This window comes from Coturnix japonica, unplaced genomic scaffold (assembly GCF_054131305.1).
Source record: "Coturnix japonica strain WE unplaced genomic scaffold, WE-NBRP24 Scf054, whole genome shotgun sequence".
NCBI lineage: Eukaryota > Metazoa > Chordata > Aves > Galliformes > Phasianidae > Coturnix > Coturnix japonica.
Genome location: NW_028188957.1, coordinates 714,667 through 786,755, shown reverse-complemented (window position 1 = coordinate 786,755; position 72,089 = coordinate 714,667). Strand labels below are relative to the sequence as shown.

Below are 72,089 nucleotides of genomic sequence, written 5' to 3'. Positions count from 1 at the left end.
CTGTGCTTATGGGGCCGTGGTTATGGGGCCGTGGTTATGGGGCTGTGGTTATGGGGCTGTGGTTATGGGGCTGTGGTTATATGGCCGTGGTTATGGGGCCGTGGTTGTGTGGCAGTGGTTATGGGGCTGTGTTTATATGGCCGTGGTTATAGGGCCGTGGTTATGGGGCCGTGGTTATGGGGCTGTGGTTATGGGGCCGTGCTTATGGGGCCGTGGTTATGTGGCCGTGGTTCTGGGGTCGTGGTTATGGGGCCGTGGTTGTGTGGCTGTGGTTATGGGGCTGTGGTTATGGGGCTGTGGTTATGGGGCTGTGGTTATGGGACTGTGTTTATGGGGTCGTGGTTATGGGGTTGTACTTATGGGGCCGTGCTTATGGGGCTGTGCTTATGGGGCTGTGCTTATGGGGCCGTGGTTATAGGTCCGTGCTTATGGGGTCGTGGTTCTGGGGTCGTGGTTATGGGGCCGTGGTTATGGGTCCGTGGTTATGGGGCCGTGGTTGTGTGGCTGTGGTTATGGGGCCGTGGTTATGGGGCCGTGGTTATGGGGCCGTGCTTATGGGGCTGTGCTTATGGGGCCATGCTTATGGGGCTGTGATTATGGGGCCGTGGTTATGGGGCCGTGCTTATGGGGCTGTGATTATGGGGCCATGGTTATGGGGCTGTGGTTATGGGGCTGTGGTTATGGGGCCGTGGTTATGGGGCTGTGGTTATGGGGCTGTGGTTATGGGGCCGTGGTTATGGGGCTGTGGTTATATGGCCGTGGTTATGGGGCTGTGGTTATGGGGCTGTGGTTGTGTGGCTGTGCTTATGGGGCCGTGGTTATGGGGCTGTGGTTATATGGCCGTGGTTATGGGGCCGTGGTTATGGGGCCGTGGTTATGGGGCTGTGGTTATAGGGCTGTGGTTATGGGGCTGTGGTTATGGGGCCGTGGTTATGGGGCCGTGGGTGTTGGTGTCCCTATGGGGCCATTTGTCACCCAGCCCCATCTGCTGCTCCATTTAATTACTGCCTTAATTGCGGGCCCCGTTAATGAGCCGAGCCCGGCCCAGATGGGATGGGGGCACATATGGGATATGGGGACAGTATGGGGTTATGGACATTATGGGATATGGGGACAGTATGGGGTTGGGGATATTATGGGGTCTGGGGGATATTATGGGATATGGGGACATTATGGGGTCTGGGGACATTATGGGGTCTGGGGACATTATGGGGTCTGGGGATGTTATGGGGTCTGGGGACATTATGGGGTCTGGGGATGTTATGGGGTCTGGGGATGTTATGGGGTCTGGGGACATTATGGGGTCTGGGGATGTTATGGGGTCTGGGGACATTATGGGGTCTGGGGATATTATGGGGTCTGGGGACATTATGGGGTCTGGGGATGTTATGGGGTCTGGGGACATTATGGGGTCTGGGGATGTTATGGGGTCGGGGGATATTATGGGGACAGGGGGACATTATGGGGTCTGGGCGCATTATGGGGTCTGGGGGCATTATGGGGTCTGGGGACATTATGGGGTCTGGGGATGTTATGGGGTCTGGGGACATTATGGGGTCTGGGGATATTATGGGGTCTGGGGATGTTATGGGATATGGGGACGTTATGGGGTCTGGGGACATTATGGGGTCTGGGGATATTATGGGGTCTGGGGACATTATGGGGTCTGGGGATGTTATGGGATATGGGGATGTTATGGGATATGGGGACATTATGGGGTCTGGGCGCATTATGGGGTCTGAGGTTGTTATGGGATATGGGGATATTATGGAATATGGGGACATTATGGGGTCTGGGGATGTTATGGGGATGTTATGGGGTCTGGGGACATTATGGGGTTCGGGGAATATTATGAGGTCTGGGTGCATTATGGGGTCTGGGGACATTATGGGATATGGAGACATTATGGGGTCTGGGGATGTTATGGGGTCTGGGGGACATTATGGGGTCTGGGGGCATTATGGGGTCTGGGGATGTTATGGGGTCTGGGGACATTATGGGGTCTGGGGACATTATGGGGTCTGGGGGCATTATGGGGTCTGGGGATGTTATGGGGTCTGGGGATATTATGGGGTCTTGGGGATGTTATGGGGACAGGGGGACATTATGGGATCTGGGGGACATTATGGGGTCTGGGGACATTATGGGGTCTGGGGATATTATGAGGTCTGAGGTTGTTATGGGATATGGGGATATTATGGGGTATGGAGATGTTATGGCGTCTGGGGACATTATGGGGTCTGGGGGCATTATGGGATATGGGGATATTATGGGGTCTGAGGTTGTTATGGGATATGGGGATATTATGGGATATGGGGGATATTATGGGGTCTGGGGATGTTATGGGGTCTGGGGATATTATGGGGTCTGGGGATGTTATGGGGTCTGGGGATGTTATGGGGTCTGGGGGATGTTATGGGATATGGGGATGTTATGGGGTCTGGGGACATTATGGGGACATTATGGGGTCTGGGGACATTATGGGGTCTGGGGACATTATGGGGTGTGGGGGCATTATGGGGTCTGGGGATGTTATGGGATATGGAGACATTATGGGATCTGGGGATGTTATGGGGTCTGGGGATGTTATGGGGTCTGGGGACATTATGGGGTCTGGGGGATATTATGGGGTCTGGGGACATTATGGGGTCTGGTGACATTATGGGGTCTGGGGGATATTACGAGGTCTGGGGACATTATGGGGTCTTGGGGCATTATGGGGTCTGGGGATGTTATGGGGTCTGGGGATATTGTGGGGACAGGGGGATATTATGGAATATGGGGACATTATGGGGACATTATGGGGTCTGGTGACATTATGGGGTCTGGGGATGTTATGGGATCACAGGGACATTATGGGATCATGGGGACATTATGGGATCTGGGGGACGTTATGGGGTCCGGGGATATTATGGGGTGTGGGGACATTATGGGGTCTGGGGATGTTATGGGGTCTGGGGGATATTATGGGGACATTCTGGGGTATGGGGACATTATGGGGTCTGTGGACATTATGGGATCATGGGGACATTATGGGATATGGGGTATATTTCGAGGTTTGGGGACATTATGGGGTCTTGGGGCATTATGGGGACAAGGGGACATTATGGGGTCTGGGGATGTTATGGGGTCTGGGGACATTATGGGGTATGGGGATGTTATGGGGTCTGGGGACATTATGGGGTATGGGGATGTTATGGGGTCTGGGGACATTATGGGGTATGGAGATGTTATGGGGTCTGGGGACATTATGGGGTATGGGGATGTTATGGGATATGGGGATGTTATGGGGTCTGGGGACATTATGGGGTATGGAGATGTTATGGGGTCTGGGGACATTATGGGGTATGGGGATGTTATGGGGTCTGGGGACATTATGGGGTATGGAGATGTTATGGGGTCTGGGGACATTATGGGGTATGGGGATGTTATGGGGTCTGGGGACATTATGGGGTATGGAGATGTTATGGGGTCTGGGGACATTATGGGGTATGGGGATGTTATGGGATATGGGGATGTTATGGGGTCTGGGGACATTATGGGGTATGGAGATGTTATGGGGTCTGGGGACATTATGGGGTATGGAGATGTTATGGGGTCTGGGGACATTATGGGGTTTGGGGATGTTATGGGATATGGGGATGTTATGGGGTCTGGGGACATTATGGGGTATGGAGATGTTATGGGGTTTGGGGATGTTATGGGGTCTGGGGACATTATGGGGTATGGAGATGTTATGGGGTTTGGGGATGTTATGGGATATGGGGGATATTATGGGGTCTGAGGTTGTTATGGGATATGGGGATATTATGGAATATGGGGACATTATGGGGTATGGGGGACATTATGTGGTCTGGGGATGTTATGGGGATGTTATGGGGTCTGGGGACATTATGGGGTTCGGGGAATATTATGAGGTCTGGGTGCATTATGGGGTCTGGGGACATTATGGGATATGGAGACATTATGGGGTCTGGGGATGTTATGGGGTCTGGGGGACATTATGGGGTCTGAGGGCATTATGGGGTCTGGGGATGTTATGGGGTCTGGGGACATTATGGGGTCTGGGGACATTATGGGGTCTGGGGGCATTATGGGGTCTGGGGATGTTATGGGGTCTGGGGATATTATGGGGTCTTGGGGATGTTATGGGGACAGGGGGACATTATGGGATCTGGGGGATATTATGGGGTCTGGGGACATTATGGGATCATGGGGACATTATGGGGTCTGGGGACATTATGGGGTCTGGGGATATTATGAGGTCTGAGGTTGTTATGGGATATGGGGATATTATGGGGTATGGAGATGTTATGGCGTCTGGGGACATTATGGGGTCTGGGGGCATTATGGGATATGGGGATATTATGGGGTCTGAGGTTGTTATGGGATATGGGGATATTATGGGATATGGGGGTATTATGGGGTCTGGGGATGTTATGGGGTCTGGGGATATTATGGGGTCTGGGGATGTTATGGGGTCTGGGGATGTTATGGGGTCTGGGGATGTTATGGGGTCTGGGGGATGTTATGGGATATGGGGATGTTATGGGGTCTGGGGACATTATGGGGACATTATGGGGTCTGGGGACATTATGGGGTCTGGGGACATTATGGGGTGTGGGGGCATTATGGGGTCTGGGTATGTTATGGGATATGGAGACATTATGGGATCTGGGGATGTTATGGGGTCTGGGGACATTATGGGGTCTGGGGGATATTATGGGGTCTGGGGACATTATGGGGTCTGGGGGATATTACGAGGTCTGGGGACATTATGGGGTCTTGGGGCATTATGGGGTCTGGGGATGTTATGGGGTCTGGGGATATTGTGGGGACAGGGGGATATTATGGAATATGGGGACATTATGGGGACATTATGGGGTCTGGTGACATTATGGGGTCTGGGGATGTTATGGGATCACAGGGACATTATGGGGTCTGGGGGATATTATGGGGTCTGGGGACATTATGGGGTCTGGGGATGTTATGGGGTCTGGGGACATTGTGGGGACAGGGGACATTATGGGATCTGGGGACATTATGGGGTCTGGGGATGTTATGGGGTCTGGGGGTCTAAGTGATGCACACTCAGCCCCTTGCACACTCACACTGCCATACACTCCTGCGTGCCTTGCACACTCACACCTCTCCATACACACACACACTGATCTGTGACTGTAGGGCACACTCACACTAGTGTGCTCACACACCTATTCACACTCATCCCCTTATATACTCCTCCCCTTGCACACTCATATGTGCCTCAAACACACGCTAATCCATAGACGTGGTGCACACGCCCACTTGCACACTCACATGTGCACACACCCATCCATGCACGCTGTTCACACAGCTCCTTGCACACTCCTGCACGCCTTGCACGCTCACACGTGCCACACTCACACACCGATCCATGCATGCGGTGTGCACTCACACCTCTACACTCACCTCCCCTTGCACACTCCCCCCTTGCACACTCCCTCACACACATCCCCCTCTTTTACAACCCCCCTTGCACTTTCCCCTTTTAAACATCCCCCTCTTGCACACTCTCCCCTTGCACACTCCCCCAAGCACATCTCCCCTTGCACACTCTACCCTTGCACACTCTCTCCCCTTGCACACTCCATCATTGCACACTCTCTCCTTGCACACACTCCACTCTTGCGCACTGCTTCCTTGCACACTCCCTCACACACTTCCCCCTCTTGTACAACCACCCCTTGCACACTCTCCCCTTGCACACTCCCCCAAGCACATCTCTCCTTGCACACTCTCTCCTTGCACATTCCCTCCTTGCACACTCCCTCCTTGCACGCTCCCCCCTTGCACACTCTCTCCTTGCACACACTCCACCCTTGTGCGCTCCCTCCTTGCACACTCCCCCCTTGCACGCGCCTCCACATACAACACCCTCTTGTACACCCCCCCCTTGCACACATCCCCCTCTTGCACACTCCCTCACACACATCCCCCTCTTTTACAACCCCCCTTGCACTTTCCCCTTGCAAACATCCCCCTCTTGCACACTCTCCCCTTGCAAACTCCCCCAAGCACATCTCCCCTTGCACACTCTCCCCTTGCACACACTCCCCTTGCACACACTCCCCTTGCACACTCCATCATTGCACACTCTCTCCTTGCACACACTCCACTCTTGCGCACTGCTTCCTTGCACACTCCCTCACACACTTCCCCCTCTTGTACAACCACCCCTTGCACACTCCCTCCTTGCACGCTCCCCCCTTGCACACTCTCCCCTTGCACACTCTCCCCTTGCACACTCTCTCCCCTTGCACACTCCATCATTGCACACTCTCTCCTTGCACACACTCCACTCTTGCGCACTGCTTCCTTGCACACTCCCTCACACACTTCCCCCTCTTGTACGACCCCCTCTTGCACACTCTCCTCTTGCACACTCTCCCCTTGCACACTCCCCCAAGCACATATCTCCTTGCACACTCTCTCCTTGCACACTCCCTCCTTGCACGCTCCCCCCTTGCACACTCTCTCCTTGCACACACTCCACCCTTCTGCGCTCCCTCCTTGCACACTCCCCCCTTGCACGCGCCTCCACATACAACACCCTCTTGTACACCCCCCCCTTGCACACATCACCCTCTTGCACACTCCCTCACACACATCCCCCTCTTTTACAACCCCCCTTGCACTATCCCCTTGCAAACATCCCCCTCTAGCACACTCTCCCCTTGCACACTCCCCCAAGCACATCTCCCCTTGCACACTCTCTCCTTGCACACTCTCTCCTTGCACACTCCATCATTGCACACTCTCTCCTTGCACACACTCCACTCTTGCACACTGCTTCCTTGCACACTCCCTCACACACTTCCCCCTCTTGTACAACCACCCCTTGCACACTCCCTCCTTGCACGCTCCCCCCTTGCACACTCTCTCCTTGCACACACTCCACCCTTGTGCGCTCCCTCCTTGCACACTCCCCCCTTGCACGCGCCTCCACATACAACACCCTCTTGTACACCCCCCCCTTGCACACATCCCCCTCTTGCACACTCCCCCACATACAACCCCCTCTTATACAACCCCCTTGCACACTTCCCCATTGCACACTCTTCCATGCACATCCTCCCCTTGCACACTCCATCACTGCACACTCTCTCCTAGCACAACCTCCACCCTTGTGCACTCTCTCCTTGCACACACACCATTGCACACTCCCACGTTGCACAATCCCCCCCACATCCCCGTCTTGTACAACCACCCCTTGCACACTCCCCCCTTACACACTCCCCCACGTACTCCCCCCTTGCACACTTCCCCTTGCACACTCCTGCTTGCACACTCTCTGATGTGCACTTCCCACTTGCACACTCCCCCCCACACATCCCCCTCTTGTACAACCCCTCCTTGCACACTTACCCCTTGCACACTCCCTGATGCACATCCCACTCATGTACAACCCCTATGTGCACACTCACCCCTTGCACACTCACCCCTTGCACACTCACCCCTTGCACACTCCTCAATGCACATCCCCCTCTTGTACAACTCCCCCCTCGCACACTTCCCCTTTGCACACTCCCCCCTTGCACACTCCCTGATGCACATCCCACTCATGTACAACCCCTATGTGCACACTCACCCCTTGCACACTCCCACACACATTCCCCTCTTTTACAACCCCCCCTTGTACACTCCCCCCTTGCACTCCCCCCATGTACAGCCTCACACTCCTTGCACACTCCCCCAGTCCACACACTCCCCTTGCACACTCACCCCTTGCACACTCCTCAATGCACATCCCCCTCTTGTACAACCCCCCTCCCCCTATGTGCACACACGCCCCCTTGCACATTCACCCCTTGCACACTCCCTGATGCACATCCCACTCATGTACAACCCCTATGTGCACACTCACCCCTTGCACACTCCTCAATGCACATCCCACTCTTGTACAACCCCCCTTGCACACTCCCCTCCTTGCACTCCCCCCCATTCTCACTCTCCCTCCCCCAATCTCATACGCCTTGCACACTCACCCCCACCTACACACTCCCCTTGCACACTCACCCCTTGCACACTCCTCAATGCACATCCCCCTCTTGTACAACCCCCCTTGCACACTTCCCCTTTGCACACTCCCCCCTTGCACACTCCCTGATGCACATCCCACTCATGTACAACCCCTATGTGCACACTCACCCCTTGCACACTCACCCCTTGCACACTCCTCAATGCACACCCCCCTCTTGTACAACCCCCCTTGCACACTCCCCTCCTTGCACTCCCCCCCACTCTCACACTCCCTCCCCCAATCTCATACACCTTGCACACTCACCCCCACCCACACACTCCCCTTGCAAACTCACCCCTTGCACACTCACCCCTTGCACACTCCTCAATGCACATCCCCCTCTTGTACAACCCCCCCCTCGCACACTGCCCCCTTGCACACCCCCTGATGCACATCCCACTCATGTACAACCCCCATGTGCACACTCACACCCACCTCCCCTTGCATTCCTTGCACACTCACACCCCCACATCCACACACTCCCCTTGCACACTCACCCCTTGCACACTCCTCAATGTACATTTCCATTGTACAACCCCCCTTGCACTACCCTCCCTACTCTCACACTGCCCCCCCCTCTCACATGCCTTACACACTCCCCCCCCCCCATTCACTCTCCCCTTGCACACCCAACAACCCCCTCCCCCCTCCCACACCGGAAACCCCCGGCGCATGCGCATTACAATCTTCCCCCCCCACCCCCATTACAGACAATGGCGCCGCTCCGGAAGCGCTCGCGGGGCACGATGGGAAAATCCCTGTGATAAGGGGGGGGGGGGGGGGTCTCCATCCATCCCCCCCTCCCATATAATGATGGGGGGGGTCCCATTATCTCCCTCCCATTCAATGATAATCAATGCGGGGGGGGGTCTCCATCCATCCCCCCCCCCATATAATGAATGGGGGGGGTCCCATTATCTCCCTCCCATTCAATGATAATCAATGGGGGGGGGGGTCTCCATCCATCCTCCCCCCATATAATGAATGGGGGGGGTCCCATTATCTCCCTCCCATTCAATGATAATCAATGGGGGGGGGGGGTCTCCATCCATCCTCCCCCCCCACATAATGATGGGAGGGGTCCCATTATCTCCCTCCCATTCAATGATAATCAATGGGGGGGGGGTCTCCATCCATCCTCCCCCCATATAATGAATGGGGGGGGTCCCATTATCTCCCTCCCATTCAATGATAATCAATGGGGGGGGGGGTCTCCATCCATCCTCCCCCCATATAATGAATGGGGGGGGTCCCATTATCTCCCTCCCATTCAATGATAATCAGTGGGGGGGGTCTCCATCCATCCTCCCCCCACCCCCACTATATAACGATGGGGGGGGGTCCCATCTTTACCTTCGCCCCACCCCCCCCTCCTTATAATGAAGGGGGGGGTCCCATTACCCATTATCTCCCTCCCATTCAATGATAATCAATTGGGGGGGGGGTCTCCATCCATCCTCCCCCCCCTTATAATGAAGGGGGGGGTCCCATTATCTCCCATTCAATGATAATCAGTTGCGGGGGGGGGTCTCCATCCATCTCCCCCCCCACATAATGATGGGGGGGTCCCATTATATCCCTCCCATTCAATGATAATCAATTGGGGGGGGGTCTCCATCCATCCTCCCCCCACCCCCCCTATATAACGATGGGGGGGGGGGTCCCATCTTTACCTTCGCCCCCCCCCCCCTTATAATGAAGGGGGGGGTCCCATTATCTCCCTCCCATTCAATGATAATCAATTGAGGGGGGGGGGGGGGTCTCCATCCATCTCCCCCCCTTATAATGAAGGGGGGGGTCCCATTATCTCCCTCCCATTCAATGATAATCAATGGGGGGGGGGTCTCCATCCATCTTCCCCCCCCTTATAATGAATGGGGGGGGTCCCATTATCTCCCTCCCATTCAATGATAATCAATGGGGGGGGGGGTCTCCATCCATCCTCCCCCCACCCCCCCCTATATAACGATGGGGGGGGGGTCCCATCTTTACCTTCGCCCCCCTCCCCTTATAATGAAGGGGGGGTCCCATTATCTCCCATTCAATGATAATCAGTTGCGGGGGGGGGTCTCCATCCATCCCACCCCCATATAATAAATGGGGGGGGTCCCATTATCTCCCTCCCATTCAATGATAATCAATAGGGGGGGGGTCTCCATCCATCCTCCCCCCCTTATAATGAAGGGGGGGGTCCCATTATCTCCCTCCCATTCAATGATAATCAATAGGGGGGGGGTCTCCATCCATCCCCCCCCCATATAATGAATGGGGGGGGTCCCATTATCTCCCTCCCATTCAATGATAATCAGTGGGGGGGGGTCTCCATCCATCCTCCCCCCACCCCCCCTATATAACGATGGGGGGGGGTCCCATCTTTACCTTCGCCCCCCCCCCCCTTATAATGAAGGGGGGGGTCCCATTATCTCCCTCCCATTCAATGATAATCAATAGGGAGGGGGTCTCCATCCATCCCCCCCCCCATATAATGAATGGGGGGGGTCCCATTATCTCCCTCCCATTCAATGATAATCAGTGAGGGGGGGGTCTCCATCCATCCCCCCCCCGTGCCCCCCCTATATAATGAAGGGGGGGGTCCCATTATCTCCCTCCCATTCAATGATAATCAATTGGGGGGGGGTCTCCATCCACCCCCCCCCCCCCCCACCAAATATCCCCATCACATTCAATGATAATCAATGGGGTGGGGGGGTCCCCACTTATTCCATCTCCTTTTAACCCCCCTTTTAATGGGGGGTGGAGGGAGGGGGGCACTTATTTCTCACCCCCATTAACCCATAAACAATGAGTGTGGGGGGGTCATACCTACGTGTGTCCCCCCCCCAAATCCCATTGATCTATAACAGAAGGGACGGGGGGGGGGGGGGGGCATCTTTTCCTTCCCATTCCAGCCCCCCTTATCCTCATATCCAATGAGGGGGGGGGGGATCCTCACCTCCCCCCCCCCCCATATATCTCCATTACTAATGGGGGTGGGGGGTCCCCACTTATTCCACCCCCCACCCCATCCACCCATAACCCAGGGGGGGCCCATATATCCCTTTCCCCCCCCATATCCCCACTATCAATGGGGGGGGGGGGGGGCAATTTCCCCCCCCCCCCCACTCCCCTTATATACTCATAACCAATGGGGTGGGGGGGGGGATCCTCACCTCCCCCCTCCCCCCTCCACCCCAATAACCATTAAGGGGGCGGTCCCAACCTCCCCCTGTCCCCCCTTAGAATCCCCATAATCAATGGGGGGGTGGGGGGGGTTCCCTCTATACGTTTCCCTATGGGAGGATGGAGGGGGGGGTCCCCACTTCCCCCCCCCAACCCCCCCACCCCAAATACCCCCATAACCAATGAAGGATGGGGGGGGGGTCCTCCACCCCATAACCATTAAGGGGGGGGTCCCAACCTTCCCCTGCCCCCCCTTAGAATCCCCATAACCAATGGGGGGGGGTGGGGGGTTCCCTCTATACGTTTCCCTATGGGAGGATGGGGGGGGGGGAATCCCTGCCCCCCCCCCCAATTCCCCTCCCCCCATCTCCACGTGTTCCCCAAAGACCCCTCCCCTTCATTCCCCCCCCCCATCCCCCCCCCCCACTTTAAGCTCCTCCCCCCCCCCCCCCCCCCCAACAGCAACCCCGCCTCCTTTATAAAGGCCGACAACCCGACCGGGAGCGCTCACACGGCGCCGGACGGGCGCAGGAGGCGACCCCCCCTTCCCTCCCCTAGGCAATAATAATAGGGAGCTGTAGACCCCCCCCCAGACCCCCCGAACCAGGGGCAGATCAAACCCCCCCCCCAAATGGAGATAAGAGCTGGGAAATGACCCCCCCCACCCCGGGAGCTGTCCAGTGCTGAACGCAGCGCTGACTCCGGGAGCTGTCCAGTGCTGAACGCAGCGCTGACTCCGGGAGCTGTCCAGTGCTGAACGCAGCGCTGAGTCCGGGAGCTGTCCAGTGCTGAACGCAGCGCTGAGTCCGGGAGCTGTCCAGTGCTGAACGCAGCGCTGAGTCCGGGAGCTGTCCAGTGCTGAACGCAGCGCTGAGTCCGGGAGCTGTCCAGTGCTGAACGCAGCGCTGAGTGAGTCCGGAGCTGAAACTCACCCTGAACGGAGCTGAACGCCCCCCCAGAAGCTGAACCCCCCCACTCAGGAGCTGACCTTTCCCCCACACACAACTCAGAAGCCGAACCCCCCCCCCTCGAAGCTGATTTCCTACCCGGAAGGAGCTGAACCCCCCAACGGAGCGGAGCTGAACACTTCTGGACCTGAACCTCCCCCCGAAGGAACTGAACTCCCACCACGGAGAGGAGCTGAACCCCCCCAGCAGCTGATTGCCCCCCCTGGAAATGAGCTGAGCCCCCCCAGCAGCTGATTGCCCCCCCTGGAACGGAGCTGAACCCCCCCAGAAGCTGATTGTCCCCCCTGGAAATGAGCTGAGCCCCCCCAGCAGCTGATTGCCCCCCCTGGAACGGAGCTGAACCCCCCCAGCAGCTGATTGCCCCCCCTGGAACGGAGCTGAACCCCCCCAGCAGCTGATCACCCCCCCCCGGAGCGGAGCTGAACCCTGTTGGATCTCTACTCCCCCCCCCGAAGCTGAACCTGCATCCTGGAGTGAAGCAGAACCCCCCCCAGGAGCTTGAACAGCTCCCCCCCCCAGGATCTGAACTGCCATCCCAGAGCAGAACTGACCCCCCCAGCAACCCCTCCCCCGGGATCTGAACGTCTAGAACTGTCCCCCCCCCCCGGAGCTGAACACCCCCGGAACCGACCCCTCCTCTCCCCCGAACCGAACTTCTGGAGCTGCCCCCCCCCACCCAGAGCTGTAAACGTGGAACTGACCCACTCGGAAATTGACCCCCCCGTGGAACTCACCCACTCTGAAACTGCCCCCCCCCCCCCCCCCCCCCAAGGGGCTGAGCATCTGGAACTGCCCCCCCCCCCCCCCCAACCCCCCCCAGCCCCCAGCTGCTCCCCCCCCGGCACTGACCTCCCCCCCCCCCTTAATTATCCCCTCCCCCCAGACCCGCCCCCCTCTCCCCCCCCCCCCCCCCGGGAGCTGTCCGGTGCTGAACGGAGCTGTCCCCACTCTCCAGTGCTGAACAAGGCGCAGCGCCGGGAGCTGTCCGCCGCCTCGCGGTGCTGAACGGCGAAGCTCTCCACCTCCTCCTCCTCCTCCTCCGCCGCCCCCTCCCCAGCACCGCCCCCCGGTTGCCGCCGCCCCCGGTCCATGCCCCAGCTCGGCGGCGGCGGTGGGGCCGGGGCTGAGCCGCTGCCGGGAGCCGCCGGGAGCCTCCGGGCGCAAACGCTCGGAGGCGGCGGCGGCTCCGGGCCGGCGCTGGGAAGAATCGGCCGCACAAAGCCATAAAGGAGGGACTCCCCCCCTCATCCCCGCCGCCCCCCCGGGGGTCTTTGTGCTACCGGGGCCGGGCCGGGCCGGGCCGGGCCGGGGCTCGGTGGGTTCGGAGCGGAACCATGCCCAGATCCTTCCTGGTGAAGAAGGTGAAGATCGATGACTTCCCCGCCGGCCTTGACGCTCCGTACGGCAGAGCCCGGGCGGAATTCGGCTCCCGGCTGCACGAGAAGGGTACGGGGCGACGGGGAACGGGGGGGGGGGGGGGGGGGTTGATGGACCCGGTCGGACCGATCCAGAAAAGGTCCGGTTGGGTTCTGCTGGGTTCCATCGTTGTGTTGAATTGGGTTCTGTTGGGTTCTGTTGGGTCGTCTTGGGTTCTGCTGGGTTCTGTTGGGCTTAAGCGGGACGCGGTGAGCCGGGCCTGCCGCATTCCTCCGTGCTGCTCATTGGAGCGAGCCGAGCCGGGCCGGGCCGAGCCGGGCCATCCCCATCCCCACCATCCCCACCATCCCCACCGCTCCTTTTGTCTGCCGGAGCCAAGTTCAAGGACAAGCGCTGAGCCCCGCTCGGCTCTGCCCCACACGGCTCTGCCCCACACATCAGGCTCTGCCCCACACATCAGGCTCCGCTCGGTTCGGCCTTTGTTGCACCCCCCCCCCCCCGCCTCATCCCCCCCCCCCCCGGCCCCGCCGTGCCCGGTGCGCTGCGGCTGCGGCGCGTTGCGTAACCGACACCGAACCGCCGCAGCGGGGCCCGGCCCGTCCGCAGCGCCCCGTGACCTTGAGAGGGACCGGGGGGGGGGGGGGGAGGGGAGGGGGGGGAGACACGGAACCGCAGGGAAAGGACGGGGATGGGGGGAAGGACGGGGAGAAGGACGGGGAAAGTGTCGGCATGGATGGGGACATGGGGGGACATGGACGGGGATGGGGACCCGAAGGGACACCGGGGGGGAAGGGGAGGGGGGGGGGGCATTGGTGGGGATGGAGGGGGGAGGGGATGGGGTTGGGGACATCGGGAGGTGTGGGGATGGGGATGGGGGCAGTGATGGGGGCAGTGGAAGCAGAGGGATGGGGACAAGGACGGGGATGGGGACAGCGGTGGAGATGGGGATGGGGACAACAGTGGGGACATGATGGGGACAGGGATGGGGATGGGGACAGGGATGGGGACAGGGATGGGGACAGGGATGGGGACATGATGGCTATGGGGACGGGGACAAGGGATGGGGAGAAGGGATGGGGATGGGGACGGGGACAAGGGATGGGGATGGGGACAGGGATGGGGATGGGGACGGGGACAAGGGATGGGGACAGGGATGGAGATGGAGACAACAGTGGGGACAGGGATGGGGACAGAGAGGGGGACAGGGATGGGGATGGGGACGGGGACAAGGGATGGGGACAAGGGATGGGGATGGGGATGGGGATGGGGACAAGGGAAGGGGACAGGGGATGAGGTGACAAAGGTGGCGGGGGGAGCAGGGACAGGGAACAAGGGTGGCAAAGGGACAAAAGATGGGGCAGGGGACAAGGGCACTGCGAGGACAGGGGACAAAGAGAGGAGGATGGGGACAAGGGGATCGTGGGGATGAGGGATGTGGAGCAGGGGGTGAGGGAAAGGGGAGGGGGAATGGGGAGGAGATGGAGGGGACTGGGGACAAGGGAGCAGGGTGGCACAAGGATAAGGGACAGGGATGGGTGGGGGGTGATGGGGGTTTGGTGACAGAGGTCAAGGACGGGGGGACAAGGGACAAGGGGACACCGGAGAGGGGATGGGGGAAGGGGATAAGGGACATGGGGAGGGGACAAGGGACACGCGGAGGTGATAATGGACAGGATAAGGGGACAAGGGACAGGGGAGAGGGGACAAGGGACATGGGGAGGTGATAAGGGACGGGAGAGGGGACAAGGGACATGGGGAGGTGATAAGGGACAGGGTAAGGGGACAAGGGACAGGGGAGAGGGGACAAGGGACACGGGGAGGTGATGAGGGACAGGGTAAGGGGATAAGGGACGAGGGAGAGGGGACAAGGGACATGGGGAGGTGATGAGGGACAGGGTAAGGGGATAAGGGACGAGAGAGAGGGGACAAGGGACACAGGAAGGGAACAAGGGATGGGAGAGGGGACAAGGGACATGGGGAGGTGATAAGGGACGGGGTAAGGGGATAAGGGACAAGGAAGAGGGGACAAGGGACATGGGGAGGGGACAAGAAACAGGAGAGGGGATAAGGGCAAGGGAGAGGGGACGGGGGAAGGGGATAAGGGACAAGGGAGAGGGGACAAGGGACATGGGCAAGGGGGACAACAGACTGGGGCCAAGGGGATAAGGGATGAAGGATGGGGACAAGGAGTGGGACAGGGGACAAGGGGAGGGGGACGGGGGTGGGACAGGGGACAAAGAATGGGCCAAGGGGACAACGGGTGAAGGATGGGGGAGGGGAGGGACAGGGGACAAGGGGACAAGAGTGAGATGGGGGAGAAAGGGTGGGACAGGGGACAGGGGACAGGGGACAAGGGACAGGGGACAAGGGACAGGGGACAGGGGACAAGGAGTGGGACAAGGGATAAGGAACGGGGGACAAGGGGAGGGAGGGGGGAGATAGGGGGCAAGGGAAGAGGGGCAGGGGTGGGATGGGGGACAAAGAGTGGGACAAGGGGACAGGGGATGGGGATGGGATTGGGGCAGGGGTGGGGGACGGGGGACAGGGGATAACGGACAGGGGACAAAGAGTGGGACAAGGGAACAAGGGGATGGGACAGGAGTGGGACAGGGGACAGGGGATAAGGGACAGGGGACAAACAGTAGGACAAGGGGACGGGGGGGGACAGAGATGGGATGGGGGATAAGGAGTGGGACAGGGGACAAGGGGATGGGATTGGGGCAGGGGTGGGGGACGGGGGACAGGGGACAGGGGATAAGGGACAGGGGACAAAGAGTGGGACAAGGGGACAAGGGGGGGGGGGACAAAGAGTGGGACAGGGGGGACAAGGAGGGGGACAGAGATGGGATGGGGGACAAGGGGACGGGACAAAGAGTGGGACAGGTGGAAAGGGGAAACAGTGGGACAAGGTGACAAGGAGTGGGGCAGGGGACAAGGGGTGGGACAAGGGGACAAGGTGACAAGGGGGGGGGAAGAGTGGGACAAGGAGGAACGGGGGACAAAGAGTGGGAAAAGGGGACAAGGAATGGGACAAGGGACAAGAGGGGGGGGACAGAGATGAGATGGGGGGCAAGGAGTGGGACAGGGGGACAAGGGGAGGGACAAAGAGTGGGATGGGGAGGATAGGGTACAAAGGGTGGGACAAGGGGACAAGGGGGGGGGGGACAGAGATGGGATGGGGGACAAGGGGAGGGGACAAAGGGTGGGACAGGGGACAAGGGGGGGGGACAGGGACAGAGCAGGGTGGCACAGGGGGCACATGTGGATGGAACCAAGGTCACGTTTAGGTGCCACCAAGGTCATGTTGGGTGCCACCAAGGTCATGTTTGGGTGCCACCAAGGTCATGTTTGGGTGACACTGGGGACACGTAGGTGGCACTGTAGACATGGGTGCCACCACATTGGGTGCCATCAAGGTCATATCTGGGTGCCACCAATGTCATGTTTGGGTGCCACCAAGGTCACATTGGGTGCCACCAAGGTCATGTAGGTGCCACCAAGGTCATGTAGGTGCCACCAAGGTCATGTTGGGTGCCACCAAGGTCATGTAGGTGCCACCAAGGCCATGTTGGGTGCCAACAAGGTCATGTGGGTGCCATCAAGGTCATGTAGGTGCCATCAAGGTCACGTTGGGTGCCATCAAGGTCATGTAGGTGCCACCAAGGTCATGTGGGTGCCACCAAGGTCATGTAGGTGCCACCAAGGTCATGTAGGTGCCACCAAGGTCATGTGGGTGCCATCAATGTCATGTTGGGTGCCATAAGGTCATGTAGGTGCCATCAAGGTCATGTAGGTGCCACCAAGGTCATGTTGGGTGCCATCAAGGTCATGTAGGTGCCACCAAGGTCATGTGGGTGCCATCAAGGTCATGTAGGTGCCACCAAGGTCATGTAGGTGCCATCAATGTCATGTTGGGTGCCATAAGGTCATGTAGGTGCCATCAAGGTCATGTAGGTGCCACCAAGGTCATGTTGGGTGCCATCAATGTCATGTAGGTGCCATCAAGGTCATGTAGGTGCCATCAAGGTCATGTGGGTGCCACCAAGGTCATGTTGGGTGCCATCAAGGTCATGTAGGTGCCATCAAGGTCATGTAGGTGCCACCAATGTCATGTAGGTGCCATCAAGGTCATGTAGGTGCCACCAAGGTCATGTAGGTGCCATCAATGTCATGTAGGTGCCACCAAGGTCATGTGGGTGCCACCAAGGTCATGTTGGGTGCCATCAAGGTCATGTAGGTGCCATCAAGGTCATGTGGGTGCCACCAAGGTCATGTAGGTGCCACCAAGGTCATGTGGGTGCCATCAAGGTCATGTAGGTGCCACCAAGGTCATGTAGGTGCCATCAAGGTCATGTAGGTGCCATCAAGGTCATGTGGGTGCCACCAAGGTCATGTTGGGTGCCATCAAGGTCATGTAGGTGCCATCAAGGTCATGTTGGGTGCCATCAAGGTCATGTAGGTGCCATCAAGGTCATGTAGGTGCCATCAATGTCATGTAGGTGCCACCAAGGTCATGTAGGTGCCACCAAGGTCATGTGGGTGCCATCAAGGTCATGTAGGTGCCACCAAGGTCACGTTGGGTGCCATCAATGTCATGTAGGTGCCACCAAGGTCATGTGGGTGCCATCAAGGTCATGTAGGTGCCACCAAGGTCATGTGGGTGCCATCAATGTCATGTAGGTGCCACCAAGGTCATGTAGGTGCCATCAATGTCATGTAGGTGCCACCAAGGTCATGTAGGTGCCACCAAGGTCATGTGGGTGCCATCAAGGTCATGTAGGTGCCACCAAGGTCATGTGGGTGCCATCAATGTCATGTAGGTGCCACCAAGGTCATGTAGGTGCCATCAATGTCATGTAGGTGCCACCAAGGTCATGTAGGTGCCATCAATGTCATGTAGGTGCCACCAAGGTCATGTAGGTGCCACCAAGGTCATGTGGGTGCCATCAAGGTCATGTAGGTGCCACCAAGGTCACGTTGGGTGCCACCAAGGTCATGTAGGTGCCACCAAGGTCATGTAGGTGCCACCAAGGTCATGTGGGTGCCATCAAGGTCATGTAGGTGCCACCAAGGTCATGTTGGGTGCCACCAAGGTCACGTTGGGTGCCACCAAGGTCATGTAGGTGCCATCAAGGTCATGTTGGGTGCCACCAATGTCATGTTTGGGTGCCACCAATGTCATGTTTGGGTGCCACCAAGGTCACATTGGGTGCCACCAAGGTCATGTAGGTGCCACCAAGGTCATGTTGGGTGCCACCAAGGTCACATTGGGTGCCACCAAGCTCATGTAGGTGCCACCAAGGTCATGTTGGGTGCTATCAAGGTCACATGGGTGCCGTTGTGTTTGAGTGGGTGCCATTGGGGTCCCATGGGTGCCGTTGGGTTTGTGTGGGTGCCACTGGGGTCCCATGGGTGCCATTGGGTTTGTGTATATGCCATTGGGGTCCCACAGGTGCCATTGAGGTTGTGTGGGTTCCATTGGGTTTGTGTGGGTGCCGTTGGGGTCCCATGGGTGCCATTGGGGTTATGTCGGTTCCATTGGGTTTGTGTGGGTGCCATTGGGGTCACATGGGTCCCATTGAGGTCACATGGGTGCCATTGGGGTCCTATGGGTGCCATTGGGGTCCCATGGGTGCCATTGGGTCCTATGGGCGCTGTTGGGGTTGTGTGGGTGCTGTTGGGGTCCCATGGGTTCCATTGAGATTGTGTGGGTGCCATTGGGGTCCCATGGGTGCCATTGGATTTGTGTGGGTGCCATTGGATCCCATGGGTGCCATTGGGGTCCCATGGGTGTCACTGGGGTTGTGTGGGTGCCATTGGGGTCCCATAGGTGTCATTGGGGTCCCATGGGTGTCACTGGGGTTGTGTGGGTGCCATTGGATCCCATGGGTGCCATTGGGGTCCCATGGGTGTCACTGGGGTTGTGTGGGTGCCATTGGGGTCCCATAGGTGCCATTGGGGTCCCATGGGTGTCATTGGGGTCCCATGGGTGTCACTGGGGTTGTTTGGGTGCCATTGGGGTCCCATAGGTGCCATTGGGGTACCATGGGTGTCATTGGGTTTGTGTGGGTGCCGTTGGGATCCCATGGGTGTCATTGGTGTCCCATGGGTGCCATTGGGATTCCATGGGCGCCATTTGGGGTCCCATGTGTGTCATTGGGGTCCCATGGGTGCCATTGGGTTTGTGTGGGTGCCATTGGGTTTGTGTGGGTGCCATTAGGGTCCCATGGGTGCCATTGGCTTTCTGTGGGTACCATTGGATTTGTGTGTGTGCTGTTAAGGTCCCATGGGTTCCTTTGGGTTTGTGTAGGTGCCGTTAGGGTCCCATGGGTGCCATCTGGTTCCTGTGGGAGCCATTGGGTTTTTGTGGTTGCTGTTATGGCCCCATGGGTGCCTTTGGGTTTGTGTGGGTGCTGCTGGGGTCCCGAGGGTGCCATTGGGGTTCCATGGGTTCTATTGGCTTACTCTGGGTGCCATTGGCTTTATGTGTGTGCTGTTGGGGTCCCATGGGTACCATTGGGGTCTTATGGGAGCCATGAGCTTTCTGTGGGTGCCACTGGGTTGTGTGGGTGCCATTGGGGTCCCATGGGTGCCATTGGGCTTCTGTGTGTGCTGTTGGGCTTGTGTGTGTGCTGTTGAGGTCCCGCGGGTGCCATTGGGGTCTTATGGGAGCCATCAGCTTTCTGTGGGTGCCACTGGGTTGTGTGGGTGCCATTGGGGACCCATGGGTGCCATTGGGATTCTGTGTGTGCTGTTGGGTTTGTGTGTGTGCTGTTGAGGTCCCATGGGTACCATTGGGGTCTTATGGGAGCCATCAGCTTTCTGTGGGTGCCATTGGGGTCCCATGGGTGTCATTGGGCTTCTGTGTGTGCTGTTGGGTTTGTGTGTGTGCTGTTGAGGTCCCATGGGTGCCACTGGGGTCTTATGGGAGCCATCAGCTTTCTATGGGTGCCATTGGGTTTGTGTGGGTGCCATTGGGGACCCATGGGTGCCATTGGGCTTCTGTCTGTGCTGTTGGGTTTGTGTGTGCGCTGTTGAGGTCCCATGGGTGCCATTGGGGTCCTATGGGAGCCATCAGCTTTCTATGGGTGCCATTGGGGTCCTATGGCTGCCATTGGGCTTCTGTGTGTGCTGTTGGGCTTGTGTGTGTGCTGTTGAGGTCCCACGGGTGCCACTGGGGTCTTATGGGAGCCATCAGCTTTCTATGGGTGCCATTGGGTTTGTGTGGGTGCCATTGGGGTCCCATGGGTGCCATTGGTTTGTGTGGGTGCTGTTGGGATCCCACGGGTGCCCTTGGGGACCTAAGGGTGCCATTGGCTTTCTGTGGGTGCCATTGGGTTTGTGTGTGTGCTGTTAGGGTCCCATGGGTGCCATTGGGTTTCTGTGGCTGCCATTCAATTTGTTTGGGTGCCATTGGGGTCCTATGGGTGCCATTGGCTTTATGTGGGTTCCATTGGGTTTGCTTGTGTGCTGTTGAGGTCCCACGGGTGCCACTGGGGTCCTATGGGAGCCATCAGCTTTCTATGGGTGCCATTGGGTTTGTGTGTGTGCTATTGGGGTCCCATGGGTGCCATTGGTTTGTGTGGGTGCTGTTGGGATCCCATGGGTGCCATTGGGTTTGTGTGTGTGCTGTTGGGGTCCCATGGGTGCCATTGGGGTCCTATAAGAGCCATCAGCTTTCTATGGGTGCCATTGGTTTGTATGGGTGCCATTGAGGTCCCATGGGTGCCATTGGTTTGTGTGGGTGCCATTGAGGTCCCATGGGTGCCATGGGTTTGTGTGGGTGCTGTTGGGATCCCACGGGTGCCATTGGGGACCTAAGGGTGCCATTGGCTTTCTGTGGGTGCCATTGGTTTGTGTGTGTGCTGTTAGGGTCCCATGGGTGCCATTGGGTTTCTGTGGCTGCCATTCGGTTTGTTTGGGTGCCACTGGGGTCCTATGGGTGACATTGGGGTCCTATGGGTGCCATTGGCTTTATGTGGGTTCCATTGGGTTTGCTTGTGTGCTGTTGAGGTCCCACGGGTGCCACTGGGGTCCTATGGGAGCCATCAGCTTTCTATGGGTGCCATTGGGTTTGTGTGGGTGCCATTGGGGTCCCATGGGTGCCATTGGTTTGTGTGGGTGCTGTTGGGATCCCACGGGTGCCCTTGGGGACCTAAGGGTGCCATTGGCTTTCTGTGGGTGCCATTGGGTTTGTGTGTGTGCTGTTGGGGTCCCATGGGTGCCATTGGGTTTCTGTGGCTGCCATTGGGTTTTCTTGGGTGCCACTGGGGTCCTATGGGTGACATTGGCGTCCTATGGGTGACATTGGGGTCCTATGGGTGACATTGGCTTTATGTGGGTTCCACTGGGGTTGTGTGTGTGCTGAACGGGTGCCATTGGGGTCCTATGGGAGCCATCAGCTTTCTATGGGTGCCATTGGTTTGTGTGGGTGCCATTGAGGTCCCATGGGTGCCATTGGTTTGTGTGTGTGCTGTTGGGGTCCCATGGGTGCGATTGGGTTTCTGTGGCTGCCATTGGGTTTGCTTGGGTGCCACTGGGGTCCCACAGGTGCCGTTTGGGTCCCATAGGTGCCATTGTCTTTATGTGGGTGCCATTGGTTTTGTATTGGTACTGTTGGGATCCAATGGGTGCCATTGTGTCTCCTTGTGTCCCCATGCCCCCCAGCTGCCCCCCATTCCCCCCACCTGTCACCCCCACACCCCCCTGCCCCCACTGTAACCTCCTCCTCCCCCTTCCCTCATAGCCCCCCTTTCCCCCACAGCCCCCTACCTCGCAGACTACATGGCCCCATCGTAACCTCCTCCCCTACCTCTCTGCCTACATGACCCCCATTATAACCCCCTCCTTTCCCCCACAGCCCCCTACCCCAGTTACTACCTGCCCCCCTTATAAGCCCCTCCTCCCTTACCCCACAGCCCCCTACTTCACTGCCTACATGGCTCCATTATAAACCCCCTACCCCTTTCCCCCACAGCCCCCTACCTCTGCCTACATGACCCCCATTATAACCCCCCCTCCCTTCCCTTCCAGCCCCCTACCTCACAGACTACCTGCCCCCATTATAACCCCCCTCCTTTCCCCCACAGCCCCCTACCTCTCTGCCTACATGACCCCCATTATAACCCCCCATCCCTTCCCCCACAACCCTCTACCTCTCTGCCTACATGACCCCCATTATAACCCCCCATCCCTTCCCCCACAGCCCCCTACATCTCTGCCTACATGACCCCATTGTATCCCCCTCCCCTACCTCAGTGTCTACCTGCCCCCATTATAACCCCCCCCACCCCTTTCCCCCCACAGCCCCCTACATCTCTGCCTACATGACCCCATTGTAACCCCCTCCCCTACCTCAGTGACTACACGACCCCCCTTGTAACTCCCTCCTCCCCTTCCCCTACAGCCCCCATTCCCACACAGCCCCCTACCTCGAGGACTACATGGCCCCATTAGTAACCCCCTCCCATACCTCTCTGCCTACATGACCCCCATTATAACCCACACCCCTTTCCCCCACAGCCCCCTACCTCACTGCCTACCTGCCCGCCTTATAAGCCCCTCCTCCCTTCCCCCACAGCCCCCTACCTCACTGCCTACATGGCTCCATTATAAACCCCCTAACCCTTTCCCCCACAGCCCCCTACCTCTGCCTACCTGGCCCCATTATAACCCCCCCTCCCTTCCCTTCCAGCCCCCTACCTCACAGACTACCTGCCCCCATTATAACCCCCCTCCTTTCCCCCACGCCCCCTACCTCACAGACTTCATGACCCCATTGTAACCCCCCCTACCTCAGTGACTACATGACCCCCATTATAACCCCCTCTTCCCCTTCATGGCCCCCATTATAACCCCCACCCATTTCCCCTACAGCCCCCATTCCCCCACAGCCCCCTACCTCTCTGCCTACATGACCCCCATTATAACCCCCCTCCATTCCCTTCCAGCCCCCTACCTCGCTAACTACATGGCCCCCCATTGTAGCCCCCTCCTCCCCTTCATGACCCCCATTATAACCCCCCTCCCTTCCCTTCCAGCCCCCTACCTCACAGACTACATAGCCCCCATTATAACCCCCATCTCCCTTCCCTTCCAGCCCCCTACCTTGCAGACCACGTAGCCCCCATTATAACCCCCCTCCCTTCCCTTCCAGCCCCCCACCTCTCTACCTACACGACCCCCATTATAACCCCCATCTCCCTTCCCTTCCAGCCCCCTACCTCTCTGCCTACATAGCCCCCATTATAACTCCCCCTCCCTTCCCTTCCAGCCCCCCTTCCCTCACAGCCCCCTAACCTTGCTAGCTACATGGTCCCCCCTTTTAACCCTCCCCCTTTCCCTTCCAGCCCCCTACCTCACAGACTACATGCCACCCATGTTACCTCCTCCCCCTTCCCTTCCAGCCCCCTACCTTGCTAACTACCTGGCCCCATTGTAACCCCCTATACCTCTCTGCCTATATGGCCCCCCATGTAACCCCCATTATAACCCCCATCTCCCTTCCCTTCCAGCCCCCTACCTCGCAGACCACATAGCCCCCATTATAACCCCCCTCCCTTCCCTTCCAGCCCCCTATCTCACAGACTCCATAGCCCCCATTATAACCCCCCTCCCTTCCCTTCCAGCCCCCTACCTCGCAGACCACATAGCCCCCATTATAACCCCCCTCCCTTCCCTTCCAGCCCCCTACCTCGCAGACCACATAGCCCCCATTATAACCCTCATCTCCCTTCCCTTCCAGCCCCCTACCTCGCAGACCACATAGCCCCCATTATAACCCCCCTCCCTTCCCTTCCAGCCCCCTTCCTCGCAGACCACATAGCCCCCATTATAACCCCCATCTCCCTTCCCTTCCAGCCCCCTACCTTGCTAACTATATGGCCCCCATTATAACCCCCCTCCCTTCCCTTCCAGCCCCCTATCTCACAGACTCCATAGCCCCCATTATAACCCCCCTCCTTTCCCTTCCAGCCCCCTATCTCACAGACTCCATAGCCCCCATTATAACCCCCCTCCCTTCCCTTCCAGCCCCCTACCTCACAGACTCCATAGCCCCCATTATAACCCCCATCTCCCTTCCCTTCCAGCCCCCTACCTCGCAGACCACATAGCCCCCATTATAACCCCCTTCCCTTCCCTTCCAGCCCCCTACCTCGCCGACTACATGGCCCCCAGCTCGTACCCCGGCTCCGCCGACACCTCGGACCCCCTGAAGGTCCCATCTCCCACCTCCCTTTACCCCCCGAGCCGTGGGGCCGACTACGGCGCCTCCGACTCGGACCCCCCCGACAGCCCCCGCTCCGCGTTGACCGGCGGTTACATCAACGGCGACGCCGCCGTCAGCGAAGGTTACGCCGTCGATTCCTTCTTCATCACCGACGGCCGCTCGCGCCGTAAAACCCCCAACGGCTCCAGCAGCCCCCAAGGAGCCCCCAGACCCCCAAGACAACGTCACGCCTGCGGCGAATGCGGTAAAACTTACGCCACCTCCTCCAACCTCAGCCGCCACAAACAGACCCACCGCAGCCTGGATAGCAAAATGGCCAAGAAATGCCCGACCTGCGGCAAGGTTTACGTCTCCATGCCCGCCATGGCCATGCACCTCTTGACCCACGACCTGAAGCACAAATGCGACGTGTGCGGCAAAGCCTTCAGCAGGCCCTGGTTGCTGCAGGGTCATATGAGGTCTCACACCGGGGAGAAGCCTTTCGGTTGCGCCCATTGCGGGAAGGCCTTCGCCGACCGCTCCAACCTCCGCGCTCACATGCAGACCCACTCGGCCTTCAAGCATTTCAAGTGCAAGAGATGCAGCAAAACCTTCGCCCTCAAGTCCTACCTGAACAAGCACTACGAGTCCGCGTGCTTCAAAGGAGCCCCGGCGGCTGCGGGAAGCCTCAGGGCTTGAGAATTAGGGGGGGGGTCTTTGGGGTCACCCCAAGGAGGGAGGTGGGGGAGGAGGAGGAGGAGGGGAGATGGGGGGTGGATTAAAGGGGGTCTTGGTGGTGGAGGGGGTGATGAGGGGGGTCTGGGTGTATATGGGAAGGTGAGGGGGGTCCTGTGGTTGTGGGGTGTGTTGAGACCCGGTGGAGCCTGAATTTGGGGATCCACTTTAGTTATGGGGTGTCCTGAGCCCATGTGGAGCCTGAATTTGGGGATCCACTTTGGTTATGGGGTGTCCTGAGCCCATGTGGAGCCTGAATTTGGGGGTCCATCTCAGTTATGGGGTGATCTGTGCCCACGTGGAGCCTGAATTTGGGGGTCCATCTCAGTTATGGGGTGATCTGTGCCCATGTGGAGCCTGAATTTGGGGGTCCACTTTGGTTATGGGGTGTCCCCCTCATGTATGGGGTGTCCTGGGGCCAGATATACCCCAAAAGTTGGGGGTCCCTCTCATCTATGGGGTGCCCCCCTCATTTATGTGGTGTCCTGGGGCCAGATATACCCCAAACGTTGGGGGTCCTCCTCATTTATGGGGTGTCCCCCTCATTTATGGGGTGTGCTCAGCCCATGTTGACCCCGAATTTGGGGGTCCCCCTCATTTATGGGGTGATCTGTGCCCATGTGGACCCTGAATTTGGGGGTCCCTCTCATTTATGGGGTGTCCCCCTCATTTATGGGGTGTCTGGGGACCATGTCGACCCCATATCTGGGGGTCTCCCTCCTTTATGGGGTGTCCTGGGCCCAGATATACCCCAAAAGTTGGGGGCTCCCCTTCATTTATGGGGTGTCCTCCTCATTTATGGGGTGTCTGGGGACCATATGGACCCCAAATTTGAGGGGATCCATCCTTTATGGGGTGTCCTGAGCCCATGTTGACCCCATATTTGTGGGGCTCCCTCGTTTATGGGGTGTTTTAGGCACAGATATATCCCAAATGTTATGGGGGTCCCCTTCGTTTATGGGGTGTCCCCCTCATTTTTGGGGTGTCCTCCTCATTTATGGGGTGTCCTGGGCCCATGTCGACCCCATATCTGGGGGTCTACCTCGTTTATGGGGTGTCCTGGGCCCAGATATACCCCAAAAGTTGGGGGGTCCCCTTCATTTATGGGGTGTCCTCCTCATTTATGGGGTGTCTGGGGACCATATGGACCCCAAATTTGAGGGGATCCCTCCTTTATGGGGTGTCCTGGGCCCAGATATACCCCAAAAGTTGGGGGGTCCCCTTCGTTTATGGGGTGTCCCCCTCATTTATGGGGTGTCCTGGGCCCATGTCGACCCCATATCTGGGGGTCTACCTCGTTTATGGGGTGTCCTGGGCCCAGATATACCCCAAAAGTTGAAGACCTCCTCCTTTATGGGGTGTCCTGGGCCCAAATATACCCCAAAAGTTGGGGGTCCCCCTCATTTATGGGGTGTCCCGGTCCAAGATATACCCCAAAAGTTGAAGACCTCCTCCTTTATGGGGTGTCCTGGGCTCAAATATACCCCCAAAATTGGGGGGCCCCTCATGTATGGGGTGTCCTGGGCCCATGTTGACCCCATATTTGGGGGTCTTCCTCCTTTATGGGGTGTCCTGAGCACAGATATATCCCATAAGTCGGGGCTCCCATGTGCACCCCAAAACTCAGGAACCCCCCCTCACTATTCCTAGGGTGCCCAAGACCCATGTTGGGGGGTCTCTCTCATTTATGGGGTGTCCTGGGCCCATGTTGACCCCATATTTGGGGGTCTCCCTTCTTTATGGGGTGTCCTGGGCCCACGTGTACCCCAAAAGTCAGGGGTCCTCTCAGTATTTATGGGGTGTTTGGGTACCAGAAGTTGGGGGTCCCGTATGGAACCCAAAAGTTGGGGGTCTCACTCGTTTATGGGGTACCCTGGGCCAATATGGACCCCAACAAGTCTGGGGTCCCATGTGGACCCCAAAAGTCGGGGATCCCTTTTGTTTATGGGGTGACCTGGGCTCATGTGGGTGCCAAATGTGGGGGTCTCCTCCTGTCTTGGGGGTCCCATCTGTGCCCCATAAGTTGGGGGTCCCTCTCCTATATGGGGTACCCTGGTTCCAAGTGTACCCCAAAACTTGGGGGGTCCCATAGGCTGTTCCTTGGGTATCCTGGACCCACATGGACCCCAAATGTGGGGGCCCCCCTCGTTTATGGGGTGTCCTGGCCCTATTTGTACCCCAAATGTTGGGATTCCCCCTTATTTATGGGGTGCCTGGGCCCACCTGTACCCCAAAAGTTGGGGGTCCCCTTCATTTATGGAGTGCCCCGGACCCATCTGTACCCCCAAGAGTTGGGGGCCACCCTCATTTATGGGGTGCTCAGACCCCACTTGTACCCCAAAAGTCAGCGACCCCCCCCCCATTTATGGGCTGCCCCACGTCTTCAGCCCCCCACAATTAGGGGATCCCTTTACCTATATGGGGTGCCCGGTCCCATCTGTACCCGAAAAGTTGGGGGTCCCCCTCATTTATGGGGTACCCCGGTCCCATCTACACCCCATAAGTCGGGTGGGGGTCCCATGTGCACCTCGAAATCCGGGGGTCCCCCTCGTTTGTGGGGTGTCTGGGTCTCTCGCGCACCCCAAAACTCAGGGTTCCACGTGGACCCCATAACTCAGGGGTCCCCCTTATTTATGGGGTGCCCTGTGTCCTCAGTACCCTCATGGGGTCACGTCTGGACCCACAGACTCGGGGGTCGCCTTCATTGATGGGGTCCCATCCTCACCCCATAACGTGGGGGTCCCATGTGGCCCCCGAAATTCGGGCCCCGCTCCTTTATGGGGTGCCCAGGTACCTCGTGTGCCCCATAACTGGGGGGTCCCCCTCGTTTATGGGGTGCTGCTGGGGGTCCCATTTGCACCCCGATACTCAGGGACCCCCCCTCACTGTTCCTTGGGTGCCCTTATGGACCCCAATAGGACCCCGTTTGAACCCCCAAACTTGGGGGTCGCTCTCGTTTATGGGGTGTCTGGGTACCCCAAAACCTGGGGGGTCTCATATGCACCCCGATACTCGGGGGTCCCCCTCCTTGAAGAGGTCCCCCCTCCCTCCATTGAGCACCCCAATATTAGGGGACCCCCTCCCCATTTGGGTGGGGGGGCTGCACTGGTGACTGTACCCCACAACTCTGGGATCCCCCCACCCCCAGCATTATGGACCCTAAAACCCCCTCCTCTTTATGGGGCCCCCTCTGCACCCCACAGCCCTGGGACCCCCCCCACATTTCCAGGACCCCTCCCCACTTTATGGGGTCCCTCTGTGCCCCCTAAAACTCGGGGACCCCCCCTCCTTCCCCTTCCCCTTTATAGGGTCTCCCCTTTGCACCCCACAGCTCTGGGACCCCCCCCTTCTTCCCCCCCCTCCCCTTTATGGGGACCCCGCTGCACTCCTCAGCCTTGGGACCCCTCCCCATTTTATGGGATCCTCTCTGTGCACCCCACAACTCTGGGACCCCCACCCTCCACACTTATAGGGTCCCTCTGCACCCCACAGCCCTGGGACCCCCCCACATTTCCAGGACCCCTCCCCACTTTATGGGGTCCCTCTGTGCACCCCACAACTCTGGGACCCCCTCTCCCTCCCCTTCCCCTTTATGGGGTCCCCTCTGCACCCCACATTTCTGGGATCCCCCCCCCCCACTTATAGGGTCCCTCTGTGCACCCCACAACTCTGGGACCCTCCCTCCCTCCCCTTTCCCTTTGTGGGGTCTCCCCTCTGCACCCCACAGCCTTGGGACCCCCCACATTTCCAAGACCCCTCCCCACTTTATGGGGTCCCCTCTGCACCCCACATTTCTGGGATCCCCCCCCCATTTATAGGGTCCATCTGTGCACCCCACATTTCTGGGATCCCCCCCCCATTTATAGGGTCCATCTGTGCACCCCACAACTCTGGGATCCCCCCCCCATTTATAGGGTCCCTCTGTGCACCCCACAACTCCTGGGACCCCTCCCCACTTTATGGGGCCCCTCTGTGCACCCCACAACTCTGGGACCCCCTCTCCCTCCCCTTCCCCTTTATGGGGTCCCCTCTGCACCCCACATTTCTGGGATCCCCCCCCCCCATTTATAGGGTCCCTCTGTGCACCCCACAACTCTGGGACCACCCCCCATTTATAGGATCTCTCTGTGCACCCCACAACTCTGGGATCCCCCCCCATTTATAGGGTCCCTCTGTGCACCCCACAACTCCTGGGACCCCTCCCCACTTTATGGTGTCCCTCTGTTCCCCCTATATCTCGGGGACCCCCTCCCCTTTCCGGGGTCTCTCGTGCACCCCACAACTCTGGGACCCCCCCCTCCTTTCTGTGGGTGCCCCGACCCCACTCCCCTCCCCTCAATTTGGGGTCGCCCCCTTCCCCCCCCCCCCCCCCCCACCCCCACCCCAGGGGCTGCCTCCACCCTTCTCAATAAGGGGGCACCCCAACCCTATGCCATATTCAGAGGTGGGGGTGGGGGGGTCTTCCAACCCAAATTCCCCCCCCCCCATCACAACTGAGACCTAAATTGGGGTCCCCCTTCCCAAATGGGTCCCCCCCACTCTTAAATACGGACCCCCCCCTATAAAATTGGGCCCCCCCCCTCCCGAATGCCCCCTCCCCCCCCCCACTTTCTCCCATCCAAAGTCACCCCCCCCCCCCCCCCCCCCCCCACCCAGCATGGCACAACGACCCCCCCATCCCGAACCCCCCCCCCCTCAGGGATCCCTTTATTTAGAGACCCACCCCCCCCCATTCCTCCTTGGGGAACTCCCACGTCTTTTTGGGGACCCCTCCGCACTTTGTGGGCACCCCAGGGACCCCCAGCAGATAACCCCCCCCCCCCCCAACCCCACTGAGAACCCCCCCAGACATCTGTCCCCCCACCCTCAATAGAAACCAACTGAAGACCCCCCCCACACTGGGGAGCCCACCCCCCCTCTGGGCTCCCCTTCTCCCATTGAGGACCCCCTGCAATACCCCATTGGGAGCCCCCTCCCCTTATGGGGGTCCTCCTTTTTTGGGGACACCCCCGTCTCTCTGGGGAACCTTCTCTCATTGGGGACCCCCCCTCAAATAAATACCCCCCTATTTTGGGGACCCCTCCACCTGGGGGTCCCCACTTTCCGGGCTTCCACACTCCCAATGAGGACCCCCCTCCCAGGGGCACCCCCCCCACTTGGGAGCCCCTTCCCCTCTTTGGGGAACCCCCTTTTGGGGGACACCTCCTGCTTTGGGGACCCCCCCCTCTCATTGGGGAACCCCCCCTCAGGCCCTTCCCTCCTTTTTTGGGACCCCCCAACTTGGGGGTCCTCCCCCATCGAAGAAGCCCCCCCTTTCTTTGGGGGATCCCCCCATCGCCCCCTTCCCCCCCCCCCCCCCTTTTTGGGGATCCCCTTTTGGAGGGAGCCCCCTTCGTTGGGGGAACCCCCCATTGCCCCCCCCCCCTATTTTTTGGGGGTCTCCCCATTTATTGGGGACCCCTTCAGAGCACAGAACCCTCCCCCCCCCCCCCCCAAGCACGGACTTTGGCCTGGGGGTGAAACCCCCCCCCCCCACCGCCCCCCCCCCCACGATGCCAAAGTCAATGAAAGTCGATTCTCAGAACGGGATGGAAAAGAAAAACGGAACAAAAAATGGGCAAAAAAAAGAAGAAAAAAAGGACACAAAAAAATAAAAGGAGATTTTGAACGAAGAAGGGAAGAAAAAAGGGAAGAAGGGAAGAAATGCCAAAAAAAAAGGAGAAAAAGAGAGAAAAAATGGAGGAAAAAGGTGGAAAGAAAGGAGGAAAAATGGAGAAAGGAGGAAAAAATGGAGAAAAAGAGGAAAAATGGAGAAAAAGAGGAGAAAAAGAAGAAAAATGGATAAAAATGGGAGGAAAAAAGGGAGAAAAAAAGGAAAAATGGAGGAAAATGGGAGGAAAAATGGAGAAAAAGAGAAAATGGATAAAAATTAGAGGAAAAGGGGAAAAAAAGGAGGAAAAAAGGAGAAAAGGTGGAGAAAAAAGGGAGAAAAAGGAAGAAAAAGGGAGAAAAAGATGAGAATAAATGGAGAAAAATTGGGGAAAAGAGGAGAAAAAGGAGAAAAAAGGAGAAAAAAGAGGAGAAAATGGAGAAAAATGGGGGAAAATATGAGAAAAAAAATGGGGGAAAAGAGGAGAAAAAAAGAGAAAATGGAGAAAAAGAAGAGAAAAAGGATAAAAATGGGTAAAAGGGAGAAAAAGAGGAGAAAAATGGAGAAAAAGGTAAAAAAGGAGGAAAAAGGAAAAATGGAGAAAAAAGGAGGAAAAAAGTGAAAAAAAGGGAGAGAAAAAGGAGAAAAGGGGAAAAAGGAGAAAAATGGGTGAAAAGGAGGAAAAATGGGAGAAAAAAATGGGGAAAAAGGGAGAAAGTGGGGGGAAATGAGGAAAAAAAGGGAGAAAAAGGGAAAGAAAGGGGAGAAAATTGAGAAAGGGAAAAAAAGGAGAAAAAATAGGAAAAATTGAGAAAAAAAAGGAGAAAAAAGTGAAGAAAAAGGGAGAGAAAAAGGAGAAAAGGGGGAAAAAGGAGAAAAATGGGTGAAAAGGAGGAAAAAAAGAAGGAAAATTGAGGGGAAAAAGGGAGAAAAAAGGAGGAAAAAAGGAGGAAAAAGGAAAAAAGTGAAAAGAAGGAGAAAAAATGGAGGAAAATGGAGGAAAAAAGAAAAAAAAGGAGGGAAATGGGGGGGAAAGGGGAAAGAAAATTGGGAAAAAGAGATTAAAAAAGGGGGGGTGGTAAAAGAAGTGGGAAAAAGGAGAAGAAAAAGAGCAAAAATGGAGGAAAACAGGGAGGAAAAAGGGCAAAAATGGGGGAAAATGTAGGAAAAAAGAATTAGAAAAGAGGGAAAAGGTGAAAAGAAAGGAGGAAAAAGGGACAAAATGGGGCAAAAAAGGGGGAAAATGGGACCAAAAAAGAGGATGGGGGGTCAAAAATGAGTAGAAAAGGGGGAATAAGGAGGAAAAAAAAGGAGAAAAAAGAGGAAAAGAAGGAGAAAAATGGAGGAAAAGGGAGAAAATGGTGGAAAAATGGAGGGAAAAAAAGGGAAAGAAGGGGGAAAAAAGAAAAAAAAGGGGGGGGAAAGGAAGAAGAAATGGGGAAAAAGGGGGGGAAAGGGGGAAAATGAGGAAATAGGTGAAAACAGGAGCATAAAAAGAGGGAAAAAGGAGAAAATGGTGGAAAAATGGAGGAAAAAAGAGAAAAAAAGGAGGAAAAGGGAAAAAGGAGGAGAAAAAATGGAGGAAAAATTGAGAAAAAAGCAGGAAAATAGGAGGAAATGGGAGAAAAAAGAGAAAAGAGGGAGAAAATGAGATAAAAAGGAGAATTGGGGGGGAAAGGGGGGGAAAATTGAGAGAAATGGGAAAAGGAGAAGAAGAAATGGAGGAAAAATGGGGGAAAAAGAGGAAAGAAGGAGAAAATAGAAGGAAAAAAAGAGGAAAAAAAGGAGGAAATGGGGAAAAAGGGAGAAAATATGAAAGAAATAGGAGAAAAAATAAAGGAAAATGGGGAAAAGAAGGAGAAAAAAAGAGGAAAAAAGGAGGAAAAAAAAGAGAAAATGGGAAAGAAGAGGAAAAAGGGAAGAAAAATCGGGGATAAAAAAGAGGAAAAATGGATGAAAAAAGCAGGAAAAATGGGAAAAATGAGGAAAAAATGAGAAAAATGTGGGAAAAAAGGAGGAAAAAGGAAAAGAAATGAAAAGAAGGAGAAAAATGGAAGAAAATGGAGGAAAAATGGAGGAAAAAAGGAGGAAAAAAAGGAGAAAATGGAGGAAAATGAAGAAAAATGGAGAAAATAGGAGGAGAAAAAGAGGAAAAAAAGGAGAAAATGGAGGAAAATAAAGCAAAAATGGAGAAAATAGGAGAAAAAAAAGAGGAAAAAAGGTGAAAAAAGGCAAAATGGAGAAAAAGGAGCAAAAAAAAAAAGAGGAAGAAAAAGGGAAAAGAAGAAGCAGAAAATGCATCAAAAATGGAGGAAAAATGGATCAAAAAAAGAGGAAAAAAACCGAGGAAAAAAAGGAGAAAAAAAAACATGAAAAAAAAGCAAAAAATGAGAGGAAAAAATGGAAAAAAAGGACAAAAAAAAAAAAAAAGCAAAAAGAAAAGAGCTGAGGAGGGGGGGGGACCCCAAATAATCCCCCCCCCCCGCAATGAACCCCCCACCCCCATAACGGGACTCTGTGGATCCGAGCAGAGCAGGAGCTGCAGCGCCGCCCTCCGCCGCCAGGGGGAGACATTGAGCCCTTTGGTTTTGGGCCGCGCCGTGGGAGCACAAAGTTCATTTTATTTCCTTCCTTCTTTTTTTTTTCCCTTTTTTCCTCTATTTTTCTCTTTATTTCCGCGTCGGACTGAAACCTCTCAGAGCAATAATGGAGGGCGGCCGTTGTGCGCTGCGGCTCACGAGGACTCGCGGCCGCCCGGCCCCACTTCTCACTAGCGACGAAGATCAGGGATGCCGTCACAGTAGCGCTAGCAAAACCCCCCCCTGCAACTGCAACCCACCCCCCCCTTTAATAACCAACCCCCTCCTGGGCTTTGCACGCGCGTGTGAGGAGCCGTCGTGTGAGTGCACGCGCGTGGCGGGTGTGCGGTGAGCACCGACACTGTGAGTGTGCGACGCCGTGGAACGTGGGAGCACACGCGCATATAGACATGCATGCATGCGTGTGTGCGAGCACGGGGACACGTGTATCACATGTGTGTGCAAGCACGGGGATACGTGTATCACACGTGTGTGCAAGCACGGGGACACGTGTGTCATGCTTGTGTGCAAGCACAGAGACATGTGTATAATGTGTGTGTGCAAGCACGGGGACATGTGTCACGTGTGTGTGCGAGCACGGGGACACATGTGTCACACGTATGTTCAAGCACGGAGACATGTGTGTCACACGTGCGTGCAAGCATGGGTACCCAAGTGTCATGCATGTGTTCAAGCACAGGGACACGTGTGTCATGCATATGTTCAAGCACAAGGACACGTGTGACACACGTGTGCAAGCACGGAGACATGTGTATCATGCATTTGTGCAAGCACGGGGACATATGTCACATGTGTGTGCAAGCACAGGGACACATGTGTCACACGTATGTTCAAGCATGGGGACATGTGTGTCACACATGCGTGCAAGCATGGGTACCCAAGTGTCACATGTGTGTGCAAGCACAGGGACACGTGTGACACACGTGTGCAAGCACAGGGACTTATGTGTCACGTGTGCGTGCAAGCATGGGAACACGTGTCACATGTGCGTGCAAGCATGGGGACACGTGTGTCACATGTGCGTGCAAGCCCGGGGACACATGTGTTGCACCATCAGGAAGCGGTCGGTTCTCGGGTGCTGCGGGTGCAGCACGGCCATTGCACGTGCATGTGTGAGCACACGTGTGTGCAAGCATCTATGTGGTGCTGGCAGATGGCGGTCAGCTCACAAACGCTGTGAGTGTGAGCTGCTATGGCACACAAACTTGGGAGCACACACACATGTAGACATACATGCACGCGTGCGTGAAAGCACGGGGACACGCGTGTAACACAAGCAGTTGGCTCACAGGCGCTGCGGGTGCAGCACGGCCGTTGCACGTGCACGTGTGAACACACACGCACATATATATATACATGCATGCACATGCGTGTGTTGGGCACACACACATAAGTATGTGCACATGTAGCGTGTGAGCAGGCAGGTGTGAGCAACTGCGCTCTGTGAGTGCTGCTGGTGTTGCACACGCGTGTTCACATGCACACACACACATGTATACACATGTATCAAGCACCCGTAGTGCACACACATAAGCACACAGGTGTATAGACATGCATGATGCGCGCACACGTGTGTGCAAGCATCTGTGTGTTGCTGGCAGATGGCGGTTGGCGTGCAAATGCTGTGAGTGTGCGCTGCGGTGGCACATGCACTTGTGAGCACACGCACATATAGACATGCATGCACGTGCGTGTGCAAGCACAAGGCTGAGTGTGTCGCACCAGCAGGAAGCCATCAGCTTGCAGGCGCTGCCAGTGCCCTGGGTGCTGTGCACCTCTTGCACAACCACGTGTGCACACCCATATAGAGACATGCAATATATATGCACGTGAGTGTGCAAACACGTGTGCCAACACGTGGTGCCTGCAGGCAGCAGTCGACACATGGGCTCCGTCAGTGCTTTGGGTGCTGCAAAGCCGTTGTGCACACACGTGTGAGCGTGCACACATATATACACATGCATGCATACGCATTTGTTGTGCACGCACATGTACACACACACATATGTACGCACACACATATGTGCACACATAGTGTGCAAGCAGGCGGGAGGGAGCAACTGCGCTCGGCAAGTGGTGCTGGTGTTGCACGCCCCGTATGCACACAGATATACACGCATATCACACACGCATTGCACACACACATGTACAGACTTGCATAGCACATGCACACGCATGTGTGCAAGGGTGACGGGTGGTTCACGAGTGCTGCAGTTGCTGCACTGCTGAGGCACAAGCACGCGGGAGCACACATGCATATAGACATGCATGCACGCGTGTGTGCAAGCACAGGGCCTCGTGTATTGTGCCAGCAGGAAGCAGCCAGCTCACAAGCTCTACTGTGGGCGCTGTGCAGCCCTTGCACACTCACGTGTGAGCATGCACATCCAGACGTGCAACATACATACACATGAGTGTGCAAACACGTGTGCATCCACATGGAGCCTGCAGGCAGCAGGCTCTGTCAGTGATGTAGGTGCTGCACAGCCATTGCACAAACGCGTGTGAGCACACGCACATACATACAAGTGTTCTGCAAATACATGGATGCACACACACAGACATGCCGGCACACACGTGTGCAAACACTCGTGCAACTCAAGTGTGCGAGCAGGCAGCAGTTGGCTCACATGCTCTTCCAGGGCTGCTGGTGTTGCACAGCTGTTGCACACACACATGTATACATGCATGCACATGCTTGTGCAAAGACAAACATGCACACACTCATTAGTGTGTGCACGAGTAGTGTACAAGCAGGCATGAGTGTGCAAACATGCTTGGTGAGCGTTGCCGGTGTTGCAGAGGCGTGGACACACGCACGTGCAAGCGTGCATACACATGCATCACACATTGCACACACACACAAGCTCACATGCGTACAGACAGCTATGAGGCATGCACACGCATGTGCAAGCATGCACCCTGCAGTGTCATGTGAGCACATGTACATACACACATGCACACATAGAGCATGCAGGCACACGTGTGTCTTGTGCACTTACATGTGTGCACACACACACCCTACGCACACACATATACACACGTGTTGTGCAAGCAGATAGGAGGGCATTGCACACACACGTGCATGTGTGAACACACAGGTGTGCACACCCTTCATGCACACACACACACAAGCGGGCTTGTGTGCTTCGCACGTGCAACTGGTTTTGCACACCCATGTCAAGGTTTGCACACACGTCCAGTGTGCACACACACACACATGCATTGTGCAAAGAGACCTGTGCAGGCAGGGCGATGGTGTTGCACACGTGTTGCACAAGCATTTACATGCAGTTACACACACATACATGCCTGCAACATGCAGCCTTGCACGCTTATCGTGCTACCATGCAGAAACACGAGTGTGCTCTGCAAGTGCTGCTGCTGCACACCTGTTGCACACACACATACATGTGTGCTCACACACCAAGCAGCCTTGCACACTCACTGTGTCAGCACACAAACACGTGTGTTCTGAAAGCGCTGCTGGTGTTGCACACACCTTGCACAAACACATGCACGCACATTCATCATGCGAGCAGACGTGAGCAGGCTGCTATGCACCATACATGCTGTTGCTGTTACACAACTTGCACACACGTGTGCATTTGCACACTCTCATTGCATGTGGGCTCACACGCGTGTTGTGCACACAGACATGAGTGTGTTTGCACACTCGGCAAGTAGTGTTGCACACACAAGCGTGCAGTCAGTGCACATGCATGCTCTGTGCTGTGCAGACTAAGCCTTGCACACGCGTGTGAATAGGGTCTAATTGCACACACATACTCTGCATCCTGCCCCTATACACAAATGTTCATGCCTTGCACACTCACACCCATGCACAGATGCACCACACATTGCACACATGCATTGCAGACCATGCGAGTGCAAACACTGCATGCCCCATGTGCACACACTGCAACACACACCATTTGCACACCCATTACACACCCACTGTACACTGACTACACTCAGTACCCTTCCTTTGCACGCCCATGGCACACTTACTGCACTGCACACTCATTAAAACACGTGCAGAACTACTGCATGCTAACCGTACGCACTATGCAGCCTTTGCACACTCATTGCACACTCACTGCACACCCATTGCACCACGTGCACACCTATTGCACAGCACCTGCACTAACTGAACTCCCCGTGCACACTCACGACATACACTGCACACTCACATTGACGCCCCATGCACATCCTGCATAACCTTTGCACACTCACTGCACACCCACAACACACACTGTGCACACGCATGACACGCTGCACACACTCAGCGTGCCCTCTGCACAATTGTTACATGCACACTGCATATTCCTTGCACACTCACTGCACCCCCTGTGCACCCCAGTGCACACCCACTGCATGCACTGCCCTCCTTTTGCACACCCATTGCACACCCATCTACCAATCACCACATGCAGACACTGCACTCCCTTTGCACAACCACTGCACACCCACTGCACGCACTGTGTGCACACCACACACATTATAAGCCCTATGCATGCAACACACACCCCTTGCACACCCACTGCATGTGCCCTGTGCAGACCCACTGTACTCTGTGTACACACGTTGCACACCCATTGCACACATGTTATGCACACATGAAACGTGCCACACACACGTGCAATACACACACTCAGCCCCCTGCACACACACTGCACGCCTATTGCACACACACTGCACGCCTATTGCACACACACTAGGCACACTCAGTCCACCCTGCACATGCCCTGCACACGCAGTGCACGCCCATTGCACACACTCAATACACTGTACACACTACACACATGACACTCGCATGACAAGTGTGACACACACGTGACACACACACAAAGCACACACCGCAGGCACTGAGAACCCTGCACACCAATTTGCACACCCATTGCACACACAGGGCACACACAGCACGCACACACCCTCACAACATGCACTGCACACCCATTGCACACCCAGTGCAAGCCCAGTGCACACACAGAGCACATATGACACACACATGCACACTCACCACATGCACCACATGCACTCTGCAACCTGCACCATTGCACGCCCATTGCACACCCGATGCACACACAATACGTGTGACACTCACACAAACACGCACTCAACACCCTGCACACCCATTGCACACCCAGCACGTGACACACACACACAGCACACACCGCACACACTAGGTGCCCTGCATGCACTTTGCACGCCCATTGCACACCCACTGCACTGCATACCCGTTGCACACCCACTGCACACACCACACACACAAGTGATACACCCATCACACACACACTCACAACACACACCGCACACCCTCGGCACCCCGCACACCCTTTGCACGTCCATTGCACGCCTATTGCACACCCATTGCCCATCCATTGCACACACCACACACAGAACATGACACACACCACACAACCCACTGCACACAATACACACACAACACACACACAACACACACAATCACAACACACACCGCACGCCCTTTGCACACCCATTGCACACCCATTGTATGCCCATTGCACACTCAGTGCACACCCATTGCACACACCACACACCACCACACACACTCATAAGATGCACCGCACACCCTCGGCACCCCACACGCCCTTTGCACACCCATTGTACGCCCATTGCAGACCCACTGCACACACAACATGTGACACACACACACTCAACACCCTGCACACCCATTGCACACCCAGCACATGTGACACACCAACCACACACACAGCACACACTGCACACACTTGGTGCCCCACACACCCTTTGCACGCCCATTGCACACCCACTGCACACACCACACAACACAAGTGATACACCCATCACACACACACTCACAACAAGCACCGCACACCCTTGGCACCCCGCACACCCTTTGCACGTCCATTGCACGCCTATTGCACACCCATTGCCCATCCATTGCACACACCACACACAGAACATGACACACACCACACAACCCACTGCACACAATACACACACAACACACACAATCACAACACACACCGCACGCCCTCGGTGCCCTGCACACTCTTTGCACACCCATTGCACACCCATTGTATGCCCATTGCACACTCAGTGCACACCCATTGCACACACCACACAAACAACACCCACCACACACCCACCACACACACTCATAACACACATCGCACACCCTTTACACACCCATTGCACACCCACTACACACACAACACAAACACACACCACACACACAACAGGCACCACACTCCCTCGGTGCCCCGCATGCCCTTTGCACACCCATTGCACACACAACACGTGACACACACACACACCACACAACACACACCGCAGCCCTTGGCATCTCGCACACACTTTGCACAACCATTGCACACACACTGCACACACACAACATATGACACACACACTCACAACATGCACCGCATGCCCTCGGCGCCCCACACTCCCTTTGCACACCCATTGCACACACCACACACAGAACACACGACACACACACAACACGCACCGCACGCCCTTTGCACACCCATTGCACACCCACTGCACACACCACACACACAACACACACAACACACACACCGCACACCCTCGGCGCCCCACATGCCCTTTGCACACCCATTGCAGACTCATTGCACACACCACACATGACACACACACACACACACACTGCACACAACACACAACACACACAACACCCACCACACACACACTCACAACACACACCGCACGCCCTCGGCGCCCCGCACGCCCTTTGCACGCCCATTGCACAACCAATACACACTGACTGCATGCTCATTGCACACCCATTGCACACTCATTGCCCACACCACACACAGAACACATGACACACCACAACACACAGAGCACACACCACACACACACTCACAACACGCACCGCACGCCCTCGGCGCCCCGCACACCCTTTGCACGCCCATTGCACACCCATTGTATGCCCATTGCACACTCAGTGCACACTCATTGCACACACCACACACAGAACACCACACACACACACACGCACACAGTTCACACACCACACACATAACACACAACAAACCCACAACACACACAACACGCACCACACGCCCTCAGCAACCCGCACACCCTTTGCACGCCCATTGCACACCCATTGTATGCCCTTTGCACACTCAGTGCACACCCATTGCACACCCACTACATACACCACACAAACACACAATACTCAATGCACACCCACAACACACACACTCACAACACACACTGCACGCCCTCGGTGCCCTGCACGCCCTTTGCACACCCATTGCACGCCCTTTGCACACCCATTGCACACTCATTGCACACACCACACACAGAACGCGACACACACAAACACACAACACCCACAACACACACACTCACAACACGCCCCGCACGCTCACGGCGCCCCGCACGCCCTTTGCACACCCATTGCACACTCATTGCCCACACCACACACAGAACACATGACACACACACAACACACACCACACACCACACACACTCACAACACGCACCGCAGGCCCTCGGCGCCCCGCACGCCCTTTGCACACCCATTGCACGCCCTTTGCACACCCATTGCACACCCATTGCACACACCACACACAGAACACGACACACACACACACTGCACACACCACACACACAACACACACCGCACGCCCTCAGCGCCCCGCACGCCCTTTGCATGCCCATTGCACACTCAGTGCACACTCATTGCACACCCATTGCACACTCATTGCACACACCACACATGACACACACCCACAACACACACAACACCCACCACACACACACTCACAACACGTACCGCACGCCCTCGGCGCCCCACACGCCCTTTGCACACCCATTGCACACCCATTGTATGCCCTTTGCACAGTCAGTGCACACCCATTTCACGCCCACTACACACACCACTCCAACACACAATACTCAATGCACACCCACAACACACACACTCACAACACACACCGCACACCCTCGGTGCCCTGCACGCCCTTTGCACACCCATTGCACGCCCTTTGTACACCCATTGCACACTCATTGCACACACCACACACAGAACGCGACACACACAAACACACAAACACACAACACCCACCACACACACACTCACAACAAGCACCGCATGCCCTCGGCGCCCTGCATGCCCTTTGCACGCCCATTGCACACCCATTGTATGCCCATTGCACACTCAGTGCACACTCATTGCACACACCACACACAGAACACAAGACACACACCCACAACACACACAACACCCACCACACACACACAACACACACCGCACGCCCTCGGCGCCCCGCACGCCCTTTGCACACCCATTGCACACCCATTGCACACTCACTGCCCACACCACACACAGAACACATGACACACACACTGCACACACCACACAACACACACACTCACAACACACACCGCACGCCCTCGGCGCCCCGCACGCCCTTTGCACGCCCATTGCACGCCCTTTGCACGCCCCCCCTCCCCTCCTCCCCGCAGCGGGCAGGCTCTCGCTGCGGTGCCCCCCATCCCCTTCCCCATCCCCCCCTTCTAAACCCCCTCCCCAAACTCCCCCAGCCCCATTCAGGTAAATGGCAGCACCCGGAGCTGCGTCCGTCCGCCCAGGGAGGCCCCTGTGGGTCCCCAACGCTTCGCCCGCCGCCGGAACCCAGCAGCGGTTCCGATGGTCCCGGAGGCCGTTCTGCAGTCGGGCCCAAAATGGGGCGAACCGGCCCGATGGGATCAAAGCACAAAAATGGCACCGCCGCCCGCGCTGCACTTCACAATAAAACGGGAAAGCAGAGCTGAGACCTGTGTCATATGGGGGGGAGAATATGGGGGAGATATAGGGGGCGTGTGGGGTGTGGGAGGGATGTGTGGGATGTGGGATGTGGGGTTTTGGGGTGTGGGGATATGGGGTGGGATGTGGGGTGGGATGGGGGGTGTAGGGGTGTGGGGATATGGGGTGAGATGTGGGGTATGGGGTGGGATATGGGTATTTGGGGATGTGGGAATATGGGGTGGGATGTGGGGTGTGGGGTTTCGGGGTGTGGAGATATAGGGTGGGATGTGGGGTGTGGGGATATGGGGGGTGAGGAGGTATGGGGTGGGGTGTGGGGATGTAGAATGGGATGAGAGGATGTGGGGTGGGGGGATATGGGGTTGGATGTGGGGTGGGATGGGGGGTGTAGGGGTGTGGGGATATGGGGTGAGATGTGGGGTATGCAGTGGGATATGGGTATTTGGGGATGTGGGGATATGGGGTGGGATGTGGGGTGTGGGGATATGGGAGGTGTGGGGGTATGGGGTGGGGTGTGGGGATGTAGAATGGGATGAGAGGATGTGGGGTGTGGGGATATGGGATGGGATGTGGGGTGTGGAGATACAGGGGGGTGTGGGGGTATGGAGTGTGGGGTTTTGGGGTGTGGGGATATGGGGTGGGATTTGGGGTGTGGGGTTTTGGGGTGTGGGGATATGGGGTGGGGTGTGGGTTGTGGGGTGTGGAGATATGGGGGGTGTGGGAGTATGGGGTGGGGTGTGGGGATGTAGAATGGGATGAAGGGATGAGGGGTGTGGGGATATGGGGTGGGATGTGGGGTGCGGGGATATGGGGGGTGTGGGGGTATGGGGTGGGGTGTGGGGATGTAGAATGGGATGAGAGGATGTGGGGTGTGGGGATATGGGGTTGGATGTGGGGTGGGGTATGGGGATATGGAGGGTGTGGGGGTATGGGGTGTGGGGTTTTGGGGTGTGGGGATATGGGGTGGGATGTGGGGTGTGGGGTTTTGGGGTGGGATGTGGGTTGTGGGGTGTGGGGATATGGGGTGGGATGTGGGGATGTAGAATGGGATGAGAGGATGTGGGGTGGGGGGATATGGGATTGGATGTGGGGTGTGGGGGTATGGGGTGGGATGTGGGCTGTGGAGATACAGTGGGGTGTGGGGTGTGGGAGGGATGTGGGGTGTGGGGTGGGATGTGGGGATATGGGGTGTGGGGTGGGATTGGGGTAGGATGTGGGGTGTGGGGGTATGGGGTTGGATGTGGGGTGTGGGGGTATGGGATGGGATGTGGGGTGTGGAGATACAGGGGGGTGTGGGGGTATGGGGTGGGATGTAGGGTGTGGGGATATGGGGAGTGTGGGGGTATGGGGTGGGGTGTGGGGATGTAGAATGGGATGAAGGGATGAGGGGTGTGGGGATATGGGGTGGGATGTGGGGTGTGGGGATACAGGGGGGTGTGGGGGTATGGAGTGTGGGGTTTTGGGGTGTGGGGATATGGGGTGGGATGTGGGGTGTGGGGATATGGGGGGTGTGGGGGTATGGGGTGGGGTGTGGGGTGGGATGTGGGGATATAGGGTGGGATGTGGGTTGTGGGGTGTGGGGATATGTGGTGGGATGTGGGGATGTAGAATGGGATGAGAGGATGTGAGGTGGGGGGATATGGGGTTGGATGTGGGGTGTGGAGATACAGGGGGGTGTGGGAGGGATGTGGGGTGTGGGGTGGGATGTGGGGATATGGGGTGTGGGGTGGGATTGGGGTAGGATGTGGGGTGTGGGGGTATGGGGTTGGATGTGTGGTGTGGGGATATGGGGTGGGGTGTGGGGTGTGGAGATACAGGGGGGTGTGGGGGTATGGGGTGGGATGTAGGGTGTGGGGATATGGGGGGTGTGGGGGTATGGGGTGGGGTGTAGGGATGTAGAATGGGATGAGAGGATGTGGGGTGTGGGGATATGGGGTGGGATGTGGGGTGTGGAGATACAGGGGGGTGTGGGGGTATGGAGTGTGGGGTTTTGGGGTGTGGGGATATGGGGGGTGTGGGGGTATGGGGTGGGGTGTGGGGATGTAGAATGGGATGAGAGGATGTGGGGTGTGGGGATATGGGGTGGGATGTGGGTTGTGGGGTGTGGAGATATGGGGGGTGTGGGAGTATGGGGTGGGGTGTGGGGATGTAGAATGGGATGAGAGGATGTGGGGTGTGGGGATATGGGGTGGGATGTGGGGTGTGGGGATATGGGGGGTGTGGGGGTATGGGGTGGGGTGTGGGAATGTAGAATGGGATGAGAGGATGTGGGGAGGATGTGGGGTGTGGGGATATGGGTTTGGATGTGGGGTGGGATGGGGGTGTAGGGGTGTGGGGATATGGGATGAGATGTGGGGTATGGGGTGGGATATGGGAATTTGGGGATGTGGGGATATGGGGTGGGATGTGGGGTGTGGGGATATGGGAGGTGTGGGGGTATGGGGTGGGGTGTGGGGATGTAGAATGGGATGAGAGGATGTGGGGTGTGGGGATATGGGATGGGATGTGGGGTGTGGAGATACAGGGGTGTGTGGGGGTATGGAGTGTGGGGTTTTGGGGTGTGGGGATATGGGGTGGGATTTGGGGTGTGGGGTTTTGGGGTGTGGGGATATGGGGTGGGATGTGGGTTGTGGGGTGTGGAGATATGGGGTGGGATGTGGGGGTGTGGGGATATGGGGTTGGATGTGGGGTGGGATGTGGTGTGTAGGGGTGTAGGGGGGGATGTGGGGATATGGGGTGGGATGAGGGGATGTAGAGTGGGATGAGGGGATGTGGGGTGTGGGGATATGGGGTGGGATGGGGGGTTAGATGGGGGGTGTAGGAGTGTGGGGATATGGGGTGAGATGTGGGGTATGGGGATATGGGGGGGGATGTAGGGATGTGGGGCGGGATGTGGGGTGTAAGGGTGTGGGGATGTGGGGTTATGGGGGGTGTGGGGGTATGGGGTGGGGTGTGGGGATGTAGAATGGGATGAGAGGATGTGGGGTGTGGAGATATGGGGTCGGATGTGGGGTGCGGGGATATGGGGTGGGATGTGGGGTGTGGGGATACAGGGTGGGATTGGGGTGGGATATGGGGATATGGGGTGGGATGCGGGGTGGGATGTGTGGGATGTGGGGTGTGGGGATGTGGGTTGTGGGGATGTGGGGTGGGATATGGGGATGTGGGGGGTGGAGATATAGGGTGGGATATGGTGATATGGGGTGGGAATGTGGGGTGTAGGGTGGGATGGTATGTGGGGTGTGGGAATGTGGGGTGGGATGTGGGGATAATGGGGGGTGTGGTGTGTGTGGATATGAGGTGGGATGAGGGTGTGGGGATATGGGGTGGGATTGGGGTAAGATGTGGGGATATGGGGGTTGTGGGGATGTGGGGTGTGGGGTGGAATTGGGGTGGGATGTGAGGATAATAGGGGGTGTGGGGTGTGGGGATATGGGGGGGGTGGGGGTATGGGGTGGGATGTGGGGATATGGGGTGTGGGGTGGGATTGGTGTAGGATGTGGGGTGTGGGGCTATGGGGATAAGAGGGGGTGTGGGGTGTGAGGAGCAGCACTGCATCTATAGCAGCCCCACAGCCCTGGCATCACTGCATCTACAGCAGCACTGCATCTATAGCAGCACTGCACCCCTGTCGGCACTGCATCTATAGCTGTACTGCATCTATAGCAACACTGCGTCTATTGCAACACTGCATCTATAGCAGCACTGCATCTATAGCTGTATTGCATCGATAGCAACACTGCATCTATAGCAAAGCTGCATCTATAGCAACACTACATCTATAGCAGCACTGCATCTATAGCTGTACTGCATCTATTGCAGCACTGCATCTATTGCATCCCTGCAGCCCCGCCATCCATCCCCACACGCCACGCGATGCGGCTCTGCATGCATCGCCACACGGCAGCAGTTTAATGCATCACGCCAAGAAGAGCGGCCTCCCGTCCCGTCGCGCCATCTCCCGCAGGCAGTCGAGCAGCACCAACGCATCGTTGCGCAGTGCGGGGGGCACCACGGCCTCTATGGCCCGACGCAGCTCATTGGGGCTGGGCGGGGGGCCGGGGGGCCCGGGCAGCTCGCGCAGGATGCCGTACGTGTTGACCAAGGACTCGGCCAACGCGGGATGCACGTTGGGGTTGTATCCCAGCTGGCGTAGGTGCGCCATCAAGGAGGTGTAGCGATGGCTGAGCGCGGTGAAGCGCTGCTCGTCAAAGGCGTTGGTTGCGGGGTTCAGAACGGACTGCGGGGAGGGGGGGGTTACGGGGGGGGTAGAGGGGGGAGAGTGAGGGATCAGCCCGGTACTGGTACGTGAAGCACAACACAGACCAGCACAGACCATCTCCAGCCCATGCTATCTCCATCCATTCTCCATCCCATCCCATTCTATCACCATCCCATCCCATTCTATCACCATCCCATTCTATCTCCATCCCATCCCATTCTATCACCATCCCATCCCATCCCATCCCATCCCATCCCACCCCATACCATCCCATCCCCATCCCATCCCATTCTATCTCCATCCCATTCTATCTCCATCCCATCCCATTCTATCACCATCCCATCCCATCCCATCCCATCCCATTCTATCTCCATCCCATCCCATCCCATCCCATTCTATCTCCATCCCATCCCATTCTATCACCATCCCATCCCATCCCATTCTATCTCCATCCCATCCCATCCCATCCCATTCTATCTCCATCCCATCCCATTCCACCCCACCCCATCCCATCCCACCCCATCCCATCCCATCCCATCCCCTCCCATCCCATCCCATCCCATCCCATCCCATCCCATCCCATCCCATCCCATTCTTTCTCCATCCCATCCCATCCCATCCCATCCCATCCCATCCCATCCCATCCCATCCCATTCTATCTCCATCCCATTCTATCCCCATCCCATCTCATCTCCATCCCATCCCATTCCAACCCATACTATCTCCATCCCATTCTATCTCCATCCCTTCCCATCCCCATCCCATCTCATCTCCATCCCATCCCATCCCATTCCAACCCATACTATCTCCATCCCATTCTATCTCCATCCCATCTCCATCCCATCCCATCCCATTCTATCTCCATCCCATCCCATCCCATCCCATCCCCATCCCCATCCCATCCCATCCCACCCCATCCCATCCCATCCCATCCCATCCCCATCCCCATCCCATCCCATCCCATCCCATCCCATCCCATCCCATTCTATCTCCATCCCATTCTATCCCCATCCCATCTCATCTCCATCCCATCCCATTCCAACCCATACTATCTCCATCCCATTCTATCTCCATCCCATCTCCATCCCATCCCATCCCATCCCCATCCCCATCCCATCCCATCCCACCCCATCCCATCCCATCCCATCCCACCCCATCCCATCCCATTCTATCTCCATCCCATTCTATCCCCATCCCATCTCATCTCCATCCCATCCCATTCCAACCCATACTATCTCCATCCCATTCTATCTCCATCCCATCCCACCCCATCTCATTCTATCCCCATCCCATCTCATCTCCATCCCATCCCATTCTATCTTCATCCCATCCCCATCCCATCCCATCCCATTCTATCCCCTTCCAACCCATACTATCTCCAGCCCATTCTATCCCCATCCCATCCCATCTCATCTCCATCCCATCCCATTCCATTCTATCTTCATCCCATCCCATTCTATCTCCATCTCATCCCATCCCATTCCATTCTATCTCCATCCCATCCCATTCTATCTCCATCCCATCCCATCCCTCTGTCCCATCCCATCTCATTCAATCTCCATCCCATCCATTCTATCTCCATCCCATCCCATCCCATCCCATCCCATCCCATCCCATCCCATCCCATCCCATCCCATTCTATCTCCATCCCATCCCATCCCATCCCATCCCATCCCATCCCATCCCATCCCATCCCATCCCATCCCATCCCATCCCATTCTATCTCCATCCCATCCCATCCCATCCCATCCCATCCCATCCCATTCTATCTCCATCCCATCCCATCCCATCCCATCCCATCCCATCCCATCCCATCCCATTCTATCTCCATCCCATCCCATCCCCACTCTATCCCATTCACTAGCAATCCCATGCCTATCCCAACCCAATCCCAGTTTCCATCCAATCTCCACCTGCATCCCATCCCATCCCCATCTCCTTCCCCAACCCTAATCCCACCTCAACCCCACCCCAACCCCATCCCAACCTCAATCCCACCCCACCCTAATCCCCCACAACCCCAACCCCCTCACCACCCCAATCCCACCTCAACCCCAATCCCACTCAAATTCCACCCCAACCCCATCCCAACCCCTTTCTTATCCCAACCCCAACCCCAATCCCACCCCAATCCCAATCCCATCCCACCCCAACCCCAATCCCACCCCAACCCCAATCTCACCCCAACTCCAATCCAACCCCAACCCCAATCCCACCCCAATCCCAATCCCATCCCACCTCAACCCCAATCCCACCCCAACCCCAATCTCACCCCAACTCCAATCCAACCCCAACCCCAATCCCACCCCAATCCCAATCCCATCCCACCCCAATCCCAATCCCACCCCAACCCCAATCTCACCCCAACTCCAATCCAACCCCAACCCCAATCCCACCCCAATCCCAATCCCATCCCACCCCAACCCCAATCCCACCCCAACCCCAATCTCACCCCAACCCCAATCCCACCCCAACCCCAATCCCACCCCAATCCCCCCCCATCCCCTCCCCGTCCCCCCGCCATACCCCGAGGATCTTCTGTGGGATGTTGCTGACGGTGAAGCCGTAGAGCCGCGTCCTGTCGGGGAAGACGTGGCCGAGGATGCGCTGGTCGAGCTGGAACGCCACCTCCCCCACCAGCCGCTCCCACTGACGCCGCTCTGCGGGGGGCCCTGAGTCACACAGCTGGCCCTTCATCACCCCCATCCCATCCCCCTGACCTCATCCCATCCCTCCGTCACTCCCCATCCATCCCCCTGTCCCCCAGACCCCATCCCTCATCCCTCCATCACACCCATCCCATCCCCATCCCATCCCATCCCATCCCATCCCATCCCATCCCATCCCATCCCATCCCATCCCATCCCATCCCATCCCCATCCCCATCCCATCCCATCCCATCCCATCTCATCCCATTCTATCTCCATCCCATCCCATCCCATCCCATCCCATCCCATCCCATCTCATCCCATCCCATCCCCCTGTCCCCCTGACCCCACCTTTTATCCCTCCATCACCCCCATCCCATCCCTCTGTCCTCATGACCCCATCCTTTATCCCCGTCACCCCCATCCCATCCCCCTGTCCTCATGACCCCATCCCATCCCATCCCCCTGTACTCTTTACCCCATCCTTCATCCCTCCATCATCCCCATACCAACCCCTTACCCCATCCCTCATCCCTCCATCACCCCCCTCCCATCCCATCCCCCTGTCCCCCTGACCCCATCTTTTATCCCTCCATCACCCCCAACCCTCTGTCCCCTTGACCCCACCCCCCATCCCTCCATCACTCCCATCCCATCCCCCTGGCCCCCTTTCCCCATCCTTCATCCCCATCACCCCATCCTTCATCCCCCTGTCACCCCATCCTTCATCCCCCTGTCACCCCATCCTTCATCCCCCTGTCACCCCCATCCCATCCCTCCGTCACCCCCATCCCATCCCTCTGTCCCCATCACCCCATCCTTCATCTCTCCATCAATCCCATCCCATCCCTCTGTCCTCATCACCCCATCCATCATCCTTCCATCTCCCCCATCCCATCCCCCTTGCCCCATCCCTCATCCCTCCATCACCCCCATTCCATCTCTCTGTCCCCTGACCCCATCCCTCATCCCTCCATCATCCCCATCCCATCCCCCCACCACCTTTTATCCTTCCATCACCCCTACCCCATCCCTCTGTCCCCATCATCCCATCCCATCCCTCCATCACCCCCATCCCATCCCTCTGTCCCCATTACCCCTTCCCCTATCCCTCCATCACTCCCATCCCATCCCATCCCCCTTACCTCATCCCTCATCCCTCCATCACCCCCATCCCATCCCTCCGTCCCCATCACCCCTTCCCCCATCCCTCCACCACCCCCATCCCATCCCTCTGTCCCCATCACCCCATCCTTCATCCCTCCATCAATCCCATCCCATCCCCGTGTCCCCATCACCCCATCCCTCATCCCTCCATAAACCCCATCCCATCCCATCCCATCCCATCACCCCCATCCCATCCCCCTGTCCCCCTGACCCCACCTTTTATCCCTGCATTACCCCCATCCCATCCCCCTGTCCCCATCATCCCATCCTTCACCCCTTCTGTCATCCCCCATCCCATCCCCCTGTTCTCATCATCCCATCCTATCCCATCCCATCCCATTCCCCTGTCCCCCTTAACCCATCCTTCATCCCCATCACCCCCATCCCATCCCCCTTACCCCATCACCCCATCCTACATTCCTCCATCTCCCCCATCCCATCCCTCCGTCCCCATCACCCCATCCCTCATCCCTCCATCACCCTCATCCCATCTCATCCCATCCCATCCCCCTGACCCCATCCCTCGTCCCTCCATCACCCCCATCCCTCTGTCCCCATGTGGACACCAAGACCCTGAACCCACAGGGACCGGGCCGAACCCACAAGGACAGCCCTGACCCCCCATACCACGCTGCCCGGCAGCCATTGATGCGTCCGAGCTGGTTTCTCGGTCCCGGCTCGAATCGAGGGTCGAGCTCAGGCTTGAATCTATGGTGGAGCTCCGGTTCGGATCGGTGGTAGAGCTCTGGCTCGGATCTCTGGAGGAGCTCCGGTTTGGATCAGTGCTGGAGGTCCAGCTGGGATATCCGCTGGAACTCTGGCTTGTATCTATGGTGGTGCTCCGGCTCGAATCTATTGTGGAGCTTCGGTTCGGATCAGTGCTGGAGCTCCAGCTCGGGTATCCACTGGAGCTCTGGCTTGTATCTATGGTGGTGCTCCGGCTCGGATCTATGCTGGAGCTCTGGTTCGGATCAGTGCTGGAGGTCCAGCTGGGATATCCGCTGGAACTCTGGCTTGTATCTATGGTGGTGCTCCGGCTCGGATCTATTGAGGAGCTTTGGTTCGGATCAGTGCTGGAGCTCCAGCTGGGATATCCACTAGAGCTCTGGCTTGTATCTATGGTGGTGCTCCGGCTTGGATCTATGGAGGAGCTTCGGTTTGGATCGGTGCTGGAGGTCCAGCTCGGGTATCCACTGGAGCTCTGGCTTGTATCTATGGTGGTGCTCCGGCTCGGATCTATGCTGGAGCTTTGATTTGGATCGGTGCTGGAGCTCCAGCTTGGATATCCACTGGAGCTCTGGCTTGTATCTATGGTGGTGCTCCGACTCGGATCTATGCTGGAGCTCTGGTTCGGATCGGTGCTGGAGCTCCAGCTCGGGTATCCACTGGAAATCCAGCTGGGATCTACAGTGGAGCTCCTGTTCGGAACCGTGTTAGAACTCCGGCTTGGATCCGTGGTAGAGCTCCGACCCTGATTGCTGCTGGAGCTCCCACTCGGATCCACAGTGGAGCTCCGGCTCGGATCTGTGTTGGAGCTCCGTCTCGGATCTGTGTTGGAGCTCCGGCTCGGATCTGTGTTGGAGCTCCGGCTCGGATCTGCGTTGGAGCTCCGGCTTGGATCTACGTTGGAGTTCCGGCTCCGATCGAGGCTTGGGTGCCAGTTCGGATCCCGGCGCCGGACTTCGGGCAGCCTCAGGTCCAGCGGCTGCAGCTGCTCTTCGGGCGGTACCAGTTCGGCCATGCGGGCAATGGGTGACACCGGGGGGGTCTCAGGGCCGTGGAACCAATTGGGGGGAAACGGAGCGTGGCCACGGTGGGCGGCAGGAGGGGCCGGGGCAGGGAGAGCCGGGGGGGCGGCTGTGGGGGGAGGGGAGAACAGTGAGAGAGGGAGAACAGCATTGGGGGGGGGATTGGGATTGGATGGGTGTAAAATGGGATTGGGATGGGACTGGGATTGGAACTGGGATGGGATTGGGAATGGGATTGGTATGGGATTGGGAATGAAATGGGATTGGGATGGGATTGGGGTTGGGATGGGATTGGGATTGGGAATGGTATTGAGATGGTATTGGGATGGGATGGGGATGGGATAGGATTGGATTGGGGTTGGGATGGGATTGGGATTGGGATGGGATTGGGAATGGGATTGGGATTAGGAATGGGTTTGGGATTGGGGATGGGACGGGATTGGGATTGGGATGGGATTGGGATAGGATTGAGATGGGATGGGATGGGATTGGGATTGGGATTGGGATGGGATTGGGAATGGGATTGGGATTGGGAATGGGATGGGATTGGGATTGGGATGGGATTGGGATGAGGTGGTGTTAGGGGTGGAGTAATATGGAATTGGGGTTGGGGTGGGATTGGGATTGGGATGGGGTGGTGTTGGGGCTGGAGTAAAGTGGGATTGGTATTGGGGTAGGATTGGGATTGGGATTAGTGGGATTGGAATGTGATTGGATTGGGATAGAGACAGCACTGGGATGGGATTGGGATTGGGACTGGGGCAGGATAGCATGGGATGGGGTGGGAATGGGATGGGATTGGGATTGGGATGGGGGTTGGGATGGGGAAAGAATGGAAATTGGGTTTGGGATTGGAAAAGTGGTGGGATGGGATGGGATAGGGTGGGATTGGGATTGGGATTGGGTGGGATATGGATGGAATAAGGATGGAGTGGTAGAGGGATTGGGATTAGGATTTGGATGGGATGGGGATGGGGATGGGATTGGGATTGGAATATGATGAAGATAGGGACAGGAAGGGGATAAAATGGGACAGGGATTGGGACAGCAATGGGAAAGGGATTAGGATTGGGATTGGGATTGGGATTGGGATTGGGATTGGGATGGGGATTGGAACTGGATGGAGATGGAATGGGGATGCAGAGGTGGATAGAGATGGGATGGGGATTGGGATTGGGATTAGGATTGGAATGGGATGGGACAGATTAGGGTTGGGATGGGTATAAGGATTAGGATGGGAATGGGATGGGAATTGGGATGAGATTGAGATTTGGGTTGAGATGGAGTGGGGGTGGGGTAGGATGGGATTGGGAAAGGATTGGGACTGGTATTGGGATTAGGATTGGGATTAGGATTGGAATGGGAATGAGATGGGGATTAGGAATGGGATTAGGATGGGGATGAGAAGGGGATGGGGATTAGGATTAGGATTGGGATGGGGATTAGGATTGAGATGGAATGTGATAGGATGGGGATGGGATGGGGATTAGGATGGGGATGGGGATTGGGATTAGGATTAGGATTGGGATGGGGATTGGGATTAAGAGGGAATTAGAATGGGATGGGGATTAGGATTAGGACTGGGATGGGGATGAAGATTAGGACTGGGAAGGGAATTAGGATGGGGATGGGGGTTGGGGTGGGGATTAGGATTAGGATTATGATTGGGATGGGAATTGGGTGGGATGGGGATTAGGATTAAGACTGGGATGGAGATTGGGATGGGGATTAGGATTAGGATTAGGATTAGGATTGAGATGGGGATTAGGATTGGGATGGAATCTGATAGGATGGGGATTGGGATGGGAATTGGGGATGGGATGGGGATTAGGATTGGGATGGGGATTAGGATTAGGACTGGGAAGGGGATTAGGATGGGGATGGGGGTTGGGATGGGGATTAGGATTAAGACTGGGAAGGGGATTAGGATGGGAATGGGGATAGGGGTGGGGATTAGGATTAGGATGGGGACTGGGATTGGGATTAGGACTGGGATGGGGATGAGGATTAGGACTGGGAAGGGGATTAGGATGGGGATGGGGGTTGGGATGGGGATTAGGATTAGGATTAGGACTGGGATAGGGATTAGGATTGAGATAGGATGTGATATGATGGGGATGTGGTTGGGATGGGGATTGGAATTAGGATTGGGATGGGGATGGGGGTTGGGGTGGGGATTAGTGTTAGGACTGGGATGGGGATTAGGATTTGGACTGGGATGAGGATCAGGATGGGGATTGGTTTGGGATTAGGATTAGGACTGGGAAGGGGATTAGGATGAGGATGGGGATGGGGATTAGGATTAAGACTGGGAAGGGGATTATGATGGGGATGGGAATTGGAGTGGGATGTGGATTAGGATTAGGACTGGGATGTGGATCAGGATGGGGATTGGTTTGGGATTAGGATTAGGACCGGGATGGGGTTTGGGATTAAGACTGTGATGGGGATTAGGATTAGGATTAGAATTGGGATGGGGATTAGGATGCGGATTGGGATGCGGATTAGGATTAGGACTGGGAAGGGGATTAGGATGGGGATTGGGATGGGAATTAGGATTGGGATGAGGATTAGGATTAAGACTGGGATGGGGATTAGGATGGGGGTGGGGATTAGGATTAGGATTGGGATTAGGATTAAGACTGGGTAGCAGATTGGGATGGGGATTGAGATGGGGATTAGGATTAGGATTAGGATTAGGATTAGGATGGGGATGCGGATTGGGATGGGGATTAGGATTAGGACTGGGATTGGGATGGGAATTGGGGTGGGATGGGGATTAGGATTAGGATTGGGATGAGGATTAGGATTAAGACTGTGATGGGGATTAGGATGTGGATGATGATCAGGACTGAGACGGGAGGGGGTCCCCCATCCCCCCCATCTCCCCCCCCTTACATTGGTTGTGTAGGGCCGCGATGTCGTTGTTGTGGGGTCGCAGCGCCACCCATTGTCCTGCAGGGGACCTTTCCCCGTCCCACGTCACGCTGCCCACGGCAGACGGGCTGGGCAGCTCGCGTGGGGTGGATGCGAGCGGCGGGTAGTGCCGGTGGTGCCGGATGGCGGCCACGGTCCGGAGCAGCTCCTCGTTCTCGGCCAGCAGAGCCTGGATCTCGTTCCGTAACAGGTCGTAACATCGCAGCACGGCGGCAGCGCGACCCCCCGGGGGTCTCCCACCGGGAAAGAAAGCCATGGCTGAGACCCCCTGAAGAAACCCCCCCCCTCCCCCCCTGTTCTATGTGGTGGTGTGGGGAGGGGAGTTCCGAGATGGGGGGGGTTGGGGGGGGGCAAAGGGGGGTGTCACAGTGAGGGGGCGTGCCGGGAGACGCGGCGTCATGGCGCTGTGGCCTGGAAGGCAGCCCTATGGACAACGAGATGGGGGTGGGCTACGGGGGATGGGGGGTTATGGGGTGGGATAGGGTTAGGGGCTTTAGAGTGGGAGTAATGGGGTAGGGGGCAATGGGGACATGGGCTTTAGGGTGGGGTAATGGGGTGGGGGTTATGGGGTGGGTTAGGGTTAGGGGCTATAGGGTGGGGGGAATGGGGTAGGGAGTGATGGGATGGGGGGTATTGGGGTGGGGATTATGGGGTTGGATGTATTGGGGTGGGGGTCATGGGGTGGGTTAGGGTTAGGGGCTTTAGGGTGGGGGGAATGGGGTAGGGGGCAATGGGGACAAGGGCTTTAGGGTGGGGGTAATGGGGTAGGTGGCAATGGGGTGAGGGGTAATAGGGTGGGGATAGTGGGGTGGGGGGCAATGGGGTAGGGGGTATTGGGGCGAGGGTAATGGGGTGAGATGTATTGGGGTGGGGTAATGGGATGGGGTAATGGGGGCAAGGGCTTTAGGGTGAGGGTAATGGGGTGGGGGGCAATGGGGATGAGGATTAGGATGGGAATTGGGGTGGGATGGGGATTAGGATTAGGACTGGGATGGGGATTAGGATGGGGATGGGGGTTGGGGTGGGGATTAGGATTAGGATTAGGATTAGGATTAGGATTAGGACTGGGATGGGGATTAGGATTAGGATTAGGATTAGGATTAGGATTAGGACTGGGATGGGGATTAGGATTAGGATTAGGATTAGGATTAGGAATAGGATTAGGATTAGGATTAGGACTGGGATGGGGATTGGCACAGTGAGGGGTGTGCCGGGAGATGCGGCGTCATGGCGCTGTGGCCTGGAAGGCAGCCCTATGGACAACGAGATGGGGGTGGGCAACGGGGGATGGGGGGTTATGGGGCGGGATAGGGTTAGGGGCTTTAGGGTGGGAGTAATGGGGTAGGGGGCAATGGGGTGGGTTAGGGTTAGGGGCTTTAGGGTGGGATGTATTGGGGTGGGGGTTATGGGGTGGGATAGGGTTAGGGGCTTTAGGGTGGGATGTATTGGGGTGGGGGTTATGGGGTGGGATAGGGTTAGGGGCTTTAGGGTGGGATGTATTGGGGTGGGGGTTATGGGGTGGGATAGGGTTAGGGGCTTTAGGGTGGGAGTAATGGGGTAGGGGGCAATGGGGTGGGTTAGGGTTAGGGGCTTTAGGGTGGGATGTATTGGGGTGGGGGTTATGGGGTGGGATAGGGTTAGGGGCTTTAGGGTGGGATGTATTGGGGTGGGGGTTATGGGGTGGGATAGGGTTAGGGGCTTTAGGGTGGGATGTATTGGGGTGGGGGTTATGGGGTGGGATAGGGTTAGGGGCTTTAGGGTGGGATGTATTGGGGTGGGGGTTATGGGGTGGGATAGGGTTAGGGGCTTTAGGGTGGGATGTATTGGGGTGGGGGTTATGGGGTGGGTTAGGGTTAGGGGCTTTAGGGTGGGAGTAATGGGGTAGGGGTTATGGGGTGTGTTAGGGTTAGGGGCTTTAGGGTGGGGGGAATGGGGTAGGGGGCAATGGGGACATGGGCTTTAGGGTGGGGTAATGGGGGGGGGTTATGGGGTGGGTTAGGGTTAGGGGCTTTAGGGTGGGGGGGATGGGGTAGGGGGCAATGGGGGCATGGGCTTTAGGGTGGGGGTAATGGGGTGGGAGTGATGGGATGGGGGTATTGGGGTGGGATGGGGATGAGGATTAGGACTGGGAAGGGGATTAGGATGGGAATGGGGGTTAGGATGGGGATAGGGATTAGGATAGGGATGAAGATTAGGACTGGGAAGGGGATTAGGATTAGGATTAGGACTGGGAAGGGGATTAGGATTAGGATTAGGACTGGGAAGGGGATTAGGATTAGGATTAGGATTAGGACTGGGAAGGGGATTAGGATTAGGATTAGGACTGGGAAGGGGATTAGGATTAGGATTAGGACTGGGAAGGGGATTAGGATGGGGATGGGGGTTGTGGTGGGAATTAGGATTAGGACTGGGATGGGGATTGGCACAGTGAGGGGGCGTGCCGGGAGACGCGGCGTCATGGCCTGGAAGGCAGCTCTATGGACAACGAGATGGGGGTGGGCAACGGGGGGATGGGGGGTTATGGGGTGGGATAGGGTTAGGGGCTTTAGGGTGGGTGGAATGGGGTGGGGGTTATGGGGTGGGATAGGGTTAGGGGCTTTAGGGTGGAGGCAGTGGGGTGGGGGGTATTGGGGTGGGGGTAATGGGGTGGGAGAAATGGGATGGGGTAATAGGGACAAGGGTTTTGGGGTGGGGGTAATGGGGTGGGGGTAATGGGATGGGGGGTATTGGGGTAGGGGTAATGGGGTGGGGGTAATGGGATGGGGGGTATTGGGGTAGGGGTAATGGGGTGAGAGTAATGGGATGGAGTAATGCGGGAGAGGGCTTTAGGGTGGGGGTAATGGAGTGGGGGTAAGGGGGTGGGAAGTATTGGGGTGAGGTAATGGAATGGGGTAATGGGGTGGGGGGCAATTGGGTGGGAGAAATAGGGTAGGGGCAATGGAGATGAGGGCTTTGGGATATGGGGAATGGGGTGGAAGGTAATGGGGTGGGGGGCAATTGGGTGGGTGAAATGGGATGGGGTAATGGGGGCAAGGGCTTTGGGATGGGGGAAATGGTGTGGGGGTAATGGGGGCAAGGGCTTAGGGGTGGGGGTAATGGGGTGGGGGGTAATGGGGTGAGAGGTATTGGGGTAGGGGGCAATGGGGGAGAGGGCTTTGGGGTAGGGGGAATGGGGTGGGGGCCAATGGGGTGGGAGAAATGGGATGGGATAATGGGGGCGATGGCTTTGGGGTGGGGGGGCAATGGGGTTGGGGTAATGGGGTGGGAGGTATTGGGGTGGGGGGCAACGGGGTGGGAAGTATTGGGGTGGGAGAAATGGGGTAGGGGTAATGGGGGGAGAGGGCTTTAGGGTGGGGGTAATGGGGTGGAAGGTATTGGGGAAGGGGTAATGGGATGGGGTAATGGGGGTAAGGACATTGGGGTGGGGGTAATGGAGTGGGGGTAAGGGGATGGGGTAATGGGGACAAGGGCTTTATGGTGGGGGTAATGGGGTGGGAGGTATTGGGGTGGGGGTAATAGGGGGAAGGTAATGGGGTATATGTCCCCAACCCAGTGACCCCAGTGGGGTGTCTGAGTGGTGAGACCCCAATGGGGTGTCCCCGTGCAGTGTCCCCAGCAGAGTGTCCCCAATGGATTGTCCCCAGTGGGGTGTCCCAATGGGATGTCCCCATTGTGGTGACCCCAATGGGGTTTCCCAGTAGGGTGTCCACAACCCAGTGATCCCAATGGGTGTCCAAGTGGGGTGTCCCAATGGGATGTCCCCTTTGTGGTGATCCCAATGGGGTGTCCCCAACCCAGTGACCCTAATGGAGTATCCCAGTAGGGTGTCCCCAACCCAGCCACCCCAATGGGGTGTCCCCAACCCAGAGACCCCAATGGGTGTCCAAGCAGGGTGTCCCCAACCCAGTGATCCCAAAGGCTGTCCCCAACCCAGTGACCCCAATGGGTGTCCCAGTAGGGTGTCCCCAACCTAGAACACTAATGGGGTGTCCCCAAACCAGTGACCCCAATGGGGTGTCCAACCTCAGTAGAGTGACCCCAATGGGGTGTCCCCAACCCAGCGACCCCAATGGGATGTCCCAGTAGGGTGTCCCCAACCCAGTGACCCCAATGGGGTGTCCCCAACCCATTGACCTTAATGGGGTGTCCCCAACCCAGAGACCCCAATGGGGTGTCCCCAACCCATTGACCCAATGGGCTGTCTCCAACCCAGTAACCCCAATGGAGCGTCCCCCAACCCAGCAACCCCAATGGGGTGCCCCCCACCCAGCAACCCCAATGAGTGTCCAAGCAGGGTGTCCCCAACCCAGTGTCCCCAATGGGGTGTCCCCAACCCATTGACCCCAATGGGGTGTCCCCAACCCATTGTCCCCAATGGGGTGTCCCCAACCCAGTGTCCCCAATGGGGTGTCCCCAACCCAGTAACCCCAATGGGGTGTCCCCAACCCATTGACCCCAATGGGGTGTCCCCAACCCAGTGTCCCCAATGGGGTGTCCCCAACCCATTGACCCCAATGTGGTGTCCCCAACCCAGAGACCCCAATGGGTGTCCAAGTGGGGTGTCCCAATGGGATGTCCCCTTTGTGGTGACCCCAGTGAAGTGTCCCAGTGCAGTGTCCCCAACCCAGAGACCCCAATGGAGTGTCCCCAACCCATTGACCCCAATGGGATGTCCCCAACCCAGAGACCCCAATGGGGTGCCCCCCACCCAGCAACCCCAATGAGTGTCCAAGCAGGGTGTCCCCAACCCAGTGTCCCCAATGGGGTGTCCCCAACCCAGAGACCCCAATGTGGTGTCCCCAACCCAGAGACCCCAATGGGTGTCCAAGTGGGGTGTCCTAATGGGATGTCCCCTTTGTGGTGACCCCAGTGAAGTGTCCCAGTGCAGTGTCCCCAACCCAGAGACCCCAATGAGTGCCCGAGCAGGGTGTCCCCAACCCATTGACCCCAATAGGGTGTCCCCAACCCAGAGACCCCAATGGGGTGTCCCCAACCCATTGACCCCAATAGGGTGTCCCCAACCCAGAGACCCCAATGGGGTGTCCTCAACCCAGAGACCCCAATGGGATGTCCCCAACCCATTGACCCCAATGGGGTGTCCCCAACCCAGTGACCCCAATGGGGTGTCCCCAACCCAGAGACCCCAATGGACTGTCCCCAACCCATTGACCCCAATAGGGTGTCCCCAACCCATTGACCCCAATGGGGTGTCCCCAACCTAGCAACCCCAATGGGTGTCCAAGCAGGGTGTCCCCAACCCATTGACCCCAATGGGGTGTCCCCAACCCAGTGATCCCAGTGGGTGTCCAAGTGGGGTGTCCCAATGGGATGTCCCCTTTGTGGTGACCCCAATGGGGTGTCCCAGTGCAGTGTCCCCAACCCAGAGACCCCAATGAGTGTCCGAGCAGGGTGTCCCCAACCCATTGACCCCAATGGAGTGTCCCCAACCCAGAGACCCCAATGGAGTGTCCCCAACCCATTGACCCCAATGGGGTGTCCCCAACCCAGTGACCCCAATGGGATGTCCCCAACCCAGAGACCCCAGTGAGTGTCCGAGCAGGGTGTCCCCAACCCATTGACCCCAATGGGCCGCGTTGTTGACCCCCAATGACCCACCTACCCGTCTCCCCCCATAGGAATCCCGCAGCCGCCGCCGTCCCCGCCGCCCACCTCCCGCTGCTGTAACTGCTGCGCTGCCCAATAGAGTGTCCTCAATGGGGTGTCCCCAACCCAGAGACCCCAATGGGGTGTCCCCAACCTATTGACTGCAATGGGGTGTCCCCAACCCATTGACCCCAAATGGGTGTCCCCAACCCATTGACCCCAATGGGGTGTCCCCAACCCATTGACCCCAATGGGGTGTCCCCAACCCATTGACCCGAATGGGATGTCCTCAACCCAGAGACCCCAATGGGGTGTCCCCAACCTAGCAACCCCAATGGGTGTCCAAGCAGGGTGTCTCCAACCCAGTGTCCCCAATGGGGTGTCCCCAACCCAGTGATCCCAATGGAGTGTCCCCAACCCATTGACCCCAATGGGGTGTCCCCAACCCAGTGATCCCAATGGAGTGTCCCCAACCCATTGACCCCAATGGGATGTCCCCAACCCAGAGACCCCAATGGGGTGCCCCCCACCCAGCAACCCCAAGTGTCCAAGCAGGGTGTCCCCAACCCATTGACCCCAATGGGGTGTCCCCAACCCAGTGTCCCCAATGGGGTGTCCCCAACCCATTGACCCCAATGGGGTGTCCCCAACCCAGTGACCCCAATGGGTGTCCAAGTGGGGTGTCCCAATGGGATGTCCCCTTTGTGGTGACCCCAATGGGGTGTCCCAGTGCAGTGTCCCCAACCCAGAGACCCCAATGAGTGTCCGAGCAGGGTGTCCCCAACCCATTGACCCCAATGGGGTGTCCCCAACCCATTGACCCCAATGGGGTGTCCCCAACCCAGAGACCCCAATGGGGTGTCCCCAACCCATTGACCCCAATGGGTGTCCCCAACCCATTGACCCCAATGGGATGTCCCCATCCCATTGACCAGAATGGGGTGTCCCCAACCCATTGACCCCAATGGGCCACATTGTCGACCCCCAATGACCCAATTCCCCTCTCCCCCCATAGGAATCCCGCAGCCACCGCCATCACCGTCGCCCACCTCCCACTGCTGTAACTGCTGCTCTGCCCAATAGAGTGTCCCCAATGGGGTGTCCCCAACCCAGTGACCCCAATGAGTGTCCAAGCAGGGTGTCCCCAACCCAGTGATCCCAATGGAGTGTCCCAGTGCAGTGTCCCCAACCCAGAGACCCCAATGGACTGTCCCCAACCCAGAGACCCCAATGAGTGTCCGAGCAGGGTGTCCCCAACCCAGCGACCCCAATGGGATGTCCCCAACCCAGAGACCCCAATGGGTGTCCAAGTGGGGTGTCCCAATGGGGTGTCCCCAACCCATTGACCCCAATGGAGTGTCCCCAACCCAGAGACCACAATGGGGTGCCCCCCACCCAGCAACCCCAATGAGTGTCCAAGCAGGGTGTCCCCAACCCAGTGACCCCAATGGGTGTCCAAGCAGGGTGTCCCCAACCCAGAGACCCCAATGGGTGTCCAAGCAGGGTGTCCCCAACCCATTGACCAGAATGGGGTGTCCCCAACCCAGTGACCCCAATGGGCCGCGTTGTCGACCCCCAATGACCCACCCCGTCTCCCCCCATAGGAATCCCGCAGCCGCCGCCGTCCCCATCGAGGTGCCATATTGTTAACACCCCAATGACCCACCCCGTCTCCCCCCATAGGAATCCCGCAGCCGCCGCCGTCCCCGCCGCCCACCTCCCGCTGCTGTAACTGCTGCGCTGCCCCCTCCGGCCCGGACGGTTCCTCCCGGCCGAACCCATCTCGGAACCGGGACCCTCCGAGCCGCAGCCCGTCCCCGCAGCGCTACGGCCGGGCCGCCGACAGCAGCCGAGAGGACGGTACCGAACCGACACCGGCCGTGGCCGAAGCTCTGGGCTCCATGTTGGCTTCGTGTCGGATCCGTTCCCCGTCTCCGGACTCCGCCATCGATCGTTCCTTTATCGCCACCGGGTTGGCGGCTCAAACGTTGGAGAAGTTCTTAAAGCAACGACCGGGTCGGGACCGGAACCTCGAGACCGAAACCGATACCGAGACCGAGCCCAAAAGCGGAGCGATGTGTCACGTGGAGAGCGCGGGGAGAGCGGTGAGCGAATGGCAGCCCCGGAACCGAACCGGGTCAATGACGGGGCTGCGGTGCCGGGGGTCCGGCTGGCACACGGTGCGGGGATGCTGCGCCGCCGTCGAGGTGCTGAGCGGAACCGGCTGCTGGGAACGACGAGGAGAAACAGAACCCGGCGGGATCCAAACGGGACCGAACCGAGGGACAGCGGGGCAGGGGAACCACGCGTGGATGGAGCGGAACCGGAACCGGCACCGGGATGGAAGCGAGACCTGCGGGTGCTGCGGGGCGGCGGGGAGCGGGGGAGCAGCCAGGAACGTGGAGGTGAGACAACACGGGGAGACCAAGGTGGGAAACGGGGGGGGGGGCAATGGGCAGGTGGGACATGGGGGGGCAATGGGCAGGTGGGATATGGGGGGGGCAATGGGCAGGTGGGATATGGGGGGGGGCAATGGGCAGGTGGGATATGGGGGGGGCAATGGGCAGGTGGGATATGGGGGGGGCACGGGGCAGGTGGGATATGGGGGGGGGCAATGGGCAGGTGGGACATGGGATATGGGGGGGGCAATGGGCAGGTGGGATATGGGACATGGGGCAATGGGCAGGTGGGATATGGGGGGGGCAATGGGCAGGTGGGATATGGGATATGGGGCAATGGGCAGGTGGGATATGGGGGGGGCAATGGGCAGGTGGGATATGGGATATGGGGCAATGGGCAGGTGGGATATGGGGGGGGCACGGGGCAGGTGGGATATGGGATATGGGGGGGGCAGTGGGCAGGTGGGATATGGGGGGGCAATGGGCAGGTGGGATATGGGACATGGGGGGGGCAATGGGCAGGTGGGATATGGGACATGGGGGGGGCAATGGGAGGTGGGATGTGGGGGGGGCAATGGGCAGGTGGGATATGGGGGGGCACGATGGCACTAGGTGGGCTGTGGGTCATGGGGGGGGCATGGGGCGATGGCCAGGTGGGCACCGACGGGGGTGGCACGATGGTGATGGGCAGGTGGGAACCTGGGGAGGGGCACGATGGCACTAGGTGGGCTGTGGGACATGGGGGGGGCACGATGGCACTAGGTGGGCTGTGGGACATGGGGGGGGCACGATGGCACTAGGTGGGCTGTGGGATATGGGGGGGGGCACGATGGCACTAGGTGGGCTGTGGGATATGGGGGGGGGCACGATGGCACTAGGTGGGCTGTGGGACATGGGGGGGGGCACGATGGCACTAGGTGGGCTGTGGGATATGGGGGGGGCACGATGGCACTAGGTGGGCTGTGGGACATGGGGGGGGGCACGATGGCACTAGGTGGGCTGTGGGATATGGGGGGGGCACGATGGCACTAGGTGGGCTGTGGGACATGGGGGGGGGCACAGGGCACTAGGTGGGCTGTGGGATATGGGGGGGGGCACGATGGCACTAGGTGGGCTGTGGGACATGGGGGGGGGCACGATGGCACTAGGTGGGCTGTGGGATATGGGGGGGGCACGATGGCACTAGGTGGGCTGTGGGACATGGGGGGGGGCACGATGGCACTAGGTGGGCTGTGGGACATGGGGGGGGGCACGATGGCACTAGGTGGGCTGTGGGATATGGGGGGGCACTGGGCAGGTGGGCTGTGGGACATGGGGGGCACTGGGCAGGTGGGCTGTGGGACATTGGGGGGGGCACGGGGCAATGGGCAGGTGGGCTGTGGGACATGGGATTATTGGGACACGGGATTATTGGGCACATGGGATTATTTGATTTATGGGATTATTTGGGATTATTTGTCACACGGGATTAATTGGGATTATTTGACTCATGGGATTATTGGGTACACTGGATTATTGGGTACATGGGATTATTTGGGATTATTTTACGCATGGGATTATATGGCACACGTGATTATTTTGTACGTGGGATTATTTGGGATTATTTGACTCATGGGATTATTGGGATTATTTGACTCAATGGGTTATATGGCACGTGGGATTATTTGGGATTATTTGATTTATGGGATTATATGGCACATGGGATTATTGGGTACATGGGATTATTGGGACATGGGATTATTGGGATTATTTGGGATTTTTGGGATTATTGGGATTATTGGGATTATTGGGATTATTGGGATTATTGGGACATGGGATTATTGGGATTATTGGGCACATGGATTATTTGGGATTATTTGACACATGGGACTATATGGCACACGGGATTGACTCATGGGATTATTGGGCACTTGGGATTAGTTGGGATTATTTGACTCATTGGATTATATGTCACACGGGATTATTGGGTATTTGGGATTATTTGGGATTATTTGGGACATGGGTTTATTTGAGATTATTTGACTCATGGGATTTTATGTCACATGGGATTATTCGGTACATGGGATTCTTTGGGATTATTTGGGATATGGGATTATATGGCACACGGGATTATTGGGCACATGGGATTATTGGGATTATTTGGGACATGGGATTATTGGGATTATTGGGCACATGGATTATTTGGGATTATTTGACACATGGGATTATATGGCACACGGGATTGTTTGACTCATGGGATTATTGGGCACATGGGATTATATGATTCATGGGATTATATCGCACACGGGATTATTGGGTACATGGGATTATTTGGGATTATTTGGGACATGGGTTTATTTGGGATTATTTGACTCATGGGGTTATATGGCACACGGGATTATTTGGGATTATTTGACTCATGGGATTATATGGCACACGTATTTATTGGGTACTTGGGATTATTGGGATTATTTGGGACATGAGTTTATTTGGGATTATTTGACTTATGGGGTTACATGGCACACGGGATTATTTGTTTCATGGGATTATATGGCACACAGGATCATTGGGCACATGGGATTATTTGGGATTATTTGGGACATGGGTTTATTTGGGATTATTTGACTCATGGGATTTTATGTCACATGGGATTATTGGGTACATGGGATTATTGGGATTATTGGGCATATGGGGTTATTGGGATTATTGGGATTATTGGGACATGGGATTATTGGGACATGGGATTATTGGGATATGGGGTTATTGGGACATGGGATTATTGGGACATGGGATTATTGGGACATGGGATTATTGGGATATATGGGATTATTGGGACATGGGATTATTGGGCACATGGGATTATTGGGATATGGGATTATTGGGACATGGGATTATTGGGTATATGGGATTATTGGGACATGGGATTATTGGGACATGGGATTATTGGGCACATGGGATTATTGGGACATGGGATTATTGGGACATGGGATTATTGGGATATGGGATTATTGGGACATGGGATTATTGGGATATATGGGATTATTGGGACATGGGATTATTGGGCACATGGGATTATTGGGACATGGGATTATTGGGATATATGGGATTATTGGGACATGGGATTATTGGGCACATGGGATTATTGGGCACATGGGATTATTGGGACATGGGATTATTGGGATATGGGATTATTGGGACATGGGATTATTGGGACATGGGATTATTGGGACATGGGATTATTGGGATATGGGATTATTGGGACATGGGATTATTGGATACATGGGATTATTGGGACATGGGATTATTGGGTACATGGGATTATTGGGACATGGGATTATTGGGACATGGGATTATTGGATACATGGGATTATTGGGACATGGGATTATTGGGTACATGGGATTATTGGGACATGGGATTATTGGGACATGGGATTATTGGATACATGGGATTATTGGGATATGGGATTATTGGGACATGGGATTATTGGGACATGGTATTATTGTGCACATGGTATTATTGGATACATGGGATTATTGGGGACATGGGATTATTGGGGACACGGTATTATTGGGACATGGGATTATTGGGACATGGGATTATTGTGCACATGGGATTATTGGGATATGGGATTATTGGGACATGGGATTATTGGGACATGGGATTATTGGGCACATGGGATTATTGGGTACATGGGATTATTGGATACATGGGATTATTGGACACATGGGATTATTGGGACATGGGATTATTGGCACATGGGATTATTGGGACATGGGATTATTGGGACATGGGATTATATGGGATATGGGATTATTGGGACATGGGATTATTGGGATATGGGATTATTGGGACATGGGATTATTGGGACATGGGATTATTGGACACATGGGATTATTGGATACATGGGATTATTGGGACATGGGATTATTGGCACATGGGATTATTGGGACATGGGATTATTGGGACATGGGATTATTGGGCACATGGGATTATTGGGACATGGGATTATTGGGATATGGGATTATTGGACACATGGGATTATTGGCACATGGGATTATTGGGACATGGGATTATTGGACACATGGGATTATTGGGACATGGGATTATTGGGACATGGGATTATTGGACACATGGGATTATTGGGACATGGGATTATTGGGACATGTGATTATTGGGCACATGGGATTATTGGGATATGGGATTATTGGGATTATTTGACTCATGGGATTATATGGCACACGGGATTATTGGGTACATGGGATTATTTGGGACATGGGTTTATTTGGGATTATTTGACTCATGGGGTTATATGGCACACGGGATTATTTGGGATTATTTGACTCATGGGATTATATGGCACACGGGATTATTGGGTATTTGGGATTATTTGGGATTATTTGGGATTATTTGGGACATGGTCTTATTTGGGATTATTTGACTTATGGGGATATATGGCACACGGGATTATTTGTTTCATGGGATTATATGGCACACGGGATTATTGGGTACATGGGATTATTTGGGATTATTTGGGACATGGGTTTATTTGGGATTATTTGACACATGGGATTTTATGTCACATGGGATTATTGGGATTATTTGGGACAAGGGATTATTTGGGATTATTTGGGACATGGGATTATTGGGATTATTTGACTCATGGGATTTTATGGCACACGGGATTATTGGGTACATGGGATTATTGGGCACATGGGATTATTGGGACATGGGATTATTGGGTATATGGGATTATTGGGATTATTGGGCACATGGGATTATTTGGGACATGGGTTTATTTGGGATTATTTGACTCATGGGATTATATGGCACACGGGATTATTTGGGATTATTTGACTCATGACATTATATGTCACACGGGATTCTATGTCACCTGGTGGCACTCAGTCCTTGTCACTCACCCCACACCCCCGCCCCACATCAGGGGTCTCACACCCCCCGTAACCCCCCCCTTTTCCCCCCAGCGCCCCCCGTCCCCGCCGTGTCTCACCGCCCCGGATCCGCTCCCCACCCGCCCTCGTAGCTGCGACTGCAGCGCCCCCCGGCGGCACCGCCACGAACTGCGCCGCGAGCTCCGCGTCACCTCCAGGAGCTGCCACGGGCCGGTGGAGATGGGGGGGGGTCCCAACCGACCCCCCCCGGATCGATGCCCCCATCATCATCATTATCACCACCATCATCAGCCCCCCCCCCAGCAGAGCCGCAGGGCCCCCCCCCGGCCGTGCCAGCCGCTGAACGCCGTGCAGTTCGTCACTAAGAGCTTCGAGCTCAGGGCGCACAGAGACGCGGCCAAAGCGGAGAGGGACGGGGGGAGGGTCGGGAGCCCCCCCGGGGGGGAGGGGGGAAGGTGCGGGTGTTGCTGCTGCTGCTGCTGCTGCTGCTGCTGCGGTGGTGGAAGGGGGGGGCAGCGGGGGGGGCACGGGGAGGAGGAGGGGGGAGAATGGAGATGAATAAAGAGATGGTGGTGAACCGAACCCATTGGGGTCTATGTGGCTGTTTTGGGGGGGGGGTGTCGGATGAGGTTATTTTGGGGGGGGGGGAGGGGGGGCTCCTTCCAAACTGGAATGAAGGGGGGGGGCACTGGGGGGGGGGGAATGGCACTGGATAAAGGGATGGTGCTGACCGACCCCCCTTGGATTCTATATGGTTCTTTGGGGGGGGGGGTGTCGGATGAGGTTATTTGGGGAGGGGGGGGTCTTCTTCCAAACTGGAATGAAGGGGGGGGGGTAGCGGGGGGGGGGCACGGGGAGGAGGAGGGGGGAGAATGGAGCTGAATAAAGGGATGGTGGTGAACCGAACCATTGGGGTCTATGTGGCTTTTGGGGGGGGGGGGTTGTGCTTTGGGGGGGCTCCAGCTGGGGGATGTGGTTTGGGGGGGGTCTTCTCTATCCTCCCATTGAGGGATGAGGATGATGATGGAGGGGGGGTCTCATTCTACTGCTGGGGACAAAAAGGGGGGGGGGGTCTCCTCTGTCTTCCCCATTGAGGGATGAGGATGTTGGGGGGGGTCCCTCCCAAACTGGAATGAAGGGGGATGGGACTGGGGGGGGGGTCACAGAAAGGAGGGGGGGTGATGGCACTGGATAAAGGGATGGTGGTGATCGACCCCCCCTTGGATTCTATATGGCTCTTTGGGGGGGGGGGGTTGTGCTTTGGGGGGGCTCCTGCTGGGGGATGTGGTTTGGGGGGGGTCTTCTCTGTCCTCCCATTGAGGGATGAGGATGAGGATAGGGGGGGGCTCCTTCCAAACTGGAATGAAGGGGGGGGCAGCGGGGGGGGCACGGGGAGGAGGAGGGGGGAGAATGGAGCTGAATAAAGAGATGGTGGTGAACCGAACCCATTGGGGTCTATGTGGCTTTTGGGGGGGGGGGGTGTCGGATGAGGTTAATTGGGGGAGGGGGGGCTCCTTCCAAACTGGAATGAAGGGGGGGGGCACTGGGGGGGGTGGGAATGGCACTGGATAAAGGGATGGTGCTGACCGACCCCCCCTTGGATTCTATATGGTTCTTTGGGGGGGGGGGTGTCGGATGAGGTTATTTGGGGGGGGGGGGGGCTCCTTCCAAACTGGAATGAAGGGGGGGGCAACGGGGGGGGGCACTGGGAGGAGGAGGGGGGAGAATGGAGCTGAATAAAGGGATGGTGGTGAACCGAACCGATCGGATTCTATATCGCTCTTGGGGGGGGGGGTTTGCTTTGGGGGGGGGGGTTGCTTTGGGGGGGCTCCTGCTGGGGGATGTGGTTTGGGGGGGGGGGTCTTCTCTGTCCTCCCATTGAGGGATGAGGGTGAGGGGGGTCTCCTTCCAAACTCGAATGAAGGGGGGGGGTGGGAATGGCGCTGGATAAAGGGATGGTGGTCACCAACCCCCCCCCCTTTGATTCTATATGGCTGGGGGGGGGGGGGGTGCTCGGATGGGGATGAGGTTATAGGGGGTGGGTCTCCTTCCATTGCTGGGGACAAAAAGGGGGGGGGGGGGCTCCTCTGTCTTCCCCATTGAGGGATGAGGATGGGGGGGGGGTCTCCTTCCAAACTGGAATGAAGGGGAGGAGGCAAAGGGAAGGGCACGGGGAGGAGGAGGGGGGAGAATGGAGCTGAATAAAGGGATGGTGGTGAACCGAACCATTGGGGTCTATGTGGCTTTTTGGGGGGGGGCTCTGTAGGGAATGAGGTTGGGGGGTGGGATGGGGTGGGGTCTCATTCCAATGCTGGGGACAAAAGGGGTGGGGGGGGGTCTCCTCTGTCCTCCCATTGAGGGGTGAGGATGGGGGGGGGGTCTCCTTCCAAACTCGAATGAAGGGGGGGGGGGTGACCGACCCCCCCTTTGATTCTACATGGCTCTTTGGGGGGGGGGGGGGTTGTGCTTTGGGGGGGCTCCTGCTGGGGGATATGGTTGGGGGGAGGATAAAAAAGGGGGGGGGTCTCCTATATCCTTCCCATTGAGGGATGAGGATGGGGGGGGGCTCCTCCAAAACTGGAATGAAGGGGGGGGGGGTGACCGACCCCCCCTCCCCTTTGATTCTATATGGCTGTTTATGGGGGGAAGGGGGGGGGTCTCATTCTACTGCTGGGGACAAAAGGGGGGGGGGTCTCCTCTGTCTTCCCCATTGAGGGATGAGGATGTTGGGGGGGGTCCCTCCCAAACTGGAATGAAGGGGGATGGGACTGGGGGGGGGGGTCACAGAAAGGAGGGGGGGTGATGGCGCTGGATAAAGGGATGGTGGTGATCGACCCCCCCTTGGATTCTATATGGCTCTTTAGGGGGGGGGGGGGGGTGTTGCTTTGGGGGGGCTCCTGCTGGGGGATGTGGTTTGGGGGGGGTCTCCTCTGTCCTCCCATTGAGGGATGAGGATGAGGATGGGGAGGGGGGGGGCTCCTTCCAAACTCGAATGAAGGGGGGGTGGGTGGGAATGGAGCTGAATAAAGGGATGGTGGTGAACCGAACCCATTGGGGTCTATGTGGCTTTTGGGGGGGGGGCTCTGTAGGGAATGAGGTTGGGGGGTGGGATGGGGTGGGGTCTCATTCCAATGCTGGGGACAAAAGGGGTGTGGGGGGGTCTCCTCTGTCCTCCCATTGAGGGGTGAGGATGGGGGGGGGGGTCTCCTTCCAAACTCCAATGAAGGGGGGGGGGGGTGACCGACCCCCCCTTTGATTCTATATGGCTGTTTGGTGGGGGGGGGGTTGCTTTGGGGGGGCTCCTGCTGGGGGATGTGGTTGGGGGGAGGATAAAAAAGGGGGGGGGGTCTCCTCTGTCCTTCCCACTGAGGGATGAGGATTGGGGGGGGCTCCTCCAAAACTGGAATGAAGGGGGGGGGGGTGTGACCGACCCCCCCTCCTCTTTGATTCTATATGGCTGTTTATGGGGGGGAAGGGGGAGGGGGTCTCATTCTACTGCTGGGGACAAAAGGGGGGAGGGTCTCCTCTGTCTTCCCCATTGAGGGATGAGGATGTTGGGGGGGGTCCCTCCCAAACTGGAATGAAGGGGGATGGGACTGGGGGGGGGGTCACAGAAAGGAGGGGGGGTGATGGCGCTGGATAAAGGGATGGTGGTGATCGACCCCCCCTTGGATTCTATATGGCTCTTTGGGGGGGGGGTTGTGCTTTGGGGGGGCTCCTGCTGGGGGATGTGGTTTGGGGGGGGTCTTCTCTGTCCTCCCATTGAGGGATGAGGATGAGGATGGAGGGGGGGGTCTCATTCCAGTGCTGGGGACAAAAAGGGGGGGGGGGGGTCTCCTATATCCTTCCCATTGAGGGATGAGGATGTTGGGGGGGGTCTCCTTCCAAACTGGAATGAAGGGGGGGGG

General features: G+C 57.0%; 3 protein-coding genes across 3 annotated transcripts; 2 read left to right on the top strand and 1 right to left on the bottom strand.

Moving 5' to 3' along the window:
- The first annotated feature begins 13,186 nt into the window (after positions 1-13,186).
- Positions 13,187-29,689, top strand: SCRT1 (scratch family transcriptional repressor 1). Its single transcript, XM_085533123.1, has 2 exons — positions 13,187-13,656; positions 24,735-29,689. Exons 1-2 carry the CDS (start codon positions 13,545-13,547, stop codon positions 25,493-25,495), a joined length of 873 nt encoding a protein of 290 aa, XP_085389249.1. The 5' UTR covers positions 13,187-13,544; the 3' UTR covers positions 25,496-29,689.
- Positions 29,690-46,451: 16,762 nt separating this feature from the next.
- Positions 46,452-55,618, bottom strand: LOC107307244 (uncharacterized). The gene is made up of 4 exons (XM_085533106.1): positions 55,250-55,618; positions 51,231-52,460; positions 49,315-49,448; positions 46,452-46,806 (listed from the first exon to the last, which is right to left on the bottom strand). The coding sequence occupies exons 1-4, from the start codon at positions 55,542-55,544 to the stop codon at positions 46,486-46,488; spliced, it is 1,980 nt and encodes a 659-aa protein (XP_085389232.1). The 5' UTR covers positions 55,545-55,618; the 3' UTR covers positions 46,452-46,485.
- A 6,395-nt stretch (positions 55,619-62,013) lies between these two features.
- On the top strand, positions 62,014-68,739 carry LOC107307245 (uncharacterized). Its single transcript, XM_015850734.3, has 3 exons — positions 62,014-62,194; positions 62,576-63,297; positions 68,254-68,739. The coding sequence occupies exons 1-3, from the start codon at positions 62,014-62,016 to the stop codon at positions 68,737-68,739; spliced, it is 1,389 nt and encodes a 462-aa protein (XP_015706220.2).
- Positions 68,740-72,089: the final 3,350 nt, after the last annotated feature.

Bases quoted from the DNA above. Each gene is read 5' to 3' on its own strand.
- LOC107307244 (XM_085533106.1), bottom strand. From the start codon at position 55,544: ATGGCTTTCTTTCCCGGTGGGAGACCCCCGGGGGGTCGCGCTGCCGCC. The intron at 52,461-55,249 runs GTAAGGGGGGGG...CTCCCCCCACAG, and splicing joins CGCGGCCCTACACAACCAAT to CCGCCCCCCCGGCTCTCCCT. The intron at 46,807-49,314 runs GTATGGCGGGGG...CCCTCCCCGCAG, and splicing joins TCCCACAGAAGATCCTCGGG to TCCGTTCTGAACCCCGCAAC.
- SCRT1 (XM_085533123.1), top strand. From the start codon at position 13,545: ATGCCCAGATCCTTCCTGGTGAAGAAGGTGAAGATCGATGACTTCCCC. The intron at 13,657-24,734 runs GTACGGGGCGAC...CTTCCCTTCCAG, and splicing joins CTCCCGGCTGCACGAGAAGG to CCCCCTACCTCGCCGACTAC.
- LOC107307245 (XM_015850734.3), top strand. From the start codon at position 62,014: ATGAGTGTCCAAGCAGGGTGTCCCCAACCCAGTGATCCCAATGGAGTG. The intron at 62,195-62,575 runs GTGTCCAAGTGG...CTCCCCCCATAG, and splicing joins CAACCCAGAGACCCCAATGG to GAATCCCGCAGCCGCCGCCG. The intron at 63,298-68,253 runs GTGAGACAACAC...TTTTCCCCCCAG, and splicing joins GAGCAGCCAGGAACGTGGAG to CGCCCCCCGTCCCCGCCGTG.